The 72,089-nt window shown below is 28.4% G+C and overlaps 7 protein-coding genes across 16 annotated transcripts in view; 3 read left to right on the top strand and 4 right to left on the bottom strand.

The window, feature by feature from the left end:
• LOC122718594 (DEAD-box ATP-dependent RNA helicase 20-like) overlaps positions 1-4,817 on the bottom strand; it is a 12,076-nt gene extending 7,259 nt beyond the window's left edge. The window contains exons 1-4 of the mRNA XM_043943759.1: positions 4,772-4,817; positions 4,511-4,638; positions 3,432-3,882; positions 1-3,060 (exon numbers count right to left, since the gene is read on the bottom strand). The exon at positions 1-3,060 is cut by the window's left edge and continues 7,259 nt beyond it. Coding sequence (XP_043799694.1) covers positions 1,363-3,060; positions 3,432-3,882; positions 4,511-4,542 — 2,181 coding nt within the window. The 5' untranslated portion in view covers positions 4,543-4,638; positions 4,772-4,817 and the 3' untranslated portion in view covers positions 1-1,362. The remainder of the gene's footprint in view (positions 3,061-3,431; positions 3,883-4,510; positions 4,639-4,771) is intronic.
• A 2,303-nt stretch (positions 4,818-7,120) lies between these two features.
• On the top strand, positions 7,121-17,719 carry LOC122718500 (leukocyte elastase inhibitor-like). Its single transcript, XM_043943586.1, has 7 exons — positions 7,121-7,336; positions 9,155-9,519; positions 14,160-14,425; positions 15,224-15,559; positions 15,641-15,897; positions 16,056-16,185; positions 16,350-17,719. Exons 3-7 carry the CDS (start codon positions 14,162-14,164, stop codon positions 17,295-17,297), a joined length of 1,935 nt encoding a protein of 644 aa, XP_043799521.1. The 5' UTR covers positions 7,121-7,336; positions 9,155-9,519; positions 14,160-14,161; the 3' UTR covers positions 17,298-17,719.
• Positions 17,175-22,779, bottom strand: LOC122718501 (GTP-binding protein 2). 6 transcript variants are annotated; one of them, XR_006347395.1, is made up of 9 exons: positions 22,578-22,751; positions 21,167-21,445; positions 20,762-21,058; positions 20,370-20,630; positions 19,912-20,302; positions 19,513-19,798; positions 19,256-19,413; positions 17,382-17,568; positions 17,178-17,298 (listed from the first exon to the last, which is right to left on the bottom strand). XR_006347395.1 is itself a non-coding variant. In XM_043943589.1 (8 exons), exons 2-8 carry the CDS (start codon positions 21,441-21,443, stop codon positions 17,262-17,264), a joined length of 1,707 nt encoding a protein of 568 aa, XP_043799524.1. In that variant the 5' UTR covers positions 21,444-21,445; positions 22,578-22,751; the 3' UTR covers positions 17,175-17,261. The 6 variants fall into 6 exon arrangements, 5 of the variants coding, with proteins under 5 accessions (XP_043799524.1, XP_043799526.1, XP_043799522.1 ...); XM_043943589.1 differs by lacking the exon at positions 17,382-17,568 and having other exon boundaries at positions 17,175-17,298; XM_043943591.1 differs by lacking the exon at positions 17,178-17,298 and having other exon boundaries at positions 17,352-17,568.
• A 1,182-nt stretch (positions 22,780-23,961) lies between these two features.
• Positions 23,962-44,747, top strand: LOC122718516 (BTB/POZ domain-containing protein 7). 4 transcript variants are annotated; one of them, XM_043943605.1, is made up of 12 exons: positions 23,962-24,610; positions 26,430-26,526; positions 27,755-28,032; positions 28,231-28,595; positions 28,906-29,456; positions 29,635-29,798; positions 29,892-30,276; positions 30,355-30,507; positions 30,941-31,097; positions 31,239-31,417; positions 43,156-43,368; positions 43,856-44,747. In XM_043943605.1, exons 3-12 carry the CDS (start codon positions 27,791-27,793, stop codon positions 44,141-44,143), a joined length of 2,697 nt encoding a protein of 898 aa, XP_043799540.1. In that variant the 5' UTR covers positions 23,962-24,610; positions 26,430-26,526; positions 27,755-27,790; the 3' UTR covers positions 44,144-44,747. The 4 variants fall into 4 exon arrangements, with proteins under 4 accessions (XP_043799540.1, XP_043799538.1, XP_043799542.1 ...); XM_043943603.1 differs by having other exon boundaries at positions 27,772-28,032; XM_043943607.1 differs by having other exon boundaries at positions 27,772-28,032; positions 31,245-31,417.
• LOC122718517 lies at positions 32,402-41,785 on the bottom strand. Its single transcript, XM_043943608.1, has 2 exons — positions 41,655-41,785; positions 32,402-33,687 (listed from the first exon to the last, which is right to left on the bottom strand). The coding sequence occupies exon 2, from the start codon at positions 33,678-33,680 to the stop codon at positions 32,427-32,429; it is 1,254 nt and encodes a 417-aa protein (XP_043799543.1). The 5' UTR covers positions 33,681-33,687; positions 41,655-41,785; the 3' UTR covers positions 32,402-32,426.
• Positions 44,748-50,682: 5,935 nt separating the features above from the next.
• LOC122718571 (apolipophorins) overlaps positions 50,683-72,089 on the bottom strand; it is a 36,900-nt gene continuing 15,493 nt past the window's right edge. The window contains exons 2-26 of the mRNA XM_043943709.1: positions 69,830-69,862; positions 69,558-69,742; positions 68,851-69,033; positions 63,988-68,526; positions 63,094-63,600; positions 62,523-62,709; positions 62,217-62,433; positions 61,665-61,957; positions 61,394-61,588; positions 61,021-61,247; positions 60,391-60,883; positions 60,009-60,193; positions 59,707-59,927; positions 58,269-58,839; positions 57,572-57,813; positions 56,854-57,076; positions 56,169-56,405; positions 55,553-55,689; positions 55,281-55,438; positions 54,628-54,811; positions 54,202-54,340; positions 53,116-53,304; positions 52,143-52,388; positions 51,812-52,009; positions 50,683-51,357 (exon numbers count right to left, since the gene is read on the bottom strand). Of these exons, the coding sequence (XP_043799644.1) occupies positions 51,328-51,357; positions 51,812-52,009; positions 52,143-52,388; positions 53,116-53,304; positions 54,202-54,340; positions 54,628-54,811; positions 55,281-55,438; positions 55,553-55,689; positions 56,169-56,405; positions 56,854-57,076; positions 57,572-57,813; positions 58,269-58,839; positions 59,707-59,927; positions 60,009-60,193; positions 60,391-60,883; positions 61,021-61,247; positions 61,394-61,588; positions 61,665-61,957; positions 62,217-62,433; positions 62,523-62,709; positions 63,094-63,600; positions 63,988-68,526; positions 68,851-69,033; positions 69,558-69,742; positions 69,830-69,862 (10,019 nt within the window). The 3' untranslated portion in view covers positions 50,683-51,327. The remainder of the gene's footprint in view (positions 51,358-51,811; positions 52,010-52,142; positions 52,389-53,115; positions 53,305-54,201; positions 54,341-54,627; positions 54,812-55,280; positions 55,439-55,552; positions 55,690-56,168; positions 56,406-56,853; positions 57,077-57,571; positions 57,814-58,268; positions 58,840-59,706; positions 59,928-60,008; positions 60,194-60,390; positions 60,884-61,020; positions 61,248-61,393; positions 61,589-61,664; positions 61,958-62,216; positions 62,434-62,522; positions 62,710-63,093; positions 63,601-63,987; positions 68,527-68,850; positions 69,034-69,557; positions 69,743-69,829; positions 69,863-72,089) is intronic.
• Positions 68,940-72,089, top strand: part of LOC122718572 — an 85,861-nt gene continuing 82,711 nt past the window's right edge. For both annotated transcript variants that reach the window (XM_043943711.1, XM_043943710.1), the window contains exon 1: positions 68,940-69,071. The gene's annotated coding sequence lies outside the window, so the exon portion shown is untranslated. The remainder of the gene's footprint in view (positions 69,072-72,089) is intronic.

A 72,089-nucleotide genomic window follows, 5' to 3' on the forward strand; every position in this document is an offset into this window, starting at 1 on the left:
CAATACCATAAGTTAAAAACTCTTTCATCACGCGTTCAATACGTTCACGGCAGCGCAATATTTTTTTTCTTAAACGTTTCAATAGAAAAATGCCTTTCGGATAGTCTGAATCGTTCCCTAAAAAATAGCAAGAATTTCGATGAGCGCGAACTAAAAAACAGGTACAACTAAATTTTATTCGATTTGCGGCCAGCCTGCGCGTGCACCTATATACATTGTACACGGTCGCGCAAGGACAAGACCACTCAGTGGCCAATTGCATAAACATCAAACAACAATGTTTCTCTTACTTTTTTTATCTTCGTATAATCATTCGTTGGTTTAACAACAAATTACTTTCGATATATATTATAAAAATAAGGTATCAAACTTTGCGCCGAGGTACACAGCCATTGTGACTACATGCTTAATTTAAGTTTTCCTTTCTCTTCCCCATTAGCCGGTTTTATGCTTTGAATTTATTCCAAAGATACCGGCCCAGGATAGTTTCGAAGTACTCACTTTTGTACGCTATATAATTATGCTGGATTTATCCTCCATCAAAGTTCTTTAATTTTGATGAGATATACCTTTCCCCTATTATCAAAGAGACACAACACCCAGTCTCGTTACAAAACAGAGGACACGATATTTTTTTTTATATTCGTCGTGCGCTTTGTAAAAACGGGTGTACGGCTTAATTTTTATGCAAAAGGCCTTACATTTTGAAGAGCGTTGCCTGTACATACGTATATATATATATGCAAAATATAAATAAATTATCAAATATGAAAACGTTAACCCACCCCCCTTCTATACGTTTCGTGCATTTCGGGAAAGCATTAAATGACGTTTACATAGTTTTATCTCAAGAAGATTAATTACTTTTTAGGATATGACCACTTAGTTACAAGTCTACATTTGTTGGTCATATTCTACATCCAGTAATGATTATATCAATATATCATTGCTAAATAATTACTACTACTACTTCAAAAAACTTGACTGGAATGTGCCTACATTATTAATAAGTAATAATTAATTTTTTTTATTTTTTTTCTCTCGAATGTTTGAAAACGTTCCAATTTAAATATTTATAACTATAATAAAACCAACAAATTATCGATTGTTTTGTCTCTGCTTTGTCTCTGCTTTCTTCGAATAAACACAAATAATTTTGCTTCGTCGAATGCGTTGAATCAGGCATCATTCCAGAAAAAATAATAAATGACAATGAAAAGAGGAAACATTATGTTACTTATATATTCAAAAGAGACCCAATTGTCTACACAAACCGTAAATATATAATGGGCCTGATATAAAGAGGAAAAATTGATTTTCTTACTTAGCCTGCACTCTTACCGATTTATACCTTGAAAAGCGTCACTGCTGCACTGGTGTAGGCGGATAAGGATAACTATACGGTGGCACAGCTTGGAACTGACTATATCCCATCGATTGATACGCGCAAGCACCAGTATTTGGTGGTGGACGATTCGTCTGGAAAAACTTGTTGTTAACGAGGCTTTGCATGGAGGAATCAGCTGTATGTCCGCCAGCAGATGGCATCATGAATGGAGGCGGCATAGAATATACGCTTTGTCCTCCAGGTGTCTGATTGGTGTTGTAAGCACTCTGACGATTGTGATAACGATTTCCTTGAAAACCTCCTGTTCTTCCATGATATCTAGGAATATTTGCATTTTGATAACTAGCTGAATAGCTATTTGTAGTTTGACAGCCATTGGTATAAGTATTCGGTTGCCGTTGATGTTGTTGTTGCTGCTGCTGCTGCTGCTGTTGTTGATGTTGTTGGTGTTGATGCTGTTGCTGTTGCGGTTGTTGATGTTGTTGCGGCTGATAATTAGATTGGAAACTATTCTGTCGACTGGCCTGATATCCATTTTGCTGGCGTACAACAGTCCTTTCTTGACTGCTACCATTACTGTGCTGAGTACTCTGAACGTGCTGATTTTGCCAATTATTCGAAATCGGGCTACTATTATTTCTTGGGCTTCCAGTAGAACTATTATCTTTATTAGAACGAGAATGACTCCAACGTTGGCGACCCTTTCCGTATGCAGGTTTTATCGAATTTGCTAAATCGGCCAGTTGTGGATTTATTGCTTGACCAGCTTCTTCCAAAACAGAAATTAGTTCTTTTGCTTGTCTAGCATTATTAGGCGTAAAATAAGCATAAGCAGTACCCGCACTTTGGCAACGTCCAGTTCTTCCTATTCTATGAATATAATCCTCAGAACTGTTCGGATAATCGAAGTTAATTACATATTTCACATCTTCTACGTCCAAGCCACGAGCAGCAACATCGGTAGCAACAAGAATCATTGTTTTTCCATTTCTAAACTCAGATAACACGTAATCTCTCTCAGGCTGGGATTTGTCACCGTGAATAGAGATAGCAGGCCAACCTTCTCGTTTAATAGCTTTGGTAATATCGTCCACTTTCTTTTTCGTTTCAACGAAAATTATCATCTTGCTTCCTCGATCTTTGCCGATCTCTCTCAAAAGATTTGAAAGTTTCATTTCTTTTTCATGCTCTTGACAAATCTCTACGATTTGACGAATATTGTGATTAGCGGCCAATGTCAAAGAACCGATGTTAATTTGAATATAATCTGAGAGGAAATCTTCAGCCAAAGCTTGTACTTCTTTTGGCCATGTTGCAGACCACATCAATACTTGCCTATCAGGTCTAATTTGCTCTATGATTTTTCGAATTTGAGGCTCGAATCCCATATCTAACATTCTGTCCGCCTCATCTAAGACTAGGTATGTACATCTGCGTAAATTCGTAGTTCCTTTCTCGAGAAAATCGATTAATCTACCAGGAGTTGCAATACATATTTCAACACCGCGTTCTAAATCACGAGCTTGAGGCCCTTTTGGAGAACCACCAAAGATGCAAGTATTACGAATACAGGAGGAAGAACCAAAATCTCTAGCAACAGATTGAATTTGTTGGGCTAATTCTCTTGTTGGAGCGAGTATCAAAACAATGGGACCATCTCCTCGGCTCAAACGTGGTTGATGATTAATGTGTACAGTTGCTGGTAATATATACTGAAAAATATCAATAACAAAATTCTTAAATTTAATCATCTAAAAATATTTATTTGATAAATTATCAATAATTTAGACAATATATATTTTCAAAAATATATACAAAAAATATTGAAATCTGATTTTTTTTATATTTAATCAATATAATGATCAATTATATCATTAACATATTTCATTGACATGATTTAATAATAAAGAATTAGAATTAATCAAATCTTTAATATTAAAATCTTAATTTCTTCTAAATTATTATAAATATTTCAAATTTTATTTTTTTTATATTTAATAAACGGTGTAATCAAAAATTAAAAAAATAAAAGTATATTACTATTTATGAAATATATATGAAAAAAATATATAAAAATACATACAGCTAAAGTTTTTCCAGATCCTGTTTGAGCAATTCCAACCAAATCACGACCACTGAGTGCTATTGGCCAACCCTGTGCTTGGATTGCTGTTGGTTCAGCAAAACCCTGCTTTCTTATCTCTTCCATTACATAATCTGGGAAATTACTTTCTTCAAATGCTTGAATTGGAGAAGGAGTATTGTTTCCTTTCACAGTGATTTCTTTGCCAATGTGATATTTATTAACTTCATCACTGGATCGTTTTAAAATATTGATATGTGGAATATATAAATTTTTTGTGATCACTGGTAACTTAGAGAGATCCCAGCTAGGTTTTTTCAGTGAATCTCCAGGAGTTCTTCTTTGGACTTGCTTCTTAATTGACTTCTCTTTGTTTGTCTGTTGTTGTCTATTCCAATATGTTCCCCCTCCATTACGATTGGTAGAATCTCTACTTCCCCTGGGTCTGTAACTAATTCTCATAAAATGATACTCATTCTTTAATATGTTTAAAATTTAATATTAAATTTAAATCATTAATATAGAATATTAAATGATATTAAATTACTATATTATTATAATGATAATATAATTATTATATATTATTTATATTTGAAGTATATTGTATATTAATAAAAAATGATTTTTAATATATCATATTATATATATCACATGAAAAAAAATAATTTAAGAAATCATTAATAATAATGATTATTATAAAAATATTAAATAACAAAGATTTAAAAAAAATTTTTTTATATGTACTTTCATCTTATGGTTGTCAGTAGCTTTCCATTAGATAATGACACCGCCATTTTACTTTTTTTTATGACTCATTTGATCTTATTCAATAGTATACATTTTGTTACAAGTAAATTTTTTTTATCATTTTAGAACAGTAATCTTCCATAAATTGTGATTTCATTAATTCAACACAAAATAATAATTCAATAAAAATGACGAATAAGAGAATCCATGAACAAAATGGTGGAGATCACGATATTAAAAAAAAAAAAACTTCTCCAGTTTTAACATTTCATAACGTATGGTACTGACATATGTAATATTTAAAAGTTATAATTTAAATTAAAATATTCTACCTGGTATGATTGGAATAACTATTGTTATACATCTCGGCAAAAGTTCGGAAGAATCTGCTGACACACTACCAGTTCCGCAGGAACGATCTTCGATTTTTCGGAAAGTATGTCAGTTGTACCAGTTACACCTATGATCAAAAATAATTATATAAGAAATTTAATAAAATGAATATATAAATGAACATATTAATTCTATAATAATCTTATATCAAATGACAAAAAATTTATATAAAAAAAGATAATATATTCGGATAGACTTACCCTGCAAGACCCGGCGAGCAGAGCAGTAATGGCTGACAGGCACTGGGAAGACGGAAACGAGCAACTGGGCAATGCTTCCGCTCCTAACTAGTAAGTTACACACACACATAAAAAGGAAGATCGTTCATTGGTTCGTTCTTATGTAGAATCGGATGCTGACACGTCGTCCAATCGTAACGCGATAGGAGAAATCAATAAGTTCAAGTGTTATATATTTATCATAGATAAAGGCAAATTTTCATGAAAAGAAAAAAGAACAAATTAAAATAGAAAGAAAATGATTATATTTTTATTATATTTAAATTATATAAAAATTTTTTTTTCACAGGATATTGTGCTTAAAAAAAATATAATCAACAAACAATATGTATAAATATATAGTAATATATTATATTACTATATATTATATCTATATAATGTAATATATATAAAATGATTATTGATATTATTTAAAATATATTTAAAATAAATTATAATTTTTAGAAATTATATTTAAAATAATATTTTATTAATTCATTATCAATATTGATAATATAACTAATATTTAAGATAAAAATTTTTTATTAAAGAAAATTTTCTTATTGTTATTTATATATATGTGTGTGTGTGTGCATAATATGTATAAAAAAAATATATATATATATAAAATTAATCGTTACTACGTATTTTTTATACTTATATGTATATATGTATAGAATAGAATCTCCATTATAAGTTACAAGTAATATGAATAGTGGGGATAATATCCGAACAAGTTAAACGTCTGTTTTCGGAACGAGGACAATCTTAATAGAAAGGTTATCAAACATATTTCTTTTTGGATGAAAATAAAAAAAGAAAAGTTAATATTTATAAAATTATATTTTATAAAAAATTTGTTATTTAATTCTTTTATTCATATTTATTTTGTATTTCATAAAATTCAAGTAAATATAAATAATTATATTTGAGAAATAAATGCAATTAAAATTAAAATTTTTTTATAAAATCTTTCAACTTTAGAATACATTACATATTTAAACTTAGCACAAAAAACGTAAGTTTTTATTTTGATAATTTATTTTCATGTTAGAGAAACATAAAAATTCTTTGAACAGAATTCTTTTGTTTATCACGTTACATTATCAACATAGATTTTATCCTATAATATGCAATCAATAAATCGAATTGTGAAGTAATCGTGAAAATATTTTGTTTTTTTAATAATATTTTTGCTATATTGCTATTATATTTATATTATATTTATATTATCATAAATTTAATACATAATATAGTATAATATGTACCTATATATAGATATGTATCAATATTTTATAAAGAAAAATTTCCAATAATTTAAATATCAACGATGAATTAATAATTGATTGAATTAATACACAATTCAAAAATAAAGAATTATTTAAAATTATTTAAAATTATTCTGTCTTGAATAATGATACTATTGGAATTAAATCTAGTGTTGATAAATTAAAAATTTAATTTTAATTTTAACATACCAATGATTAATTATAACTTCCAATAACAAAACTTGATATTTTCAACAAATATTTTTTTAAAATTAAATATAAATGAAATTATATTCTAATTTTTGAATACATTTATATATATATAGAATGTTTTTTATCATAATATAATTTGTCATCTTATATACAATGTACAAAATACATTTTTATGTTGCATTTTTCTTGTTTACAAATTTTTTTCGTCAAAATTTCTATTAAAACAATTTATTAAAATTTTATTTCTCATTATGTATTTCAGTTTAAATTTTTTTCATCTGAAAAGAATCTAATTTTTATCAATTTGAATTCGAAAAATTTTCGAAAAAATTCCCATGCATTGGAATCTTTCATATATAATTTCATATTATATTCATGACAATATTAGAAGTTATTTAGAATAAGATATAAAATGTAATAAACAAATTTAATTTATTACTTATAAATAACAAATATAAAGTAATTGTATGTTAATTATATAAATAATTATTTTAATTGGAAGTAATAATTGAAGGAATATATATATATATACAATAGTTATCGACGAATATATATATACAATAGTTTTCGATGAATTAACAAATGAATGAAAGATGAATAATATATAATAATAATAAATGAATAAAAGATTAATAGTAAATGAACAAGAATTCATATTATTATATTCAACGATTAAATAATAAATACATAAATAATAAAACATGATTTTTATGAAAATTTATTCATGTAGTACGTAGTAATGTTTTCGAGAAAATGGATTTAGAAAAAAATCTTTATATGATTAAATATACAAAAATAGTTATAAGAGAAAATGATTAAATCAATAATCGATTTTTTATTTATAACATGCAATTAGTTATCTGCAGGATTTTTCACGCAGAGTCCGTGATCCTTATCAATTTTATCGATTGCTATATCTCAATTTGAGGAGTGTAAATGCAAGCAAATAATCTGCATGATGAAATTGGTATGCCCCATTGAAGATACGCATCCCATAGTTCCGGTAACCCACGTAATCATCGATTATTCGAATTTCCTGATGGCATGTAATTAGTCAACTGGCTAAGTAAGTTTCTACTCCGGATATGTCTTATAAGTTATTATCAATTTTGATCACTGAATAATTGAAAGAAATCATTTGTGTTGTAATTGTTTTAATTAAGCTTTTCAAAAATTGAATTAATTATTAATTAAAAATATAGGATCTAAAGAATATTAATTTTGGGATTAACATTGATATATTAATATATTAATATTAATCATGATTTTATATTTTGTTAATACTTTCATGGTTTTATATTTTTAAAATCTTTTATTAATATTTTTAATAATAACATCATATATTTTTTAATAATTAATGTAAATTAATAGAATATAAATTAGTTTTTTAATTAATATTTAATTCTTTAAATGAAAAATTTCTCAGTTTTCAATAAGTATTTTCAATAAAAATTTTGATTAGATTCTTTAAATTCTTAGAATTATAATTTATTTATTTAAATAATATTTATTTATTTATATTTATTTAAATATTAATTGATTATTTGATAATAAATCTATATTATAAATACTATAAGATAAGATACGAATAAAATATGTATATGGATTTTCCCAAGAATGTGTCATTTAGAAAAACATTTACTATTGGAATTAAATTTATTATTTTTTTCAATATTGGCGAATCATTTTTTTCGAGAAATAAATCCTTAAAATGTGGATTCATGTTATCGTAAATTTTGCTATATGTCAATTGAACAAACAAGATATCATCATTCAATAAAAGATATAACTATCCATGAATGAATAGTTTTCTTGGAGAATCTATTTTTGGAATTTTGGTTGATAGTACACGTTAATAATGACATATTAAAAACGAAAAGATCATCAATTAACTTTTATTGCATGATATTTTTATTCGAAAAGAAAAGAATATGTATTTTTCCTGAATATTTGATATTCATAAATGAAATAATATTATAGGTTTTGCAAGAATTTTTTATAGAAAATATAAAAATAATATTACTAAAATATCAGGATAAAAAAATAATAATAAATATTTAATATTCTTATTATTACATTGTTTATTTACAAAATATTATTTACAAATTATTATTTACAAAATAAATAGTAAAACAAAAAGATAAATATTATTATATTATTCTTTTTTATCTTTAGAAATTATATAAAAAATATAATCATAATTGCATGATTTACTTTCTGCATAAAAGTTATTACATATAAAGTTATATTTTTAATTTTTAAAATATATCTATATAATTATAAATAGAACTATTTATAATTATATTTTAATTTAATTTTTATAATTAACTCAGTTTTTCATAAAATGCAAGATATCAACTTTTATTTTTATTTAATTACTTTTACATTACTTTTAAATGTTTCCATTTTGAATAAAACAATTATTTTTATATTTATTTATGTTAAAATATTTAATTTTTTTCCTTTGACTTATTAATATAATATAATATAATATAATAATAATTATTATATATATTAAATTAATATAATAATTATCAATTTCCTTTCTTCAATTTTTTTTAACATTATACCAATTATTCATATCAAAATATCAATTCAAATTTGCATTCGTATTTTTTTCCCAATAATTTGTCATTTTCAGAGAAAATCAAATAAATCACTAATTTCGAAATTATACTCTTCATTTATTATTTCCATCAAAACAAAATATTCTTACGAAGAAATTTAGGAAATCCCAGGAGATAAATTTAATTCGAATTTCCTGATTATTGATAATCATTATTTAGAACACATATCTCTGGAATAAAACCTGATGACTTCACTTTCGTACAATGAACTATCAATTTTATGAAACTATATTTATAAGTATATGTACTACACGTAGACGAATATAGCATGAGAAGACGGCAGAGACGAACCTAGTAAATACAACGGAATACAACGAAGGCCGATTCAATCAGTCGTGTCGTAGCTGCTGATCGATTCACACGTCTCGTATCACGATTCTTTTCGCCGGCAAGGACGAGATCTCTATAATTTTATCAAACGACACAACATTTCATTCTCTCGAATATTTTATTCAATTAGGTTATATATATTAATAATACTGATGAAATTGTGAAAAAAATCCATATTGACGATTTGATTGTATGTAAATCGGTGAAGACAATAAGTAATCGAATACCAGTTGAAGAAGAAAAGGACGTGACATTTAAAAGGAGCAAACGGATTTAGAAAACATTTGGAAAGGTATGTAAGAGGACAAAGATTTTATTTTGAAGAGAAATATTTTAAAAAAGAATTATTTTGAAAAAAATTTCGAAGAAAACATGAAATTATAAGGAGTTTGAGACTTGAAATTTGTAAAGGAATTATTAATATTAGATATTTTTAGTTTTAAAGTTTTATTTTAAAGTTTTAAATCTGGATCGACTTTCTAGTTAATTTCAAAACAGAAGCTAAATTGATTAATTTTATTAATTAATTAAGTGATTAATTCTTTTATCAATATATTTATTAATTAATTTAATTTCCTTTCAATGCTAAAATTAAGATCTTTTTATTTTCATTTTTTTTTCAAATAATTTCTTCATTAAAATTGCAAAAGTTTTTAGCTATTTACTTGATATTTTATCTGAATTTAATATTATATTAAAAAATCATACAAATATTTCGATTATTCATAATCAAATTATAAATATCTTTATCATAAATATTGTTAGTATCATAATTGATGAACTATTAACGTCAAGATAAAGTTTTATTAATGATATTCGTTCATCAAATTTAAGAAACGAAATTTTATATGCATAAAAATCTAATAAAATTATGTAACCTAAGCTATAATTCTTTGATAATTCTTCATAGAATTCTTTATTATATTCTTGCTTTTCTTTAAGATCAAATATAATTTCATTCTTCTTATATTTATAAATAAATTTAAAAATCTGATATAATGTAAAATATATAAAAATGATATTTACAAATTCATTTTCTTTTCAAATTTCCAAGGAAATTTGCACATTCATAATATATAAAAATTGTTTTTAAACACGAATAGGTAGTTTGATATTTTTTTGTTCAACCATATTTTTTTACTTAAAAAATTTTTATTTAAAGATCAATTCATAAAATTTCTTTCTTTTTTACAATCTTTAAATAAGGATCATTACAATTAATTAGATTAATTAAAAATTTGCGCCAATTCGTGTAATTATTTGCGAAATCTCATCATCAAGAAATATGACAACAGCTTAGTAAACAATAATGACAATCATAAGTCGTTTCGAATGATGTTTTGAATCCATATTCAAGCAACTTCCAAGAAATTTCAGTTTAATTTATAAAATTTTAACATTTATAGAATCACTTTTACAACTGAGTTAAGCATAGTTTTCTGTGATGATTTAACTGATGACAAATTCATTTGAAACATAAACTCATTCAAGGGCACTAAACTCGTAACAAAGATATAAGTCAGAGTAATTTAATTGTTTATTATTAAACAATAACGATTATTCTCAGAATTATTTAATGCCGTCGAATAATAATAGTCAATTGATGGTACAATAGAATAAAAAGTTCTCAACATATCTTTTTTTTTTATTAAAATTTTCTGTAAATCAAATATTTGATAATTTGATATTTTCAGTTTTCAGCAATTTTTATTTGAATATTTTTAAATTATTTTTTTAACTCATAAATATTTATTTTATTTTTTTAAACATTTAATTACTTTAGAATTATAAAATTATAGATCATTAAAAATGTTAAAGATTAATTTTTGCATAAACTTATGATATACTAGAAGATATGATATATACTATGTAATATATTATAAGAATTATATTGGCATTCAGTGCATTAAAGTATCCACGAATGAAGATAGAAAATTCCATTGTTACTTAATAATTGACTTAATCACAATTAATAAACTAATCAATTTTATTTAATGATGTGGTTTCTTAGAAATTACTAGTGATATATATGTGTTATGCCTGGATTTATTTTTGAAATGTTTACCATACATATATGGAAATTTGATAAGTTGTATATTCAAATCAATTATCAAATAAATACAAATAACTGACGTATTTGATTTAAACAAGATTTAACCTTAGATAATTCTTACTTACATAATATATTATATATTAATGTAAGAAACAAAATGTAATTTGTGGTAGAAATCTTATTCTAACTTATTGTGATATTAAATGATTTAACATTAGAACTATTGAACTTTGAAGTTTCAAAGAGTTGTGATTTTAAATATTAAATATTTATGAATTTTATGAGTGTTAAAGTTAAATCTTAAACTTTCATGAATTTTTGTTTAAATGTAAATTTCAGCAAAATTAATCAAGAAAAAAAATTTATCGTCATCATACTACATTAATTCTAATCAATACATATAAGTTGAATTTCAATGATATCGATACATGTATTATATCGATAATATAATCGATACATATCAATCATGTCATTATTAAACAGGAATTTTCATAAAATAGAGTCGGTTAATTTAACTTTTAAGTAATTGAATTCAATTCACTTGTGTATATAATCTTTGAAAAGCTAAGCAACGTTCAAAGTTATTATTTATCAAAAGTATCGATTATATATATTATTTATTCTTTCAATTTCAAACTCAATAATCAAGCAATTTTATTCAGAAAAAATGGCATAAAAAAATATAAAAATTATAATAATTAATTACTCACAATGATTAAACTAATTATTAATTATCCAATCAAGGATAATCTTGAATCCTATTCGATGATATTAATACTTTTCAATACATTTATATTATATACAGCCTTTCTAATATGCATAACGAGAATTGAATAATTATTGAGAATCATCGAGTTCGTGATTCTTATCAAGATTTATAGTTGTTTAGTTGAGAATTTTTTGTAGAATTGGCTTCGTGACCATTTATGGCTATAATATAAAGAGAGAAAGCATTATTGTGAATATTCTCTTCTAATCGATTCTTCAAGATTGATTAGAATTAGAATGCAGATGTAAATTTAAGATAAACACCTGTTTCCAGGAATGTACAGATACTTGATAACGAAAGTTGAGATGTTTAAGATAGATTTAAAAATTTTTAAATTCTTTGATGATTACTTGATTATTTCAACAAAGGTGAAATATAAAAGATTTATATGATAATAGAATGTTATATAATTTCTTTTAGTTTCATTTCCTTTTCAATATTAACTATATAAGAATTGGTTTGAATTGAAGTTATAACTTATAGAATTTTAGCAAACAATTAGTTGGACATAACTTTAATTAGAAAGACAAATTCTTAAAATATCAAATATTTTACCAATTTGTTTTACGTACATACATATAATTTTATATCGATTCAAATTATAGATAATCTGAAATGAAAAAATAAATTAACATGATTATTTTTTATTCTTATTATTGTTCCTCTGATTATTGTTCTTTTTCAATTAATCTTATTGAAAAGAAAAAAATGATTTAAAACTTAAAAAATTGTTGGATTTTAAAAAAAAATACGATTGCATGAGAAATTATCTATAGTTGAATTCTTAACATCTTTCTTTAAGTTACGTTTTACTAGTAATCAAATAATTTATCTTTGATATCTTGAATATTTTTCGCTTTTAAATTTCTTCCGGTTTATAAACATTTATTCCTTTATTCAATTTTACGACACATTGTTACGCACTTGTTATACGTTTTATATTCTTATAAACAATCTATTAACATGATGTCACGCAAATATGCATTCTCATTCATCGTTCGACTTCGGATAATATTCAATGGGTTTTTCCGATGGATACATGACACTTCCACAAGATTATTATGCGAACGAAAAGTATTTTAATGTAATAAAATCATCGAATACATGTTGATACTTAACACTTCTCGTGTGAAACAGAAAGAATATTAATGTTCTTCTCTTATTCGTAGTTGAGAAACAATGAAAGAATTGTTTTCAATGAGCTTGAATCGATTTTATATTTCGTATAATGATGAGGATAGTTATAGACGCTATTAATCACAATTATTCTTATATCTTGAAATTCTTCGATTAAAATTTTATATATATATATATATATATATATAAATTTATAAAACAAGACATACAAGAAGAATATAAATAATAGATTGAAACTCTCATTGGATGATTTATTTACTCTATTCTCATATTCTCGTATTCAATAATTTTTATGATTACTAGTACGTAGTCAGTAATTTTAAGAGAATAACTTTTACTTATTAAAATAGTTTTAATAATATTAAAAATATATTTTTCAATAAAATATTTTCTCAAAAAAAAAAGAGATATTCTTTATTTATTTTTGAAAAATAAATATTTTTTTAAGAAAAAATTATTTCCTATTCAAAAACGGATAACATAATATTGAAATAAATATACAAAATAAACAGAAATTCAGCAGTTTTTTCATTATATTTTTTCCTTATTGCATTAATTTTATTAATTATTTTAATTTTGAATCATTGTTTAATTAAAAAAAAAACAGTCTATATTTAAAATTAATGTAATCAAGAAACGGATATACATAATGATAATGATACTTCCATAAATGGCAAGATATGTGATTCTATAACTAGTATTCTCGTCATTCATTTAAATAGCTTCGAATTAAATAGTTTTAATGATAAAAATTTCTACTTTAATCTTTTTTTTAATGCTTAACACTTATCTTGTTATATTAAATTTTTATCAAACAATGAAATGACTAATGATTCAATGTCAAATTAATATTAAATATATATGATATTGTTGAAAACTAAAAAATCATTTTATAATGCTGCAATTAATAAAATTTAATTTTCATTAATTAAATAATTACATATTTATTGATCAATATTCACATTTTTTGCAGCAATGGTGACTACATTAATACTTTTAAGCCTTATGACCAGTGCTTTTGGTCAATTGATCTATCCTGATGAATATAACCGGCTCAGAAATTTATCAACTATTCCTCCGGATCTGTATTCAAACATTGCAAATTCTATAACTAAAAGTAACTCTGCAAATTTACAACCGCCATTGACCTCATTACAACCTATGATACCCAATAAATCGCAAAATGCACCAAGGTATCCTGCTCAGATGGAGAACACGCTACAAGGCTGGAGCGATCATGTAAGTAGAAAGATATTTTAAAATATCCAGTGAAAAGTTTTAATATTTCTTTGGATGGAAGCTTTAAGAAATAAATTTAATCATGATCATTAATCACTAATCATTAATATGAATCACAAAAAAAAGTAGAAACATTTAAATTCACACATTGTGAAATATTCTTAAGATATTTATGATGGTATTCATGATAAATAAAAGGCAGCATTGGTGATGCAAGTTGTTCATTAAACATAAGTTGCTGAACAGTGACCTTAAAATTTCACAATAATGAGTTAATATTTCAATAATAATATTCATAATGAATTTTTTTTCATTATTGCATATGATATAACTTATATAAAAGTTTTGAAATGTTTGAAAATGCATACAAATTGAATTTTAACAAAAAAATTGCAAATTGATTTATGATATTCTGTACATTGCATATAATAAAGATCGAATAAGTTTATTTAGAAATATAAGTATTGATATTTTATTCTCTGCTATGATTTTTTTTGTTGTTTTTACAACGTATAATTTTCAAGCAAATTTATAAATAAAATTTATATAAAATATTAAAAAGTTAAAAAGTTTATTAGTATTTTATATATTAATATTTTTTCAATCAATATTGAATAATATTTAATATAATTAATAATTAATTAAGATTACATTCAATCAAATCAACTAAATTTTTATTCGATATAATATTAATTAATGATTGGAAGAGATATATATATATTATTAAAAAATTTTTTATCATTTTAATTAATTAAATTAAATTATATTATAAAAAATAATAAATAAAAATAATTTCAGGTAAATAACATTATTATTAATGGAGTATTAAAATTTGCCCTGGACGTAGAACGACAGATTTATAAAACTCGAGACATGTCTTTAATGGGTCAAAAAGATAATATAATTTTTTCGCCAATCAGCCTCACAGTGACATTAGCGATTGTTTTTGCGGGTTCTGCTGGCAGAACTTTCAACGAAGTGTCTAAAGTACTTGGACTTGAAAGTGGTATTGATATCTCACAAAACTCTGAGATCGTTCATCAGATGTTTGGCCTATTATTAACGAAACTCCACACCAAGATAGATGGATCTCCTGGGCCACGTGTAAATTTTGCTACAGCCTCATATGTCCAGGTAAAAATTTTGTTTCATAAGAAAATTGAACATTTTTATTTTAAATAAAACGAACACATATTATAGATAATTTTGATTTAGGATGGATTTCCAATATTGCCACAATTTAAAGCACTGAGCAACAATGTTTATGAAAATGAGTTAATCAACGTAGATTTCATAAGAAAAGGAAAAGCAACAATGGACATAATAAACACATGGGTAAATCAGAAGACGATGGGAAAAATTTCAAAAATTTTGGATGATGTGCCTAGTCCAAATACTAAGATGATTCTTTTATCGGCACTTTATTTTAATGGTGAATGGAATCAACATTTCTTAACAGGATTTACAAAAAGGTATTTTTTTTTTCCTAAAAAAATTTATAAAATATATATATCTAAAATCATTTTATATATATATATATCTTTTTAATAATTATTTGATGTTTAATAATTGCTATGATTATAAGATTGCGATGTATGTACCAATATTGTACAATTAATTGTTTAATTAGGACATTATTTCACGTTGAGCCAAATGAATCAATTCTAGTAGACATGATGTACAATGCAGGTACTTTTCCCTTTTATGAAGATAAACAATTAGATGTAAAAATTCTTGGTCTTCCATATAAAGGTCACGAAGTAAGTATTTTATAAATATAAAAGATATTTTTATAATATCTTCATTATAATATATTTTATTTATATTTAAGAAAAATTAATCGAATTCTAAATATTACAATTAAAATATGATTTTTATAAATCGATAAAATTTTGTCAAATCATTCTACAATATCTTTTTGCAGATCTCAATGTATATTCTTCTTCCGAAAAATGCAGGCGCAAAAGCTCTTCGAGAATTCCAAAATAAACTAACAGTTGATATAATTGAAAATTTAGTTAAGAACATGAAAAATGAAACCTGTATCATTGGTATGCCACGAATGAAACTGAGCAGTACATTGCACTTAGAACCTGTACTTGCTGCGTTAGGCGTGAAATCTTTATTTGATCCTGAATTAGCGGATTTGAGTCTTATATCTCAAGGGAAGAGTAAAAACAATCAGAATGGAATAACTAAATCTTTTACGCAACTAAGAAATAATAGAACGAATACACGTCAACAGAATTACGAAGATTTTATTTCTTCTCGTATTTCAATTCAAGGTGAAAGGATGAAGGGTCGTATGATGAAAAGAAATTCCTTCACATACGAGGATAAGCTTCGAGGCTATTCTGTGGAACAATGGACAAATGGGTTTTCCATTAGAAAAATTCGCAATATTCGTGACGTCAAAAAGAAAGAAGACAGAAATTTGTATAAAATAGAAGAGAGAATCGAAGAAAATAACAATCATGCAAAAGTTATAAATCTTGAAGAAAATAAGTATCGCTTCCAGGAAAATAAACAAAGAAGAAACAGAAGACAGAGTAGACCGATTAATCAGGACTTTTTGAATTATGTAAAGCAAAAGAATTTCCCCTCATTTGGATTGGATGATCTGAGAAATAGTGGCAATTTAGTGAATCCTCATCTTTTCGCTTCTAAAGTTCTTCAAAAAGTGGAGATTGATATCACGGAAAAGGGTACCGAGGCCGCAGTCGTGACTAGCATTGTGCTAGAACGTGATGGAAATCAGAAGAGGCTCATAGCAAATCGGCCATTCATCTTTTTCATCAGGCATGATCCAACAAGACTCGTATTCTTTTGGGGCACGTTAAATGTTCCCACTCCGAACTATCAGAACACGTAATCTGAAACAAGAATACTTTTTAATGACGATAAAGATGATTACCGAAAGTAATCATGTTGAATAATTATTAACTTTCTTTTATACCATTTTTTTTTTATATTTATTTATCTCAGTTTCAGAGTCTTCATAGCTCGCGTTTCTTTTTCTGGCGTCTCTTTTATTGCTAGTCATGCGAGTGATTATCATTTTTAAATAAGTAATTGTATTTTGTACAAAAATCATAAGAAATCAGCTTGTTTGAAGAACTCTTTTATTTCAATGCGATGAGAAGCTACAAATATTTACACATGATTTATTTATATAGTTCTTCTTGTATTTTAGCTTTTATAGATATTGTTATTGTGTGTAATTATGAAATATGTAAGTTGCAATAATTTTATAGATGATAAATCTGCATTTCCTATTAGAACAGTATTTTTTCAGAATTTAACATGACATTTTATTTTATTCTTAAGTGCAATTTAACATTAAGTTGGATTGCATTTTTATATATTGCCTTATTTATTTAATGATTTCATATAATCACAATGAATAAATATTTTTTTCTTTTTTAATTATAATTATAAAAATTATTAATTGATGCATAAATAACAATGAAAATATTTTAGGATACATCTTAAATGATCTCAAGTCATTTTTTTAAATCTATTTTTTCTTTGGACAATGAATATATATTTTTTTTAAAGAAAACTTTTCTTTCTGCGATATGAAAAAATCCACTCTATATAGATGTATACATTTTTTTTTGTTTTATTTAAAATATTTTACAATATAATACAAGATCATATTTAAAATTTAACATAAATCAAAAAAAAATCAAAATCTTTTTTTGGACGGCTGTACCGTAATTTATAACACATTTTAATATATTTTATAAGATATGTAATATTTTCAAGTAATTTTACAAATTTTATCATTTGTAATTTTTTTTAAAATTCAAAACATATGTAAATATAACCACTTTTAATAATTTTGTTTGACAGATTTATACGTACAATTTATAGTATATAATATAATTTTTTCTTTAAAGTTTTATGAATGAAAGACGATATTGCATTCGATATTTATCATTTCATGACAGTAATCGATCGCAAAAATATTTATTCTGCATTTAATCAAATATAAATTTCTTTAATTCCTTGTTTTTTTAAATACTAACAGAGCAAATAGATTCGATAGTCAAGATCAAATTTTATAGAGAAACATTACATTATTATAATGATTGCTCTCATGAAAAATTTTTAAATTTGAGCGTCACACGCAAAAAGATGACATTAAATAGTTAAAATGATCTTTCATTTTGTGTTATTTCATGACGAAATAAATCATTTCATAAATAATCAATCCATAAATAAATTCCATAATAATGAAACGAAGATATGATTATAATCACAATAATAAAATAATAAAATAATAGTAGAAATTTTATAAGATTAAGATTTCTTTTCTTCACAACAAAACTAATGCACCTAAAGCAAAAGTATTTAAGTTATAAACAAATAATTGTTATTTGATCGTGTTTGCTGTTTCATTTATCCTATTCTTAATAATATACAATCTTTTTAAACAGAAAAGAATTTATAAAAAATTGTTAAAAATATTGTATTTATCTTTCTTATATAAAAAAATGTCTTTACTTTAAAAGATTAAATTCGAAAACAAAAAGAATTTCCCTTATTTGTTTTATAACAAATATATATAATTTATGATACTTATGCTAGGCGCATGATGTAATAACATCTAGTAGTAATTCAAGTAAATAAGTTTCTTTATATCTTCGTAAACGTTTTGCACATTCTAATACTTTTTTATAAATAAAATTTTATTTAATTTACTGCATACTGTTCTGTTGACCTATTAGTGGAAATATTTGTGTTATTTTGCCAATTCCCTTAGTACGACCTTCTCGTAGTAGTAATCGCATACCGACATGCAAATATTCTGGATGGTTAACAAACCTAAATAGCACAGACGCTGTATCGTTTGTCTGTAAACCTCTGTCCTTTGCATCCATTATTCCCTTTATAATACATGTTTGTCTTACATTTCCTACATGCACAGTTGTTTGAAAACCAGAAAATATTGCAGTTGCATGATATACTATTAACACGGTTGCCTAAAAGATATTCATGTAAAATTGTTACTTAATTATTTACTTAAATTTTACATATATTTTATATATGTAAAATGTAAGATATTGATATATTGGATGTACCTGAAAAAAAAGTGTCGCATGAGGCTGATCCCATACTGATATCAAAACCATTCCAGGTCGTAGATGAGGTAAAGGGGGACTTCGGTTTGTCGACGGTGCTAATGTTAAACTAGCACTTTGCGATGCTCTTACTAGACAACATGGAGCTTTATTGCGATGTAAACTAACGACTTTAACGGGACTAAATTCGCCATCTGGTAAAGGACCCACTAACAATCGAGTTCCAAGAGCAATTGCTCCTTTTACGAGTAATCCTCCCAAAACAGGTTCATTCAAACCTGCTACTCTATTTGGAACGAAACAATTTATAATTTATATATCTTATTAAATATAATCTGTTATTATTTATTTTTATTAAGTTATTAAATATAATCTGATGATATTTTTAGAAAAAAGTACCTGAAAGTTTCATCAATTTGAAATAAACACGATTCAGAATCTGAATCTGCAGAATTTACATTATATGGTGACAAATTTTTTATGAAATTTGTTAAATCTTCCAAACCTTCTCCAGTAACACAACTTACATTAAACACAGGTATTATATCTGATTCAAAATCCCACGATATTTGACTATTATTATACATTATTAATTGCTTTGAATATCCTTGTGCGTTAATAGCATTTTCTAACTGATTTATCGTTTCGGGTGTACTACAAAAACCAAGATCAATCTTGTTTACAACTATAAAAAATGGAAGTCTCAATGTAAGGCATAATGCCATATGTTCTTGTGACGCTTCATTCATAGGTGGTGCTACAACTAACATTACGTGATGAGGTGAATATCCTGAAAAGAAAATTTATCAATTACTATTTTATTAGTTTAAACTTAACAAATTATTGAATTACTATACCTGTAAGACCAAGTACCGTTGTTCTTAAATATTTGCGATGACCAGCTAAATCTATAAATGTAACAACTTTTGATGCATGCTCGCATATTTCTTCTGCTGTTGCCATTTCTGCATAATTTAAAACATGTCCTTCATTGTCAAATCCTATAATTTCATGTGATATTGATGATGTACGGCCTGTTTTTATTTCATGAAGATGACGCAACATATTTAGCCTTGCTCTCCCTCTACCATTATCTAATTCACCCTGGGTTAATACACCTATACATATTTTTTGAATATTAAAATTTATGTTTCATTTAAAATTTTATTAACTAAACAAACAATGAATTTAGCAGAGTAAACTCTAAGTATATTTCTCTACCTTGAATGTCCTCTGCTAATCCTCTCACCTAAGAGAGTTGATTTTCCAGCATCCTGTGCACCACTGACAGCAAGTCTCAAATCAACAATATTATCTTGATCTTCCCTATCTCCTTTTCTTAATTTTTTTACTAAAACTTCTGCTACCTGTCTTTCATCTTTGTTGTTACTGCATGTGGACATATTTTTATTTTTAGAATTGGCAAGTCTTTGACGTAGTATACGTGTTGTAGCACCTAATCTAGCTGCCATATCATTTAAAGTTTTCAATGATGCCTTCATATCTTCTTTTGTTAAACCTGTTAATTTTCCATTATCTTCTACACCTAATAATATAAATTAAATAATTAAAGTATAATAACTAATAATTAGATAGAAAATATTTGATTAATTAATTGATTGAGAGTTAATTAAAAATCAAAATAACTTTATACCAATTTGATATATAGCTTCTCCATGACCTTCTCTAAGACGCCATTTCATTTGTGTTACAAGATGTTCAAATCGTTGACTAGATGGATTTATCAGTTTTAATTTATATTCAATATTACCCTGTTCAGGTTCTGGTGGTAGCCTTTCCTCTTGATCATCATCACTACTTAAATTTTCACAATCTGATATTCTGTTTATTTCATTTTCTGAATTATTCCAAATATTTTTCCGAGTATTCTTATCATTATCTGGATCAAACAATTCGAAAAATGACTCCATATCTGTAAATAAGAGATGAGAGACATAATAAAATTTATATCAAAACAGTTTAATAAATTTCAATGATTTTTATTCAATATTAAGGAATTAAAATTATTAATAAATTATTATTTAATCAATAAATTAAAATTTAAATTATTAATGATCATAAAACTCTTTTGCTATTGTGGCCAATAATCCTAAATAAAATCTAGTTCATTATTACTTCATAAATTGTAAGTTGCATCATATGACATTGCATCATATAATAAATATGTTAAATCATATATATTATATATAAGTATAATATTACAGCAATCAATATCCATATATATATATATATATATATATATATTAAAATATATTATATTATAATATTATTTTTATATAGATTAACATTAATATAACAAAAATTATTTTAATATTAAAACAATAAAAAATAATATAAATAGTAAATAGATCATAAATAGTAATATTTAAAATCAAAAATTTTTAAATAAATTTATAAAATCTAGAATTGATTATAAAAATTCATAAAATTTTATTTTAAAAATTTGAGTATCAACAGAAATATTATTCAGATACAAAATAGAATAATATCAAATCAGAATATATTTAGACAAGATTTTTATAATAAAATAAACATCAAATAAATAATTATATTAAATATTTATTTTCTTATATCATATTTATTTTGTTTGAAAAATTATATCATTTCCATAAATAATATTTATATTATGTAAATTATGAAATAAATATCTTTTCTCGTTTTTCAAATCAATCTATATTCATTTAGATTTCAAGGTTCAGCATACTTGAAATATATATATTTAGAAGAACAATTTGTAAGACATTTAAACGCGCCAAATCAATGTATCATACAGCGCTATAACAGCTGTACATATATATAATACAACGAAAATGAAAACAAAACAGTATGCAAACAAGCGTTCGTAATCTGAGTGTGAGAATGTATGTGTAGATAGTAGTTTAGCATGATTACATCTGCTAAATCAATAATAAAATTACAAAATTAAAAAATTATATTATTAGGATAAAATATATTGTAAAATTGAAAATGATATCTATATGATGAAATGTCATGAGTTAGCTACGCATTTATAATGATTCATCAAGAAATCACTTAAAACTTACTGCATTTTACAGACAGTAGCTTTCTCTTTACAGACGTGTAATCCTGAAATGGAAATTATGTTTGACACCTATTCTAAAGTTGAATAACACATGCGAACCTCTCACTTTCTCTTCTGTTTTTTTCACTACTTGACCGAATATGATTGAATCAAGATCTGCTTGCGTTACTAGTTACACCAATCCATTCTTATACACTCAAACACAGACAAGGTATAAAATAGATTTACAACCTTACGAAATTTTTGTATCATGTTCTGAAATACCGATTGCAAAAATAAAGTCAACATTAAAAATAATTTTTTTAGGTAATATTTTTAAAATCATTATTCTCATACATTAAAAATCAAATAAAATAAAATAGATATTAGAGTCATTTTTTGTAAATTTTGCAAAAGAAATATAGACAAGAACAAATAGTGAGAAAAAAACAAAGATAGCGAAAAAATTAAACAATCAGTGCTATTTCTAGAGATGAAACAAATATAGATAAAGAAAATACATGTAAGACAATAAAGATATGATCTCGACTATCAATATCTCTTAAGTATCAAAGATCTTCAAAGACATAAATTAGAGAAGGAATTGAAATTAGCATCAGTTGGATTAAAGGCATTTTTCTAAAAATGAAATCTCAACAGATGGCGCTAATCTTAAATTCTTACTTTATTTTTTCTATTATTGAAGAAATGTCTTTGAATCTTAAGAGATGGTGCTGATAATTAATTTTTATCTTTCTATATCTTTTTCTATTATATATTCTTATTATTTATGTTTTATTTAAAGATGATAATGATTCCAATTTTTAACCTATTTTTATCCTTTTTTCACTATTTATTCTCTTTGTCTATATTTGCTCCTCTGCAAAATTAATGTGTTCAAAAGATGGCTTCGATATTTGATCAATGAACTTTATTGTCTTCTTTGCCTAATCTAATAACTAAAAATTTTAACACTTTAAGTAAAATTATATATTGTAATAGAAATATTCTGATATAAATTTGACAATTCGGCGACAAATGTGAAATTGGTTTTAGAATCTTTTTAATAATTATACATTCAATATAAAAGAATACGTTCAAATCGCTATTCATTTATCATTTATAATAAAAAAAAATAAATGAATGTAATATTGAAAATGATATTAAAATAATAAGACTCTTAATGCTCCGAAATATAGAATAAAAAAAATATATTGAATACTTAGATCTATTTTCTACCTTGTCTGTGGTTTTATCACATTTGAAACAGAGTTAATTCAAACTGAATGTCCTTCGAAGATGACGCTGCGAACATCTTCATTGTGGCTCCACCTTTAGGATAAAGAATTTATTAGTTCCATGGAAACGTACGATAACAGTTTATAATAGTTGTTCCAATCATAAAATTCATTTAAACAAAAATAACGCATTATTCTTCAATAATGTTAAAAAAATATCGTTATTATTGCTATGCAATTAATAAACCTAACCTCTCCAATATTCATATTCTGCAAAATTGGTCATGGGGTACTTGATCATGGATTGTGTATTCGCGCATGATCAGACAGAATATAAATCTTTTCGTGTCAAAAAAGTTTCTTTATTGTGTGTATATCTTAAACGATAGTGTTACTTGTGAAAGCGTCGAAAATATAAACAAACTATTTTACATATTATTTTTAATATTTTGTGTTATTTTCGTTTTGCTTATTGTCGACTCAAACAGTTAGTATGACTATCGTCGAGGTTTGTTTTCGTGTGAAAAGACGATTCGCTGTGTTCAAAGTTATGCGTTGTCGTTTGCACGGCTGTATTTATTTAACATAGCTAAATACTCGTTTGTCATAAAGTTTTTTCATAGATTTCGATAATACAGAAATGCGAGCTACAAATCATTCATCGTGACGCGATTGAGTTTTATTTACATGCAGACTAAGCTGACAAGCATAAACATGGCCGTCGTGCTTTGTGATGATTATTTGTGCCAGTTTGAATTCAAAGAAGTCCTGCGAGAACAGAAATAATGGATGGAATGCATGCATCCAAGATATCCAGGTAATAAGACATTTTCGTCCTTTTTAAACATTCTCAATGCACTCTGCGATTATAGTTCACTTGTCGATCATGTATCTTGATTTTATCGTGCATCACGAAGATACATTTGCACGTACGTTATTGAATATGTGTTCTTTCTTTTTGTTTTTCTCTATTTTTTCTTCATATAATCGCAGAGGTGATTGAACTTACTAGACATACGTCATACGCATTGTTAACACGTAACGCGATCGCAATCATAGCTCAGCTGACTACTATTGACCTATTGATGTGTTTCTGTCAGTAGTTTTCTGGGCTGTTTTGTAATGGAATTACTGTATGCTTTGGCTTTTTATTTTTCCTCATATAATGTTTTTTCGTTTCATCGAATTAATATTTTTTTAGAGCATTATATGTTATATTTATTTAGAATATGTCAGTTTGATTTAATTATACTTCTATTTATTAAGTGATTTATTTTGTAGTATAAGAATATTTTAATAATGAATATAAATTTATATATAAATACATGTAATATATAATTATAGTTGCTAATTAGTGTTTAATTTCCATTATCTTTTTAAAAAAATTATATTATATTTTCAAGAATTAGTTATTTATTTTAATTATATTATTTGATACCTAAAAATTAATAATATAATAAATGTAAAAATTATATATAAAAGATATGTTAATTTTAATTAAAATCGTTTTCAATTATGTGTTACATATTTTTTAAGATTATATTTTTTTGATATATGATGTTGAATTCATATATAATATTATTTTGATTTATTTTGATATTTTGGTTTGCTTATGCTTCAAATTTATATATAAGCATGTTTAAAAATATATATTGAATGTATTTTATAACAAAAATATGAAATGAAAAGACAAATGACACTAATTAAATAGTGAAAGTTATGAAATCTAATGAGAATATAATGAATAATAAAGAATATTTAAAGTTATATTTTTCTTTTATATTATTATTCATATTAATATATAAATAACATTAAAAACTATATATTTAAAATTTCATGTTAAATTTTATTAATATTTTGATAGGATAGTTTTTATTATTTGTATTGCATAATGATATTTTTTTCTTAAATATATTACATTTTATTCTTTGTATATAAATTAAATTGATTATTAAAAATCATATTTAGATACTTATAAATATTATTAAGTTTATTTTTAAAGTTCCATATATATTAAAATATTTAAATTTCAAAAAGTAAAGATTATGAAAGATGCTATATTTTTTTTTATTTCTATTTTTTATTAAAATATTATATAATATTTAAAAAAATGTTTGTGAAAAATAATAATAATAATTAATAATTTTTCTTGAATTATATACATTGTACTTTAATATTTTCTTAAGTAAACATAGTGTTACATTCAATATAATAAATATATATGATTATCATATGAGATTCACATATTTTATATTTGGAATAATTAGTTTCATCACATAATCATATTTGTCATAAAGTTATCAAATAAAAATTACAATTGTATTAGTGTACTTGTGACATTATACATAAAATAAAAAAAAACTAGTTCAAAAAAGTCACAAATACATCAATATATCACTTTTCTGTTATCAAGCCATTTTAAAGTATCCATTTTATTGCACTTGTCTGTAAACAATTATTTTTGATAGAAATTAATGCTTAATTGAAGCTTTCGCAATAGATCAGGCAATTAAAAGAAATTTTTTAAAAAATCTTAACTTCCAGAACAGCTTAATAAAATAATTCTTGATAAGATTATTACTACAATTATGTGTTATTCAACATCTGATGATTTTCAAAAATTTGTTCCTTTCAAGCGTCGATAATTTCGTCGGAAATGGATGAAAAAAGTATCGAGAATTGAGCGTATCCATTTAAAAGGCGCTTCCGAATTCAATGCAGTGCACTTTCTAGGTAAATATTGTATGTTGGCTAACAAAGTGAAAGTTTAAGATGCGATAAACTTTCATTATTTTTACGTAAATCATTTCGATACATATTTTTTCGATATTGTTTTTATTTTTTCTTATAAATAAAAAAATAGAATAACACATTAAATAATAAAAAAACATTCTTTAAATATTTAAGTTTTTTAGATAGTGAATTTTGAAATAAATTTTAGACGATAAATTTTATAATTATTAAAAATTTCTAAAATTAATTTTTCAGGTAATGAATAGAATCATGCATGGTAAAAATTTTGATTATTTAAAAAATCTATATTTAATATACGTATTTGATATTATTGCTTTAAAATATTGATCTTGAAATATGTTAATTTTGAATATTAAAAATATATAGATGAAAACATTATTACAAATGAGAAAACACATCGAAATTGATACTTGTTTTCGAGTAAATCAAATGATTTTTCTTGAGTTGTTATTTTTTTCTTTTTACATTATAATTTAAGATTTATTTATGTATTGTATAATCGCATATTTGGTCAATGTTTAAAGTGACCTGTTTGCGTGAACTCAGATAGAACAGAAAAAAGTTTTATACATTGATAAAACATTTATTCATTACAAATATATAAACTTTTATATAAATATAATATTGTTGAATAAAAAGTCTCTTCACATAATATTTTGCCTTTTATCTTTAAAATATTTTTATATAATTTATCTATTTGTACAATATTTTTAAAAGTTAAAAAAAAATTAAATTTCTTATTTTAATTATAATTATAATAATTATTATATAATATTATATAATAATTATAATTATAAAATGCATTAATTATATTATATTTAATTTTATTATATTATTATATTATATTATTAATTTAATTATTAAAAAAAATAATCGTTTAAAAAAATTTTTAATGGAAATTTTCCTTCGATAAATATTTTTTGACATAAATATTGATAAATCTTTAAAATTTAAATCTTATTAAATGTTGATAAGGAAATTCTTTAATTAAATTAATTTATAAATGATTAGAATCATATAAAAGATTAAATTTTCATTATACGAAACATATTAATATTATATAAAAATTACATAATGTTTATGTTTAAATACATTTAATTTTTAAGAAAGAAAAATTCATTTAAAACAAATTTTCAAATTCTTTAATTCAAAAATATTGAAATTTGCTCGATAGAAGCATGAAGGATATGTGTTTATCGTATAAAAGATGAACAATGATTTCAGGCTGTTGTCTGGGTGAGCAATGAATGTATTCCGAATTTTGACACCGTGTGTATTGCAACGCAGACGACCAAAGGAGGTTGATAATTCTGATAAAAGGGATTGCTGGTTCGTGAAAAGACGGCGTGGAGATGCTTCCTACATGATACATAGAATGGGTGCTTCTGCATCGTCAAGCATCACCAGTGTAGGTGGAGATTCGATTCAAGCAGCTAGACTTTCATCCTCTGGTAATCCACCTGATCAACATGGCATTGCTATCAGGTATTTAAATATTTACCATCAAGTCTCCTTATCTCATTTGCTTGTTGTTCTTTATCGCCTAGATCTATACACGATAATGATACCGTTTTAAAGATTCAGCTGACAGTATTATTAGCAGCAAGTTTAATGAGCATCTTTAATTCCGGATTAACGATTACAGAAATTGATAAAATCGAATGTCGTCTATTTTTTTTTCAGGGAAAAGAAGAAGAAAATGACGGGGTTCGCGACATTACGAAAGAAATTTATTCGAAGACGTCGGTCTTCAAAGGCCTGCGACCATGGTAGGATAATCCGAGATTTGGTCTCAACATGGAGTCATTTAGAAGCAACTGCGCTTCTAGAGGAATATGAGGCGTTAGCTGCATTAAAGGATCTCCATGTCCAAGCCGAATTAGCTAGACCACCAGCTGCCACATATAAACAGGATTTGTCGAAGTTGTACGACTATAAACATTGTTCTGATGTGGATCTCGTCTACCGAGGAGCGTGCTTCCCCGTACACAGAGCCCTGTTGTCGGCGCGTTGCCCGTACTTTAGGGATTTGCTAGCTGGATGTCCGGGTATATTAAGACTTTTGCTTTCTTTGTATCCATTTAATCCTCTGTAGCACTATATAATTTTGAAACTATGTTTCTTAATAATTATTTTATTAATTAATGCGCTATTTTATTTTATATTATCACTTGTTACTTCTTATTTTTTCAATCATGATATAACTGAATATAATGATATATAATTGTATTTTTCTTATGAATCAAGAATTAAAATTAGTTATATATTTTATATATATTTAGTTATATATAGTTATATATTATTAATCAATGTAATGATCGGTTTTAAAAATTTATTTTAATCGTAATTTCATTTTAGGATACGGTGCCAGAATATGCTTGGAACTAAGAACACCAAATCTCGAAGTACAAATGTTCTCAGCATTGTTGCGATATCTCTATACTGGTGATATTTGTCCACACGATGCAACGTTGGAGGCGAATCTCTTGCGACGACTGAGCGAAGAATTTGGGACACCGAATCCGTTGGAACACGATCTTAGATACCTGCTAGATACCGGTGATTACGCGGATGCCGCATTAGTGTTCACATCGGATAGTGATTACCAGAGACCAGATAGTGGAAGTTCAGAATATGGATTCCGGCCAAAGTTAGAACTGCCATGTCATAAAGCGATACTTTCTGCGAGATCCCCGTTCTTCAGAAATTTAATACAAAGACGGACTAGATCTGGAGAAGATCACACAGAAAGAGCGCTTCATATACCCACTAGAATAGTTTTGGATGAGAGTGTAATACCCAAACGATATGCCAGAGTATTGTTACATGCAGTATATTTAGATACCGTTGATTTATCTTTAATTATGAGAGGTAATGGTTGCGGGAACAGCGCTGGTAGTCTTGGAGAGGTAATTATATTATATTTTATAAATATATTTTGATATTTCTTTTTAAAGTGATTAAAATTTGGAAGCAAGATAAAATATTTAATTAAAATTTTTTATTTAAAATATAATTTAATAATTTTTAAGGCTTAATTTATGATATAGATATGAATTATTTTTTTTTCTGTATGTTTTTTCTTAGGTTCAGGCTCTTACGCACACTGGCCGTGTTCGACCAAGCCCCTTAGAAGAAGCAATGGAATTGTATCAAATCGGCCGATTTTTGGAGTTAGATATATTATCACAGGGTTGTGAAGATCTTATTTTAGAATATCTTACATTGGAATCGCTTCCAACGGTTTTAAAGTAAATTTTTTTATAATTTGAAGTTTTATTAATTAAGTTGAAATTTGTTAAAAATTATTATTATTTATGGATATTTAATTATTTTTTTTACAGATGGGGTAGTCAACCTCATGGATCGGCATGGGTACATAGACAAGCATTGCATTTTTTAAGAGAAGAATTTCAGCCAGTAGCTTCTTCCTCTATTCTTCATCAATTGGATCACGCACATTTGGCAAATGTTTTGCAAAGTCATTTTTTGCAAGCGAGCGAACTTGAAATACTGCAAGCGGTACTCAAGTGGGGGGAACAAGAATTAGTGCGTCGTATGGAAGATCGGGAACCAAATTTGCTCAGCCATACGGTACATTCTGTAACTAGAAAAGGATTGAAGAAGAGGGATCTAAGCGACATAGAATTGCGGGAAATACTTAGTGAACTTTTACCACTTGTCAGAATGGATCACATATTACCCCCAAACAGCGAAGCTCTAGCTCAAGTACGAAACGTTAAGTTTATTCAGCAATTATAAATATTCATTTTCATATAACATTTAATAAAACTTTTTTGTGTTTAGGCTATTAGAAGAGGATTAGTTTCAACTCCACCCAGTCATATGATAGGAGACGAAAGAGAAAATTTACGAATGAATGCATGGATAAGAGGAGGGAAGAAAAATGGATTTTTTGTAAGGCCACGCTTATTCATGCCTTATTACGAAGAAATAAAGGTATGAAATTTTTATTAAAAAGAAAAAAATAATCATTAAAAATTTATTTTAAAACTAATTTTATATTTTAATGGAATGTACTAAATAATTAAAACTTATTTATGTTGTGCAAAGTTAATTACATTAATATTCTGTACTAATTGTTCAAATAATTTATGACTTATTATCATATCATATATGTAAATAATATTGATATTTTGAAGATTTATGTTTTATAATATATTATCGAACTTATTAAATTTTTATCTATATTAATATCATTTATAATTAATTTCGAATGATTGGAATTGAAGTTATAATTTATATATATTATATATTAATAATTATATATATGCAAAAAAATTATATATTTAAAATTTATTTAAAATTATATAAAATTATATACATGCTATATATTCCACTGACATATATTCTAGTTTAAGTTTTTTTGCAGTCTTTAATTGAGGAACAAATGGTCCAAGAAGCAGATTTAGTGAGATTACGAAGGCCACGTTACGTAGCTGATATTCCCGATGCCTTGTATATGGTTGATGAGAAACCGAGACCAATGGGTACAGCCGGTGTGGATGTTCTCGCTGCGGCATTCCCAGGTATTTTGTTCATTATTTTTTTATCAGATAATTTTACAATTTTTATTGTACTGTTTTTTATTGTATTTTTGCAAAATATGTGAAAAATTTCTTTTTCAAATCGCTTTTTTAAAAAACTGTTCGGTACGAATTCTATTTAAGTTCCAGATTCCACGACCTTGGCAGCTATGATGAAACGGGAACAGAAATTGAGACAATCCCCCAGTTGTCAGAGAGCTATTAGTTTGCCGCTGTCGTCACGTCATGAAATTAACAGACAAGTACGACTACGTGTTGTAAGAGAATTCAACTTACCTGACACGGTAGCAGATCTCTTAGAGGTGAGTATTCTTTTTTCTGTTTCTTAATATAATTCTAGAATCTCTTTTTGAAATATGTAGCAATAAATTATTGTCTTTACATTCTGATAGGAATTCAAAACAGGAAAATTTTTACTTTAAACAATTAAAATGTTTCAAATAACTGCTTGATGTTTTTATTTTTTTTTTTCTGTTTATTTCATAATGATATCAACATGTGATTTTTTTTTTTTAATCCAATAGATATGAGTTTTAAGAAGCATAATTTAATTATTATTTGCAATTAATGTTTTTATGAAATCAGTGAAAATACTTATTGTGATTAGTTATTTATTATTTTAAAATAATTAATTCGATTAATTAAAAATAATAAATAGTCGCGATAAATATATTTCAATATTTTATATATATATTATTATCAATTTCTTCTTTCTATCAATTAAAAATATGTTAAAAACAAGGTTTAAAACATGTTTAAAACAGGTTTAAAAAAGGTTTTAAAAAAATTCTGGACAATATATCTATTTCATATAATAAAAATTCTCAGAAATATAATAATAGCAATTTAAGAGATTAAAATGAACAGCAGTGAAAATTAAAAATAATTATTGAAACGTTTATATAATACTTTACTTTCATATAGGATTAAAAAAATAAATTTCATCATTATATTTATATAATAAAATAAACTCTTTATTTCAAAAAAATAATTACATGTGCAAAATAACATGGTGCAGACATTTAAACATAATAAATTTTTAATAAAATATATATATTAAATAAAAAACTTATTTTCTAAACAACTATTTAATTTTTAAAGCTTAAACATATTTGGTATTTTTTCTAGATGAAATTTTCAATTATAAGTTTTTATCTTTAATATCATCAAAATCATCTATATATATATTTTCATATAAACATAATTTGTACAAATTTTAACACTGTTTATAAAAATTATTATTTTGTACTTTATATCTATAAAAATATTATTCTATCCATGACAAATTATCTAACATATTAAAAATTGTTATTATTTAAGTAACCATCCTTTTTTATGGAATAGGGTTATAATATAAGATAATTTTTGTTTATATATAATATTATTAGATTGATCCTTAAAAATTTCATCAGGTTTCATTTCCGTATCGAAATTTGTAACTTTTGCATCTAAATTTTTATTTGTTCGAGGAGCTTGAATCACTTGGGTCATCATAAGACATTGATTGAGTTTTAAAATGACACAATGATTTAAAATTTCGTCGAACTTTCCCTTAGGGAATTTATTTATATCTATATTCAACATCTTTAAGTCTTTAATGAAAGAAGAATAATACAAATCCAACATATAATCCAATTCATTATCCAGAGTATCTTTGTTTGCGCTCGATATAAGAAAGAAGATCAGATCTTTAACACCGTAATCATAAACGTTCAATTGAAAATCTACAATCTTCATATCAACAATCTCTCCCTGTTCATCATGCTTGAACATCATATTATTTACCCAGAAGTCGTTGTGAATCATTGTACCCCAAGGTTCTTCCACTTTCTTTGATTTGTTAATCTGCTCTTTACAGTATTCTATGCTCTTCTTGATACTATCTCTATATGGTTTAATTTCCTCCATATTCTGTAAGTCTAACAGAACTTTCTGAATCATATCATTTAGGCATTTTTCTGTTGTTTCATTTGCGACGTCCACTAACAGTTCCTTAGTTATATTCTTGTACAATTGAGGTTTCTTCAATTTTAAAGCAATAACAAGAGCGTGCATTTTAGCTAAACGTTTGACTGCAAATTCTGTATGCTTCTTATCCAATCCAAAAATTCGATCTTCTGTTATGTAACCATTGCACTTCAGATTCTCCAAAAGAATGACAGCTTGTCCGTCGAATTTGTCTGGCTTCAAGCCCAATCTTCCTCCATAGAATTTGGGTACCAATTGCGAATCGTTCATGCCATTCTCGATTTGTAGTTTCATGAACTCCTTCGCCAGAGAATTATAGAATTGAATCTCTTTCTTAAACGATACTGGACTATTGAACAAATCCAATAAAAAAGCGGAAGTGGGTGGAAGTTTTGCTACCAGATTCAGAGTTTCTTCGGTGTTGTTGGGGGATCGCGTTAAGATGACATTAATCGCTAGCATGTCGCTTCCATAATTTTCACCTGGAGCGTTCAAGAGTTTCCATTCCACATGTTTTATTTGAATATTGTTACCTAAACTTTGTGCTAGAAGTGTATCCAATTTTTGAATTGGAAATGATTCGATCGATGGTGACATGATTTACCTGAAATAATAGTTTATGATGTCTATCATTATATTACACTTAGATATTATAATTTCGATTAGTTATTATAATTTTTCGATTATTATTAATTTAAAATTACTGATTGAATTTATATTACAGAAGGCTAATTTAATAATAACATATTAAATGGCTTATTAAGAATCGTATAATCGTAGAATTATGTGGTTTATGATAAGATTTTCTTTAATTTAACTTAGTATCAAAAAGTATCAAAAAAATTAATAAATTCTTTTGTTCTCTAACATTATGTCTATTTATGAATATCTAGAAATAGTTTTATCTTATTATATTTCAAAAGACGTGAATATAATTTTTTATTCATAATTAAATATAAAAACGATGATTTAATTTTAAAAATATTAACTATTCAATGAGGATGCTTTTTATGATGTTCGATTTATTTTGTTCGAATACGTTAATTGCAAAACAAATGAAATAATTTATAAGCAATAATATATTAGTTATTCTTTTTGCGATCACTGCTAATCTTGCTCTCATAAATTGCGCAACAGTAGCTTCATTATAATGAATGTTTCACTTAATACAACTTATTATTTTATTATATTATTATTTTATAAGTAGAGATGAATTGATGAAGACTTATTCGTGTTTCAATACTTTCTAGTTTATTCGTATAAATATATTTTTGATTTATACTAATTGACAATTATAATAATATTTTCTATTAGAAATATATATATATCTTATCAAACAACCAAAGCACTATTCGAATATAATGAGTGATAACATGCTTATCAATGTTATATATATATTATTTTATTTTTTAAAATTGTTATTTTTATACATTATATAATTATAAATATTTAGTGTTTTATTTTCATTTTTTTACATACATTTTAAATATAATATTTAAGTGCAAAATCATGTTTCATATTATCTTTTTTATAATTTATTATAATTTGTTTATCTTTATTTTAATGTTTTGGTGAAAAATTTTTCACAAAAATTTTGTGAAAGTCTATATAATTAGTAAATTTGATTTGTTTTAATATCATATTATATATTTAAATATCATATTATAATTGTAAACAATTATTATATTAATAATTAAAGTGTCCAAGTATAAATACTCCTATAACATTTTTAAAAACTTATAACAAGTTTAAATCATTTTATCATTATTCAGATATATATATTATTTTCGTGATTACAAAAATTTAATATTATAAAAGTGAAATGAGAAATAGAAAATAAAAAAGAAAGATAAAAAAAGATATTTTTTGGAAAGCAAGGCTGCACAATATTTATACAAGGATACAATATATTTATAAATACATCTTATAGTTATATACTCATTGTCTTTCTATGCTATTAATTCTAAATCGATTTTATAGTTCAAGTTATGCGATAGAAAACAGATAATGTCGCAGGTAGATCTGCGTGCAGGTAATTTTAAAAAAACTTGCATCATCGAATTACCATACGTGTATCATAGAATGCTGTATTATCTATTTATTCAACTCTACTAAATATGATTTTATTATAGCAATAATAGATAATATCAAATATCTTTATCATAGTAGCAGTTTAAGATAAAATATTAATATATGCATTCTTTTATTTTCACTTTATATATACATTTGATAATAAATTTTGTTTTTTGTTTCATTTAAGCTAATAAAATGCAATTTATTGAAATTATTGAGGAATATAAAAATAAATGAATTGAAAAAATTGAATAAATTATTTGAAGTTTTTTCTTTAAGTGCTTTAATTAAATTAAATTACTTAAATTATTTAATTTTAATATATTTAAAATATATTTTAAATATAATATAAAGAAAAGAAGATAAAAAATAAAATAGAATAGAAAAATAATTAGAATTCATTTATTATGTGATACGTTACTTCAAACATCAATTATAAAAATTATAACATTTATAGACAAAATCTATAAATCTAAAAATGCTATAAATCTAAAAATTAATTTTGAAGATAGAATTGATTGAAAAAAATTTTGAAGAAATTAAATTTTTATTTAAAATTTTGAAAAAAACTTTAGTAAATTTAAAATAAAAAAATATTTCTTTGAATAATTGATGTACTTGATAAATAAATAAATAAAAAAAAGAAAAGAAAACTAGAAAAAAATATAGAATTAAAAAAATAACATTTCTATTATATTCGAGAATTTTATTGAAAGTAAATAATACAAATCGTACAACTTGATGTGCATACGATTATCTCTTAAGTTGTTCATTATGTTCACTTTTCTAGGCTATGTATTGTGATTACAAAATAAAATATCGCTTAATATTTCGCAATTAAGTAATGTAGATTTTCAACTAAATGTGAGTCGTTATCAAATTAAAAAAGAAAGTATCGATAAATATCGTCATTTTTTTCAATACAATTTTTTAAAGCGGTTGGAAGAATGAAAATTGATTTCAAATTCGGTAGAAGCAATTACTCGAAGTTATTATTACAAAGTTCAATATTTGTATATAATTTCAAACAAGCAAACAAATCTGATATTATCGTTAATATGTTAAGCTGTTAATTAAATATTTGATTAAAACAGTTGTTGAATGTTTGAAAATAGTTTAGAGACTAATGTTCGAGAAAGAAAATATTCATTTTATATTTTACAAACGATTTGATAGTACCAAGTAATTTAATTTATAGCACAGTTTATTTTATACGATCAACTTTTAATCTTTTGCACTTTTTATAATCTTCTGTTTTATAATTTATCTTTCATTATTTGTTTTATGATTCTATGAGATTAGTGTGTTTCTATAGATATGAAACGTTATTTTCTAGCTTTGATCAAAATTTATCGATCGAAGAAATATATCATTAACTGATAATAATTGATTATCGAATATCAACAGAAAAAAAACGTAGCAAATATATTTCAAAAATCGAAAAAAAAAAAAAATAATTATTTTAAAATGAAACGTAGTTTGAAAAAAAAATTATGTATTATTAATATGTATATACATATTACGAATCGATGAAACGTTATAAAATAAAATTATTAGAAATTAAATAGGAATTAAATTAAATAATACTTTTGGAATAAATTTAAATAATTATAAATTAATTTAGAGTAATGAAGAAAATGATTGCATTTTATGGTAATAAAAATCAAAATCTTAACATTTGAATAATAAAAGTTCCATTTCATAATATATTTTTAACCTAACAATTTTCTTTAATTAATTTCTAATTTAATTTCATCTTTTATTATATCTTTTATATAGTACTATCAACAATAATTCTAAAATACTGAAAAGGACGTGTAATCTATATTACAATATCTTATATCGTGATAAAATATTTCCCTTTTTCGTGTTTTTTCCCGAAAATTAATCTTGAAACGCAATAGAGCAATATCGACGCCTCCTCGTCGATGATCCTCGTTTTTCTATGGTCGTTTCCTGCCTGTCAGAGGCACGAGTTTCCGCTACACGCGAGAAATTGAGCGCATCGCAATTTCCGTAGACGAAAATTGCACGAGATAAACTCGATGTTTTTCAGATATAAAAAGCTAACGACAAATTATTTATGATGATAACGTGATATTTATCTCGAATGACTTCCGTGACAATGGTTTCCCGAACAATGTTTTCGCACGTGAACAGAAAAGCGACGTAGAATGATTTGAATAAATTATTCAAAATCCGACTTATATGTTACGACATTTATGTCACGTACGTTTTCATTATGGTGGTCGAAACATTCAACAAAATGTTTCGTTGGTGTTACACAAAACTATTATGATACTATTTTTGACACTAATGTTTTAACGAATAAAAATATTTTATGAGACGAATACGATATTTGAAGAATTTTTCAAAATTTTTTTCATGAATACTTCCCATAAATATTTTGAACATAATCGTTAGAAAATGTATTCACTGGTAACTGTAGCTTAACATGATCATATGCCATTAAGTAAATAGTGCTATTAAGTTTAAGAGATCGATTATATCGGCAGATTCTAGTTGGCCTTTGATGTTTAGAAGAAATTGAATAATCGATTTAAATTGTATTTCGTTTATCAGTTTATTCGATTCCAATTTCTTTTCGTTCAATTTTTATTTATTAATTTTTTTATTACTTGTTCAATTGCAATTATTTATTCGAAAAGGAAAATTTGTTATTTTTTCTTTTATTTCTTTATTATTTTTATATCATTATGCGATAATTTTGATTTTTTATTAATATTTGTTTTTTTTTTTGTATTAAATGCAACGATTTTGTATACGAAATGTTTCTTGCTTCATAAAATTAAATTCAATAAAACATAACAAACAAGTTTTAATTTCAATAATTATAAAAATTATAAGAAGATTTTCACAATTATCATTGCTAAACATTGATTTGAAATAAACAATATTATATTTATAATGTAACATTAAAATGAGTTGGAATATTTGATATTATCTGATATGATATTATCTATATTACCTATTTGATATGATCTGTTTTCTAAATAAAAATTGTCTTATCGTTTTATTATAATTTAATATTATTATTTTAATGGCGATATCGTTAAAATAGAATTATGTTACTAAAATTTTCTATAATACATCTTACAATTATCATCAATAGTAATCAACCAAGATTATTTATAAAAATCTTCCATATTAGTAAAATTATTTATAATTATAGAATCATGATCTTTTATTTTTTATCAATAAAGAAAATTTATTTTGACTATGAAATAATAGTGACTATGAAATAATACTAAAATAATAAAAAAACTATCTAATATGAATTTTATTTAAAATAGGAATTTTTATAGATTTTAATGTGTTGAATATTAAAATCAATATCAAAATCAATATCAAAAAAAAGTTTTTTTAAATGTTTCAATTTTGTGCTTTTACAATAATAATTGTACAGTTAATTGTACATATAAGATATGTATAAGATTTAATGATAATTATTAATTTATAATTTTGACTTTATTTGTTGCTTTTTAATTATTATTAATTTTTATTATTATCAATTATTATTATTTTTAATTATTTTACTTATAATTTGGCAATAATATCAAATAATTATTAAGAAATTATTTTATGTAGAAAAAAAGACTACTAACGTTTGTCGTTTAGATAGTAGTTGAGACCTAAGCTTACTAAGAGTATATACTCTATTTATAGTTTGCGCAACTCATCAAGAAATCTAACGTAATAGAATAACTGTTGCACATGCGTCGGAAATTCTAATGACATAATTTGTTTAAATATGTTAAATTTGTGAAAAAAAAGAAATGCAAAAAAAAATATTTGATTTGCATTTAGAAATATAATTATTTCTTTTTGAATCATTCATAGAAATAAATTTTTTTTATATTGAAAAAATATCTTGAAAATGTATTTATATAAACGATATTTGAAATTACACAGAAGAGTATGATTTTTTTTTTAAATTGACCAGATAGATTTATTTAAAATCATTTGAAGTATTTACATACATGATATCAATTTTCATTTGGATTATGTAGAGGAAAATCTGTTATTTTCATTGCTTCAAGATAAAAAATAGAATTCATTTTAGAATACAGAAAGAAATAATTATAATAATTATATTTATTCGTATAATTTTTCACAAAAATTTATTCTGAAAGTAATATACATCTATATTTCCATCGTAAGTATTAAGGAAGTAATAGAATTCAATTTAGAATACAATTCAATCATCATTATTTAGTATATCTATTATTGATTCAATTTCAGAGGCTAAAATTTTATTACGACAAAATTATTAACAAAATAAAAGTTGAATGATATCAAAGATTTTGAGTACAGATATAATTAAATATATCACATAAATTGATGATTTTAAGTATAAAATAGAAAATAATATTCATAGTTCTTTCTCTTTTGAAATATAACAGAAAAAAATAGTAAGAAATTGTTTCGTTTTCTTGCATCTATTTCAAAATTAATGTAATATTCAATGTAAGTATAAGAAATGACTCATTGAGTCATTTCCTCTCCGTCGCAGTTTTCTAATTGTAAGATATTTGAAAGATATTTGACGGAAGGAGAAAGTATTGGGTATCATAGAGTAATGATACTTTTTACCATATAATATATATAATATATAATTCATTTTCTCTTTTATTATTTATAATCTCTCAATGTTCTATTTATTATAAGCTTAGTATAATTTTCTTTATATTCATTGGATGTCGAGAGAATGAAATTTTAGATAATATTGAACGTAATTATGTTGTCCGTCTTTAAAGAATTTTTCCTTAACATTTAAGGATAGTTTTTTAATTTCAGGATAGCTTTTAAGCTTTAGTTTAAAGAAGCATAAACATTATATTATTTATTTGTTTCCTGCATTTGAGATTTTTGACTTTTTCTCACATGTAAACGAGGCAAAGACATTATACTGTTTAATTAGATTCCTCCTCAGGTTTTTTGAGGTCAATTTTTTAGTTTCGATTAAGATCTAATGAAGTGAATTTTATAACTAGCTTAACTCTTGTTTCACATCTCGAAAAATATTAGAGAATTAAAAATATATATATATATATAATACTAAACCAATTTAATAAAGCGAGGCTATTTTACTATTTAAGTATATTAAGATAAAGTGATAGGGGAGAGTATAATGGCGACCAAAATCGTTTCTAACTTTTGATTGAAAAAATGTTTTAAAAATTTTTAATATGGAATAAATATTTAATATTTTCAATAATCAAATAATTAACTAAATTAAAGTATAGCTTCGTATTAGTTATTACATACATTTAGGTATAGAAATAAATCATAAAAATAACGTTATTAATATTAAAAATATGATAGGAAGTTAAGAATATTCAAATATTTTTAACAAAATTAATATTGATTTTCATTATTAGAAAATTCTTAAGAATTTTTAAACAGTAAATATTCCATATATTTAAGTATGATTATTAATAAATAAACTTATTGAGATATTCAATGTCATCGAAATAAAATATTATTGCATTACCAAACGAAAATATGGAAATTTTTTTAATCGTAATTTTCTAATTGATTATTTTGCAACTATTCAATTTTGTGATTATGCAATCGCGGTTAACCGTCTATACAATCATGCAGTGATCGAATTGCATTGATTATGCGAGGATCTATGCAATTATGATCGATAAAAAATTCTAAAACTCTCATACTAAATCCTATAAATGTAAATAGGCTTTTTTAAAGTTTTAAAAACAAGAAATAAAAAACAATTGAAACAAATTTAAAATTAAAATTTTGCATACAAGCTTTTTTTTTTAATTCTGAATAGAATATTGCACAATTTCATAAGAATCACACGAAAACATGAAAAAGAAAAAATATTTTAAACAGAAAAAAGAAAATATAAAATTAAATTATTCCAAGCTTCAACTTGAAACTTGATTCAAATTCTCAAATTCTTTAATCTAAATATTGAACGAAACAACAATTATTGTCATTTATTTAAACATTAAAATTATTAAAATAATATATAAAATAAAAATTAAAGTATGTCTCAATAACTGTCACTTTGTTTATTTCATTCAATACTACATAACATATAAGGAATAATACATAAAAATTTTATGATTAAATTAACGATTGAAATTTTTAATTTTGCTATTTAATCTATAAATATTGCAATCGTAAAATTGTCAATAATTAACAGATCTGACAATTATTGAACGATAATAATTAATAACAATGAAATAATATTTGATAATCATAGGGACATTAATATTTTCTTGCTAATCTATATAAGATTTTAATTAATTATTAACAATTTAATAATTAATTATTGATTTAATCAACTCTTCAATATTGAAAACTTATAAATATTCATTAATTATAAAAAAAAACTTCAAGCAATATTTTCATTTCTCGAAATGAAACAATTTTTAGTTAAAAAACTTCTAAGAGACTGAATGTAGTGATACATGACAAGTTTAAGATGGCAGTTATTGAGATACCAACCTTTAATGAAGTGTCATCCAAAAATAATCGTTGCAGTGTTAGAAGAAATTACAGAAGCGATTGAATGCAGCCGGCTGGCACAGTGGAATCGCGACAACTGAGCCAAGCTTCGTTACCGTTTGACTTTGACCCCTATTTTCTCCCTCTTTTCAACGCTTATTCATGATATTCCCATCTCTTCGATAAGGATTAGAACCGAATATGTAATATAGGTTAGAGGAAGTGTAGATTACACGATGAGAGACCAATAAGAGAGATTCAACATTTGCGATTCTGTAATCTAATTTCGCACTCATAGTGCTTGACGTCAGACTTTAGAGACGATTAACTCATGGGATCTTGTTTAAATACTTCTGGATTTCTGATGGTTAATGAATGTTGCTGGTGTGAGCTTTCGTAGGTTCAAGGTTTTAGTTAGAAAGTTTGGTTTAAACCTTACTGGTACGGTTTACAAATTAAGCGCGCTTTTACTTATATGGACGAGTTTCAACTTGATAAGTTGTTTCCTTGTTAAAAGGACAATTTATGATGATTTCTATCCTTTTGAAAGGATGAAATGTTGTTCGATATATAGGAAAATAAATATATTTAACTTTTCTATGATTTTTTAAAAAATAGAATTTTTTTTTTGACATATATATAATATAATATATAATATATAATACATAAAACTTTTGAGCAAGAGTAAAGATAAATATTATATTTTTTAAATGTTGCTGTAATTATTATTAATATTTATGAAATATAAATATAAAAATATTTTTGACAACTAAAATATATTAAATGAAATATATGTTTATAATATTGATATGGTAAATGGCTGAAGATAGATATTTGGTGTACATATACATATAATTAATGATGTATAATTAACAATGCTTATATAGTATGATATACACATATTCCTTACATATATTCCTACAAAATGTTCAATTTAATATATAATTTTCGTTAAACATAAATAAACATATAAATATATATGTTAAATATATATGTTAAATATGTTAAATATGTTATATATGTTATTAAGAAAATGTTTTATCAAATAACCTTCGACTAAAGTATCCTATCTATTATAGAAATTTTTTTAAAAATAACTAAAATTTTAAATAAATATTTAAATTTTTCGAAAATAAGCATTTAAGTTTTTCGAAATTTAAATATTGCAATCTAAATTCACACAAATTTTGTAAATTTGAGTGAATATTTAATTATTCAAATTCTTCGAAACATAATTAATATAAATAAATATAATATGAATAAACATATTCTAAATATCGGTTGAATATCAAATAGTATATAAATACTTTTTTATAAGAATTATTAATAAATATCAATTATATTATTTCATAAAACGTTATGTTATTATATTTTCATTGAAAAATTTTTTTGTAATTTAGATATTCTACTCTACTTTAGATGTATCTGACTTATAAAAATGAAATTAGATAATAAATATCTGTATTTTTTAAAAATAGATTTGTTTTATATTTTTTTGCAGAATACAGCTGCATATAACGTGAAAGAGCAAAATGAAAGGCTAACTGATATCGAAGATATGGATTCATCGGGTTTAGGGATCAATGCTAGAACAGTTCCATCATTGTGCTACGGAAGAAACATGACGTTTCCACGGCCAGCCTCTTCTTGCACTCATAGACATGAACTTCCAGCTATAGTCACAGAAGGCGAAAGTTGTAGACTCCTTGCTGAGGTAAATTTTAATTATTAAATTATGAGAATAAATCGTAACCTCTTTTGATATAAAATTACATCTCAAATATTTTACATTTTGTTATGATTCTTTTGCTTTATTTCATATTAAAGAATTAATTCATTATCTCTCGCGTTCAAATATTATTACAATTATAAAATTATCCGAATATTTGTTATTATATTATATTTCATATAATTCCCTTTTTTAGCTTTAAATTTTTTTTTATAATTCATGTTGTTATTTTATTTAATTTTTTATTAATTATGATTTGATGAATGAGTCAATTGATTTACTAATTCAAAATAATTACGAAATAACAAAAATTAAATAAAATTTTGAAAAATTTTTTCAACAAATCATTTTTAACTCAGCCATCATAAATTGTAGTCAAAGAAAATATCGATATTCTTAATTATGATCTAATGAAAATACTTTCTTAAAATCCATTTAAATCAATTTTCACTTTTTCATCTTACTTTTTCAGCAACAAGAGAACAATTCGTGTAGCGATGGACAATTATCGGGTGTGATGCCGGATGTTGCGATGGCGACGGCCTCTTTTGGAGCGTTGCAACTGATAGAGGAACAGGAGCTAGAGTTGGATCTAGGGGATGGAACTTCCCATCTCTTACAACACGTTTCACCTTCGAGCGGGACGATGGGATCCCACAGATCCTCCCTTCCTCATCCTCATCAGAGGCATTACACTGGCCCGCCTCCTCCACCATACATGTACCATCGAGCTGGCACTGCCTTACCAAGATTTATTTAAGATTATTTTTACGAGATAAGAGGACTGTATGGCAACTATAATCACCCCTAAAAAGGGTAGTTCATTTAACGAACGAATATGGAATCACCAGGTGTACTCTTCATGTACTGCCAAGTTTGTTCTCTCAGCAATTAGATTAGTGAAGAAATCTCTCGGTTCGTCTACACGAAGATTTTAACGAAATTCAATGGATTCAGAGGTTGGATATTTTGATTAAATACCACAATATTATTGCGCCTGTACAGGATGTTTCTGAAAATTATTTAGGATTAAAGGAAACATTTAGGATTATTTATGAAGTTGGCCGAAAAGTCTTCTTATTTTTTTTTTTAAATTCGTTTTTGGAAATATTTTTATATTCGATTTTATTAGTATTATATAAATTTATTAGTATTTAATATAGATATTATTTTCAATGAAAGCTTTTACTTGATTATTATCCATAACATTTGATCTAGGAAGTCATATTTAATAAATTTTATAAATAATTCTTATCATGAAAAAAAATCTTTTTTATAGAAGAAAATTGATGATGATAAAACATGTGATCGTTTATTGCATTTCATCATATGACGCATGTATCTTTTATTGAACTTACATAGCATTTTCGTCTTCATGATACATATAATATACATAATAACACAATAATAACACATCTTGTTATCTTGTATTTAATTTAGTTAAATATAATTTAGTTACTTGGAATTTTTTTTATACATTCTAAAATGCATTTATTAAGCATTTTTTCTTGTTTTATAATATTAATTCAATCTACAAATTTGTATAAAGAATTACAATTTCCATTTAATAAAAATACATTGCATTTCTATAATAAAATTTAATTTAAACTATTTAATTTAATCTTTAATATTATTATATAATTATAAAATTATATTTTATCCATATTATTCCTAATACAAAAATCGCAGCAATCAATTTAATACAATATTTGATTATATTTATTTGTTGATTTTAATATCAATATAAAAAAAATCATATGGAAAGGAATTGATATAATCAACAATCTAATAATATAAATTTTGAATATAAAACTTTTTGGCCAACCCAATAAATTAATTAAAACGAATTAATATTTAAAAATAATTTATTTTTCGAAACATCCTATACAGTAATAAAAAAATATATTAAAATATTCTAAAATAATATGTCCAAATTTCATTATAATCTTCGACACCAATCTCAGGTTTTATATCAGCTAGAAAGTTCAAATTTTAGAAGTATTTTATACTTCAATGATACGCAAAATAAGCGTGTTACCTGCGAGAAAGTTTGTTTTAATTACTTTATAAAAGAAGACCTAAAAGGTGAACACTTTACGCAGGTTTCGCGCCAAATATTCGAAATTATTTACATAGTCAACAATGATTCGTTAACGATTGATTGGTGAGACATCTACCGAGGCGTCTGTGATGCACGAAGACGTACTTCTTGTGGTTCTTGACGCGACGATGACTGTACGTCGATGAAAACTTCGTTCTTGCGGGTACAAATTTACAGTTACGACGAAGAAATAATTGTACGTACTAGTTTATTTAAGCGCAGCTTAACGAACGTAGAGGACCCCTTGGTTTCCAAGATATACATATACATATATACATATACATATATATATATATATATATTTATAATCGTAAGCTCGGGAGACAATTCGATCATGGAAAGTTCATGCTTGTTAGGTACAATCATGTAATAATAAATGTAACTTCTAGGTGCAGACGCGTGTGAGATGCAGATGCAGCTGTGGTTCATATGCACATATACATATGGATATGTATAACGTGCGTGATACAAATATACGTGTGATTGTATATGTAGGTGCACAAATGCGCGAGCTCTCTAAGTACCACATAAAGTGTTAATTAGACGATTCTGTCGCCGATGTTGCGAGAATGAGTGAATGTGTTGAAAACGAGAATGAGAGAGAAGAAAGAATGAATTCAAGAATAAAATTGAAATATGAAATTTAAAAGGAAGAACGAGAGAAATAGAGTATGTGTTATGAATGGAAGAGAAAGAGAATGAAGACCACAGAAAAAACGTGCAGGTATATATAATCAGTGTTTATGAACATTGTTCTTTGTTTGAAAGGAGACAAAGTGGGTATGATCTTTGCTAATTCATATTATCTATGATATTCAATAAAAATTATTTAAATATTGGTAGATGCACTTTATCTTCGAACAACGTTAAATTATTATTTTTTACGTCCAATCGATTGGGTGATTTTTTTGTGTTTAGATAAGACGCGCGTAGATATTTCTAAACGTATTTTTGTCAATTTTTGGCATCATTAATCGTTCCAAACGTAATATTTCGTATTGTTCGCTCATTGTACAATATTTCGAACATATCGTGTTCATAGTAGTCGAGAATCGTTGATCCTTGTTTTCGTACAACTATTATTCTTCAGATAGTTTTTTCTTTTTTGTCATAAAAAAAATAGGTGAAATAAAACGTTGATTAATGAAAATTTGCGCTTCTATCATTTTACATGATAGCAGATTGGTCAGAAGTTTTTTTACTGAAATCTAACCTAAAAATGCAAGATTGAGGACGTGCAATGGCGAGTGTGCTTTTTGCCATAATATCGCAAGAAAATTATTCCTTTCTCATTAAAACTATTGTTACATAAGATTGATATGAATTTATTTAAATAGAAGTTAAGTCTAAAAGTTCATTTTTATTTCAGCAATATCAATGAGATTTGGCTCTCTTGTCATTGTCAACGTCCTTATTATGTATGAAAGTAGTTGAATAAAGCAGTAGTTTCATAGGTAGTTGTTTCCATCGTTAGATTTTGTTTAAATCGTTGTTATTTTGTCTTTTATCTATTTCCATTCCGTAGCGAAGACTTGAAGCTTTGTATATGATATATTTTAATTTATAAATTATAAATCCATTTTCAAAATTTATAGCGTTTTTTAATTATTGTATCCATGTCAATTTTATTTACAATTGAAAAACTCAGTGCTGTAAAAGAATTAAAAAATTTTTTGGGAAAAGGATATATATCTATGAGACTTTTAATATATGGGATAAATATAATGCATTTTAAATTAATATTTATTATATAATCTTTTTTCTATTATTATTATTTAAGGAATATTTAAAAAGTTAAAAGGAATATTATTAAGGAAATTAAAAAGCTAGAAAAAAACTTTCAATGTAGATTATAGAATTATTTTTACTTCTTTTTAAGAAAAAATTAATTTTTCAATTAATGATATAAAAAAAGTTAATAAGAACATATACTAAATTTAATATGATAGGCAATTTTTATAGTTGGATTTAAATTCATCACATATGAAAAACCATTTTACAAATACTTTAACAAATATACTATCATTTTTTTACGCCATATAATTATTTTCCATATAAATGAATCAAATTTGTAAAAAAAAATGTTAATTATAATTGATTTTTCTTTACATTATTAAACAACAGATATTTTATATACATATGCATATATATGCATATGTATATAAGATTTACATAAATTGCATTAGTTTTAGAAAATTGATTTAAAAAAGATTAAAAATAGAATGTTTTATTATTTTATGCGGAAATGTATATTTATATCAATAATGTATTGATTTAAAATATTTATTATAAATATTTATTATATATATTATATAAGCAAAGATTTTCAATATCTATTATTATTGTTATAATGAATTTTTATACTTTACAATAGATATTTATAAATATGCTACAATTTAGCTTTCTTTGAATTGAAAGTAATTTCAATTTCATTTTCAAATGTTCCTCAATTTTTTTAAATTAACGCAAATTAATTATCAGTTTCAATCTATCGATTTTTTGATCAAATCATTTTTGATATTACATTCCATTGAAATGGCTAGATTAAATGGTAAATGAAAACATCGAAAGATTTAATTCTTTGCTCGAAGAAGATTGCGATTCGTTCACTGAATAAGTCGGATAGAGAATAAATATGCAAGGAAAAAAATATAAAGAATAGTTTGATTGTAAAAATCCATTGTTTCCTGGAAGAATTTAATCTCGGCTTTGCAATAACTGTTTATAGAACAAAATTCTGTTTCAAAAGGATAATTGAAATTTCATCTTTCACAAGTCGTAGATAGAATTATATATATATAAATTGAAAAGGTCAAATCGGCGAATAATTCAAAAATGTATTCAGATCAAAGATAAATAAATTAAAAATAGATATATCAAAGAAAAAAACGAATATGTCAAAAGTGTAACAAGATTTTAAAAAATTTTATGAAAACAAATGTGAAAATCTATTAAATATATATAAATTTTATAAATAAATTTGATTATGCAATGCAAACTTACAACGTATAACCATACGAACATAGAAATAGCTGTATGGATCCATAATGTCAACGATCTGTGCAAACCAGATGGACCGCGCGAGTTGAAGAAGTGGTCGTCAAAGGGTTAAGTAGTCTCGCATCAGACAAGTAGGTCAGCGAAGTAGATCTGTCTGCTGTAGATTATAGATACAACTTGTATGTCGTCAAGTGACTTGAATCTCGAGCTTCATTTAGAAGTCTTTATGTAGCAAGCCGATTCTTTTTTCAACAATAATATTAGTTAATCCTTTTCTTTTTCAATTTTTCTTTATCAATACCAGATGAATTAAAATAGAGAAGTTATTTTTATAATTTTTCTTTAAAAAAATTATAAAAATAAAAAAATAAATGAAATCAAATCATTATAAGAAATAATCGATCAAAAAATTAATAACTTAATAATTAGAAAAAAAAAAGATAGAAATATGAATAACTTTTTTAAATTATTAATAATTTTGGAAAAGAATATCGTTTATGAACAATTGTAAAGAAATAATATAGTATAATAATAAATAATAAAGAGACAAATTTCTATAGAAAAAAATATTTTAAATTTAAAATAGATATATTTGAATTTATGGAAATATATTGAAATTTTTTGCTCTATATATATATAACAGAAAAAAACAGTTGAGGAAAAATGCAACGAAGATTTTCAAATAATTCGATTTGCTACACAACGAAGCATAAGGTTTCTCGAATTGAATTGTCGAATAAAGTTACGCTCTAATTCTCAATTTTAATTCGAGCTTAGCTGGTGTATGTTTAATGATAAGATTTATCACATAGCGTATATCGTACAATATATATATATATATATATATATTGCTCTAGTGAATTTCTTTTATCAACAATTTAAACAATTTAGTTTTATTTTGAAATCAAAGGATTTAAATAGATCAATCTAAATCATTTTATTGATATATGATAACGTATTTATATTATTTTAATTAAAAATAAACAGATAGATAAAAAGCGTAAAATATGGAATCAGAGATTTTATAATTAATAATAATTAAGATAAGAGTCTTTGTACCTGTCTACTGTGTAAATAAGTAGCTCTTATCGCGAGTTTTCTTGTAAATTTTCAAAATATTATAATCGTTAATCATAAAAGAATAACAGATAATTTAAGGCAAACATTTTTAAAAATAAGTATAACATTTGATAGTCGTTATCTGATTTGTATTTTTCTCATTAAGCCAGTCAAGAAATTTTGATTTCAAACATAGATACATTATGTGAGAAAATAATAGTGTGCATGCATTAACGTGACCGATATACAATTAACGTCACAGCTAAGGGGAGATGCTTAAAAAAACTTTTCTATCACGTAAATGTGCCTAAAAAAAAATCATAATTGATATTTGGTTATTATGTTTTAAAAGTTTGTCAAGGGAAAGAAATGAGAAAAAGATAAGTTTGAGGGAGAAAAATAAGAAAGAAGGAGAATGAATAGATAAAAATAGAAGCGAAATGTTTTTTCAAAGAGGAAAATTACTGTAAATTATCGAAACAATTTAAAATATATATTGCAAGCGTGAAGATAATTGTACTTGAAACTTTGTTGTGTTCAACAGATAAAATCAAAGACAAACGAGTCGACGTTTAATTCGAATTTCACTGAAATGATATCATGATTATGTCATGATTTTTTTTTTTTTTTTGATTTTAAATTTATGAATATTCATTAATGGATATGATTCCAATTTGGAATCATTGCTTTTAATTATTCAATTTTTAATAAATTTCTTTCTTTAAAACTCTGTTTTAATTATATTTCAGTTAGCAAAAATACTTTGATCTCCATAAATTAAAATATATATATATTTTTTTTTCTAAAAAATTGTGACGATTTTAATTAAGTATAGATCTGAATGACTATGAAAATTAAAAATTAAAAAAAAAATATCGAGAATAGAATTATTTTAGAAGAAACATATTATATACTCAATTAAAATTTTTTCACAATTGTTTTACTGGCTTCCAAATTCGAGAATATATACATATATAAAAAAATGTTTCGTGTTGAATGAAAATTTTGATGAAATAATAGATATCATTTCATCTTTTCTTTTAATTTTCAGTCATCATTATTACCCCTGTAGAATTTTCTTTTCACGTTGATTCATGAATTAAGGATAGGATGAATAACAAATAAAATCAAAGTCGTGGTAAATTTAAGAACAATGTATGTATATTTCTTCACAAGCCACGATATCATCTAACGCGTAAAATCGTTTCGTATCGATGATAAACGGTACGGTGGTCGGTATTGAATTCAGATTAACCCCCCGAGTCTCGTACAGCATCGGTATCTTAATTTAATAAAAGTAAGCCGTACAAATCGTACCGTAAATCGAATCGATGTCCCGTATTACGTGGACGCGGATACATCGCGTTTTTAACATTCGTACAAATTATAATATATTCATTTTATTTTATTTGTCGCACACATTTAACATTATTAATACCTGTGTTTACTCAGGGTAAGAACTTATTCTAAGTCGTGATCGATATACAGTTGGGCCACATTGTGGAATAATTCGTATTTTTCGTATCAACGTTGTTGCGAAAAAAATATAAAAGATTATTTACAAAAAAAAAAAAAAATTATCGAAACAAATTTTAACGGAACGAAAATGAAGTTTTTCAGTCCTCGATTGTGATTATTCAATTGTGGCCCTCCCTGTCGCTGGGAGGTCTGATGATCTTAATTTGCTTACAAATATCGAAAATACGTCTGCCGTAGTATAACAAAGTAACAAACACAATACACCTAAATTAATTAGTAATTATGAGATGCGCGACGATCTCGCTTTAACCCTTCGCTCCTCCTTTCGCGGATCTCTGAAATAGATATATACACGATTGACATTATTATATATCTGAAAATTCAACTTTGTCACTGAAAAATAAAAGTTATTTAATTCAATATTTATTACAAGAATTATAATTTATTATCATTATTATTATTATTATTATTATTTATTATTTAAATTATTTAATCTTCGTGTCAATATCTAGATATTCGTGTACTTTCAAATACGTATTTAAGATTAAACTTAATATAATTTTCAACAATTTTTCAAGATAACAGAAAAATTATAAATTTAAATGATATCGAAAATTTTTTGACATTGACGTAAGGGTTAATGAAGATATTGGTAATGGAATTTGAAAACGAGAATTCCTTGAATTATTTGAAAATGATATAAAAAAAAAAAAAAAATTCACAATGTTTTTCATGCTTTATAGAAAGTTTCAAGTAAAGGAGCTAAGTAACGGAAATTGGACTACTTACCGGAGCTTCCTTTCGACCTACGATCTTACACTTAGAGCGTCCTATCATACCGTATTCGTACAAGCACGAGCAATCTTTCTCAAATTCTACGTTGACGAGGCTATCTGCGATCCTCTTTGCTGCCACTTGAACGAATTGCTTCTTCTGATTCGACTTGGCGTCCAAGAAATTGTTAGAGCTGAACGCGGCACCGCCAGACTGCAATATGATCTCAGGTAAATAACGCTCGATTCACTCAACTCTTCCCTTTAACTTTGTTTCTAACTTTTGACGGGCTCAAAAAAAAAAAAAATCCCTAATAATAGATGAGGATCACTTGTTGAACACTTACGAAAACCGCGAAGTCAGCGCAGACGTCCTTGATCGCCGGTACGAGATTGCTCTTCATGTCGGTGCTTCCGGTGAGTGGCTTCTTCTTACTGTCAGCGAACGTGTACACGTTGTCTTGGTCGTAAGCGACGATATTTTTCTGAGGCTTGCCCGAGACGAGAAGCTCTTTCGGATACGACACGTGGTAATAGGTGAGTCCCAAATCACGATATATTTTAAGACCGAGTATAAGTCTAAGTTGCTGCAACTAGGAATTAGAAATGGATAATTTAAAATGTTAATTATAATTGCATTTAAACATATACAAAATATGAAAAATAGAGAAATATAAATATATGTGTCATTGTCTATTGACATTTTCAAATTAAGAGATTCATAGTATAAAATTTATTAATATATTATTCAAAATTATAGAAAATTTTTTCCTTGTCGTTTTTAAAAGAATATTCTACATGTCAAGTAATTTTATCTAAAAGAAAATATTTCTGTTTCTAATTCCTAAAAATCTAAATAAGAGTCTATCTAAAAATGATTGATCAAATCAAAATCGTCATTCAGATCTGAATTTCAATAAGAAAATCAATTATTCCAATTATTTCCAAGAATATATATATCTAACATTGATTAATGCATTCTCGAAATACATAGGCCAATCAGTCAGTAGATTATAGTAATGAATTGATTTTGGACAAATTATAGAGATAATTGCTTAATTACTCCTAATTCTGGTTAATTCTGACTGATTGCTATCCACAAAATTACTGATAATTACTGATTAATTACTGACTGTGTATATCTGACTGTGGAATGCCGAACTCTGTCTTCCCTATAAATTGCCATCGTGTAATAGTTACCTCCACAATTCAATCCTTGAAAGATTTTTAGGAATAATCGATTCTTTGAAACGAGGATATTATAGAAGGAAAATATTTAAAGGAAAATATTTAAAGGAAGGAAGAAAAATAAAAACTTACCGAAATAGGGAATGGACTCTTCTCGCAGGGGTTCGCGATCACTCCAACCACAGCTCTCGCCGCACCAGGTCTGAATGGATATCGAATAGCTGCCTCGTAAGCATCGGTCAATTTGAAAGTACCTAATTCGACATCCATTCTCTGGTGTAGATAATCAATTTTTTTTTCCGTGTTGCCATCTTTCGCTTCCTAGAAATCATTAATTTTTTTTAACGCGCAAAATATAACAACGATTTCCGCGAAATGTTTATAAATTATGCTAACGAGTGTAATTATCGAATAAATAAAAACCAGAATAGATTTATTGGCTGATTCATCATCACATTGTTGCAATATATATCATAAAAATAGATTAAAAGATCAGCATTCGATAAACTTTAACTTCATAATTTCAAATTCAAATCATAATATTGATCGACTGATAATATGCTAATAATAAATTCTTCGGTAAATAATGAGACGTTTTGAATAAAATTAGAAAAAAAAGAAAAAAAATCTGTTACACGTTTCATGTAACGAGGAAAAATATGATGAAAGATTTAATTTCTATGTATGGAAATTTAATTAAATTATGTATAGAAATCTCGTGCGAAACGACTTGTTTTCTTAACTAAACGAGAATATTAATGATGTCGGTGAATGATGGCGCGCAAAAACATTTCATCTCACGTCGAGTATCGGAAGTACAATGGAATTCCAGACAGATCGTTAATGTATTTCATTATACGTCAGTTCGGATTTATCATTGCTTTACGGAATATATATTTATACGAATGAAAGAATGATTCGAATTTCATTCAAGATTTTTCTAACATTATTAACGATAATATTTCATTCATCTACTTGATGACATAGAAACATTATTTCTTGTGAATTTTTAATTTCTTGTGAATTAAATTTCATTATGAGCTTCGCAAGCAATCTCGTGTTATTCTTTGCGTCGTGGAAAAAATTAATACACCGATGAATTTTTTTTAAAAAATAGTTTGTCACGAAATAATGTAAATGCATCATGGGTTTTCTATAAATTTAATTTCGAGAGAAGTTTTTTGAAAAATACCATATAATTTTTTTCTATAGAATTACCTGATAAGAAATTATTGGTTTTCCTTCCTCAAACTTCATATTTTTTACTTCACCATCGATGTTGGTGTCGCCATTTAATGTAAAATGTTGTGGCCATTTCATCATCTCGCTGTACCCGATTAATCCAATGTGCACGTCTCTGTGAAATCAATTTTTTTAAAAAATTGTAAATACGGAATCGATACGAGTCCGTATTCGAAAATTTTTGAAAGATATTTCCACTGTATTTATGATGTGATTAAAAATTTCTAAATATCTAATTTCGTTGATTCTTCTTCGTTGATTACAGCTACATATTTATTTTAAAGAAGAATAAAAGTTTTATTGAGAGGAAAATAATTACAGTTGATTAGAATTTCTTGGGATTTTCATTGGAAGAAAGAATGGAAGAATATAATGTACATAAATATAATAGAAGGGACTTACGTTACTCCTTGTTGTTTCAATTCCTCCCTAAGTTCAGACATTAAAGGCGTAATCATTTCCTTGTACACTTTATCGTTCGGTATCTGTTGTTCGATTACAAAAATAACATCAGCCTCTTTCTTCGGTACCTTTACGCTGAACGAGTCGCCCATGTCGATTTTGTTTCCGCCCACTTTGCAATTTGCTGAAAGTGGAAAATAATTGATTTTTTTCTTCGATCTTCATAGTGTTCACTTTATTATCTAAAAGCTAAAAATATTTTACATTTAAAAGAAATAAAACTTTCGATGCAGTTAATTAAATCTTATTCTATCATTATATCGTTCATCCGATATCAAAACTAAAATTTATTTAAAATTTATCATCTTTCCAATAAAGGATTTTAAAAGAAAAATTGAATTCTCTTCTCTCTTATTTCTTTCTTATTTCCTATATTTTCTTTATTATTCAAAATTTAGAATTTTATTTAATAGAAAATAAATGGGACCAAAATTGAATTCTATTCTATAAGAATATAATTTATAGAATTCGCCATATTTGCTTTATTATTCAAAATTCAGAATTTTATTTAGTAGAAAATAAATGGGATCAAAAGTAGAATAGCATTGAATTCTATTCAATAAAAATTATAGAATTAAACACGAGGAACGTACTGCAAGACGATGGTATATAGGTAGACATGACTCCTTGCGCATAGCAAGCATAATGATAAGCCATGGCTATTATGCAAGCTCCAGCCGGTGTGCCAGCGGCAATTGCATGATCGCAGGCATCGCGATATAGAGACGGTTTGACGATATTGAAGCAAGATCTGTAATTATTTCATCATCGTTATGTTATTCCAATGAAATTGTTTCTTCAGAACCTTTGAGAAAACAGGAATAATGTAATCAACGTAACGAAACAAAATAATAATTTTACGTACTTCAATGGTGAATTTTCGCCAGTGAAGTAATCGGTACAAACTGGGGTACGTTCATTGTGCTGCTCGACCGCTGTCGCGTCTGAACATTCACTCTTCAATTTGTACGCGTTTCCAAATTCTGTTCCACTTTCGGTGATCTAAGGAATATAAGAAAAAAATTGTTCGGTTCGTTTCTTCAATTAGATGAATTTTCATAATGAATGAATTTCATAATTCTTTACTAATTATTCTCACAAAAAATAATATACAATAACTCTAATCTAAGAAATTAAATAATAAAAGATAAGATTTTTAATTTGAATTAAAAATCATTTTCAGAAACTAAAATAAAATTTCGTCGTTTAGATTAGCACAGTAAAATATTTTATTCCAAAGTAAAAAAAAAAAAAAAAAGAAAAAAGTATATTTTCATCGGGAAGTTTCTGCAATCGGTCTGCATTCGGTCTCTAAATCTACCCTCGGAACCGTTGAAGGACCGTTACCCTTTAAAGATCGAACGATACTCGGTTCGGCACGTGAATACCTTGTTATCCACGAGCGCTTTGACTTCCACGAATTGCCAAGTTTCGTGTGCGAGGAAGGCATTAAAAAACTTGGCGACACGACAAATGCATACCTTTCCAGAGGGCAAAGTATAGTCGTCATACGGCTCGTTATTCGCGTCGCCCAGGATTCCACGCAGTTTGCCATGGTAGAAGCCGGAAACGTGGACAGCACAAATCATAGGTGCCTTGTTCGTGCATGTAACGCGAACACCGTAATCGGATTTGATATTGCCGTATGGTGGGAACAGATAAGCGTGCAAATTCTTCGTGTGCGCCGGGTAATCGGCCGGTTTGTTGTTCACTAGAATCTGAAAACGAGCGATTATGTCTAGGCATTATTCAATCCTTTGATGTATGTATTTAACATCGTAAGAAATTATTTCTTGAGAATATATTGTTAAGGATAGAACTGTGAGAATAAATTTGACAAATAAATTTCTCGTTGAGTTGAACATTAGGTTGGGAAGCAATTTTCGAGGGTTTAATCTTTATTTAATTTTAGTATTTTCTCGTTTCGAATTATTCCATAGAAATAACATTTTTGTAAATTATTCTCGAGAAAAGATGGAGAATGATCTTTTCCAGAATTTTATTTTCAAATTGCATTCGCAATCTTCTTCTTTGCAATTAGATGTTAATTATTATCTGTTCTAATAATCTGTTCTTATAATGAATATTTTTAGATCTTTTCTCGTTTTGCAATCGTGATTTGCAAAAAATTGTACATGAATGTGTTACATGAATGTTATCACTTACATTTCCGTTGTTCTTGATCGCGATGCTTTCCTTAGGCTCGGTGAGCGTGACACTGATAAGGATACCATTATTAAAGTTAGCCACGACAGAGAAATTGCCATCCTGCATATCTTGTGCAAGGATATAGGTGCAGGATCCAGCCATAGTTAGGTGACGTCCATCGAACGTGAAGAAATGTCCTCCGTCAGTAACGACACCCGACTTTCTGAACAATGGCGTCGGTCTGAAACGAAAATTTTTTAAACTTAAATATTTCTTAAAGGATAATTTAACGTAATATCGATTTTCAATCATTCAAATACATTAAATTACACCTATAAATCCGTGAATAAAAAATATTCTCGAAAAATATCGCTTTATAGGAAAATTTCTATATATTTCGATTTCGATTTCAAAAATTTATATTTATAATTCGGATCTACGTTATCTAAAATCTAAAATAAAAAAAAATTGTGCAAAATGCAAATCGAAGTTTTCAAACAACCTAATAATTATATAATTACGAGCGATCATAAGACAAAAGCAATTCCGTAATACATCCGTCATAATGTGTCGTAACAGCAGGAAATGCTATAAATAGCTTCTTTGAAAATCGTGTAAAGTTAAAATGGAGGTGCAATGTATTAGTTTGCATCTGTCATTCTAATTTAACCGGTTTTGTAACGCGTAACAATTGAACATGCCGATCCGTGCACACATATTTCTCAGAAATGTTTACCTGTAAGTGTAATACAGATCCCCAAGCGTTGGTAACTCTCTGTTACGCAAGAGGTTCCAAACGGAGAGCTTTAAGGCTGAGACGGTCGGCAACTTGGACAAAAGGCCGAGATCCGGGGTCTGAATCGAAATTAATCCCCAAACGTTCTCGAACGATGATTGTTTCTGCGCCAGAGCCACGATTGATTGAACCGCGGCCACCAAACTCGAGTAGATCTTCTTCAACTCGCTCATATCGTCGATCTGTCGATCGAAAAAAAAAAAAAAAAGAAACGTTTCTAGATTTATTCCATTTTATTTCGGGAGATCTTTCATTTTGATACATAGCATAGCGTGCGAAAGTTTTTGGCCTACTTCTCAACTTATTTAGTTAAATGGTAATCTTTTAGACGAATACACGCCATCGATGAAAAATTTTCCAAGACCTTTTACATTTCTGGTTCTGTAATGCGAATAATGCGAGTGACGAGATGATAATATAAAGGAGAATGTTATAAAAAAAAAAAGAAAACCAGTTGTAAAATAGTATCAAAATTGTAAAAAAGGAAATCTTCTCTTGAAAAGTGTTATTCATAAAAAGTGTTATTCATAAAAAAAAAATTTTATTATGCAAATTTAAAAGCATAAAGACTTGTCGCCAAGCTTATCCCCAAAAGCATTATTGCAATTAAAAATCTAAAAATCTTCGTAGAACGTACCTTCTCTCGTTTTAAGTGTTTGATAACATATTGGTAAGTGATATCGACAAATTGTCTTAATTCTTCGGTGGGCAGTATATTCTTTCCAAGTTTGCACAATTCTTCGAGCGAGTTTAAAATATTTTCCGGTATTTGGAAGTTCTTCAGCTCTTCCAACCTCTCCTTTATGGTTTCGTAAATCGGCAAAGCTTTCAATTGGTTAATAAGCAGAGAGCAGAACTCGTGGAGGTTGTGCTTGATCTGTTCCAATCCCTTGAATACGATCTTGGCGATGTCTTGGCTCATTCCGGAAAGAAAGTTCAACACGTCCTTTATTTCCTTTTGGTGGTCGTTTATCAAATTGAGAACCGCTTGAAGATACGTGTTGGCGAGTTTCATCATGGCATCGAGGATTTCCAACGCTTGGTGGAATATTTTATCGTACGATTCCTTTAATTTAGGGTACATCAAGTTGACGGCTTGCTTCACGTTGTTTATTAGGCTGTTCAGCGTTTCCTTCAACTTCTCCAAACCATGGGCGATTTGTTTCAATTCCGTGAGGATTTCGAAGAGGGTGCCGAAATACTTGCGCCTTGAAAAAGAATATATCATTTTTTTTTTTTTTTAAATTTCGTTTCAATCTCGTGAGAGAAAAACTTGTAGATGGGACAATTTTTCTAAACTCGAATTCTATTGTTGATCCTCGAGTAGTTGACTGTGATGGATGGATCATTGAAAAATGAATTATTACTTTTTTAAAGTAATTTTCTTTTATCTGGTATAGTATCAGATTTTAAAATTGAATATAAATAATAATAAATTGATAGTCTGAGAATCGATTATAACTTTTTTTCTCCCACGATTTTTATTTGTTATTATTTAAAAATTATTTTTGAATTTCGTTATATATTTGTTATATATTTTTTATATAGTACATAATATCGTAATGTTTTATGCAATAAAAATCTGGAATGTGTTAATAATATATATGATAAAATGTAGTACTGTATATACATACAGGATATCCTGGATTTTATCCGCCATTTGATGCCCACATACTCTATGAGTAAAAATAAGAAAAAAATGTCATATAATTTCAATTTATTATTATTTCGTATTTTTCTTTTTAATTTTTCTTTTTTCTTTTTTTATAAAATATTTATAAAATACTTATGCTTATATGACTTCCTTTTTCTTATTTTTAGTCGAACAATGATTGCTGACTATGTCGGGATATCTCGTATAAAATATTCCATCTAATCATCTAGATTATACCCTTAATTTATCTTATAATAATATTTCAGATCAGTCAAAAAATATTTTTACAACCAACATCGTAACAAAATTATCACAAGCGTATAAGATAATTAGATAGTTCATTTTACGAGATATATCTCGTGAAACGCATTATTATATAATTCCTCATAATTACAAATAAAAATTTCGAAACAATACTTACAAGGTAGCCTGAATTTCTTGGATAGTTTCATCAGCATTCATCTCTTCCTTCAACTTGTTCAACTCTTTTTCGTAATATTCTATAAGCGATTGGAAGCTCGGTTTTGCCTTTACCAGATGTTCCATAAAATCTGTACCTTCCGCTGACGCTTCGTCCAATACGTATCCGTAAACGTCTTTCACTCCCTTAATAAAGTCGAGATTTCTGTTCTTGATAACTTTCTGGAAAAATTTAAATCATACGTGTGGTAACTTCTATCGCATAATCTTGTTACTCGTTAACGATCAGTCCAGTTTGCTTACTCCAAATTCAGCTATATTGTCCCTATTATAATCAAAGTCGGGTTTTAGGAATTGTTTCTCGTCCAAATTGACCAAAGCGTGGAAAAGATTCTTCTTCGCCCCATCTTTGAACCAATCCGCGTGGATCTCCGCCAATTGACCAAGGACCACTTGACCATTGAGCACCGCTTTGTTTTTAGGATTGTCTGAAATCAATGAAGCATTTGAATGATATATTAAAAAAAATTAAGTGAAAATGACACGATGGAATTATAGAACATAGAGTTGATTATTTCGTTATTTATTTATTGACGACGGATAATTGTGGATAACGTTATAAATTAATTTCAATTGAAATGGAGGAATGTTATAACACGGTATAAGAATAATAATATGGACTCACTTTTAAGATAAGTTTCAAGTTTGAATCGATTGAAGTCATTCGCTTCGAAATTCAAAATCTGAGGTGTGCTGTCCAAAAGAGACAATTCCCTATTTACTTTTTGAGTGTCTTTTGTGATATCGAACTTCCAGTCATCCTTGATCAGTTGTTTGTCGGGTAAAGTGATCAATAAGGAGACGTGATTCAAATCTGCAGAGTAGAGGGCGCCCAGCGTCTTTGGTTTCTGTTTAACGTTGTTGTAGGTGAAGAAACTTCCGAATCCTATTTGCTTTTTCGATATTGCCAAATGAGATTTCAAGTCGAGTTTCAATTGTTGACCACGGCTGTTTACTTCCACCAAACTGGTCACGTTCTGCCCGTCAGGGATTTGTTGCCGCTGCACGTTTGCCACGATAGAGATTTTCTGAGATCTTTTGGCGAACACGTCGATGTCCAAATTGGCATCCAACAGCTTGTCACCTCCGTAGTGAAGATATCCTTTCATCAATATGTCCTGAAAAAAAAAAATGTTTTTTCAACGTTTTATTTCACGCACGATGACATAAACAGATCATTACACTTTCTATTTCGAAAAAACAAACCAATTCAACATTTTTCATTTTGTAATATAATCAATTTATTCGATTGTACCTTGTGCTGAGTTGGATACATGAATTTCGTTTCTCCACTAAGGGATAAGCTGTTCTTATCGACGTTTATGTCTCCAATGGCAGACAGACTGGTCTTTTCGGATGGTTTGTTCTTCTTGTCCAGATAAAGGGACATGTCCAATTTGTAGGCCGTGGTTTGTTTGGTCTTGAGCAGATCGTAGATCAGAATGAGAGCCACTTGGCGTGAGGGCAAAGTCAAGATGGTAGCTGTAATCAAATGTAATACGTTGATTCTAGTATCCTAGTATCCCCTATAATCGAGCATCATATTGGCATAAAAATGGAGGGAAGAAATTTCTCGTTTCACTTCGATGATCGTATGAATTATTTCAAGAATTATTTTCCATTCTCACCTGCTTCTTTGGGATGAATATAAGCTTGATAAGTGTATTCAGTCTTGTCTTTTGAGGAATGTAGGTAGAGGTTGGTCGTGTGATCGAATATCGGGTTTCTGAACTCTGTATTCGTCTTCAGACCAAATTCGACGGGTACGTTGAACTTTTTCAGATCGACTTCCACCGTCACCTGATGTTTCAATAGAGTTTTCTCTGAAAGGAAAACGAGGCCCCCATTGAAAATTACATTATAAAATTGCATCAATTGTTAAAAATTGAAAGTACTCACTTTCGACGTTGAGGATCGATTGAAGCTTGAACTGAGCGCAATCCTTGTTCTGCTCGCAGTAGCTGTTGAAGAGATGTAACTCCTTGTTAGAGAGTTTTAGTTCACCCACTATGGCGGATGGGCCGAGGTTGGCGTTCAAAACTATCGCAACACCCGCCTCACCGTCTTTTTCTTGAGTTAATCGTTGACGGGTGTATTTGAAGGATGAGCTTTTTGTATCGTCGCCAACTTTCAGATTTCCATTACCTTCCATCACGATCTTTCCATCCTCATCGCGATGCTTGTAGCTTGTGCTGGATATACGTATAATTTTAACGTAATATTATTGTAGAATGATTCTAAATAATTGTAAAAAATGATAATTCTAAAGATTTTTTTTTTTTATATTTTCTATTATATGATTTTATAAAAATAATTAATATTAAAATAATTCGATCATGTTTCTTACTTCGTAGCGAGTTTTTGTAAAGTTTCTATTCAGATTTATATATATATTTATTTTTAATAATTTTCGATTACTTCACTGCATGCGTTTTTAATATAAGATAATACCTTCCAGTTACAATATTCTTGCCATCGCTGGTGACAGTGATGGAGATGCTCTTTCCATTCTTAGCTGTTGGTTGGTTGGCTATTTCAGCATGGATATTACGGTGTTTGACCTTATCGCTGTCAAAGTTCGCTTTGATCACGAAATTATCGACACTTTCGAGATTCACGTGAGCGTCAGCCTTTGCAAATCCTTTAGGTGTGTCCACTTTCCATTCACCTGCAATATAAGAGTATAACGATATAAAGAAATTGGATAATATTTAAATCAATCTTATGTTACATTATGTTTTTTGATGTATGAATTACCTTTGTATTCTTTGTCGTTGAGTTTTTGGAATTTGGAAAGGATTTCAGTGTTCCCTGTTGGGCATATAGTCGTCACATGGAACAGATTGTTGGATTCCAAGTATTGGATTTCACTAGCCAGGGAGTGTTTGGTACCGTCGACATCGATTTTGCTGTCGATTGTCAACTTGTTCTCGTCTTTAAATCTCTGTAGAATAAAACGAAATAAGAAATCAATTCAGAGAGATTCTATTCGGATTTTATCCGAATTTTAGCTCTCAATCTTTTCATAAATGGTGAGAGAAAGACCAAAATTTTTCTTAAGAGACCCCCCCAAAAAATTTGTTTCAAGAAAACTAATCTTCTTCTATATTATTTAATTATAAAAAAAAGAAAAGGATGTCAATATTCTCATTGATTTTTGAGAGAAATATTACTTTAATTAATCTATTCTATGGTTACTTAAAAAACTTAATATCGAAAAGAACATTTCTAATATTGTGACAAAAATTTCATATGAATCTTTATGACGAATTATTGATATTTATTGATATTTTTACATGACAATCGAATAAAAAGAAAAAAAAAATACCTTGTAAACAAGTTGCAAATCAACGTTGTCCAATTTCTCGAATTTCAAATTGCCTTTAGCCTTGAGATTGACGGTAGCTACAGAGGGAAGGTATTCGTTGTCAGATCTGAGCGAGAGTGTTTTGCTACCATATTGCCCATCCAGAACGAGCGTAGCCGATTTTTTCTCAGGGGTGGGATCGTACTTGTAACTGCCCGACAATTGGACAGGCGAGAAATCAAGAATATTCAGATTGAGCTTCCCTTTACCCTCGCTAGGAACTTCCAAATTTTTATTCATTCCTGTCAATTCCAACTCCTTGCTCAGTTCGATCTTTCGATCGGTATTGTACGTCAGCTTTACCGTTCCCGAAGATTTAAAGAGATCCTTCTCGTCGGAGTCCAACAAACTCGAAACGAGTTCGAGTTTCAAATTCTTCAAATTCTCGCTCGGCAATTTCATGTCCCAAACACCGTCTATTTTGTAAGGTTTGTCGACATTGTTTCCTTTTTTCACGTTCACATTGCTCTGTAAAATAGAAGGATAAAAATTTAAGAAGATCGACAGATTAACTCTATGAATAAATCCACGTGACTCTACTATAAATTTTACAACGAGTGATAAAATAATGATTGGCACGATTCTGAATTTTACCTATCTCATAATATATAGAGGAGAGAATTTTTTGTTTTTTTTTTTTCAAATTTTTACTCAATCTTACGTTCATTTTATACATTATCAATAAATTAGAAGTTCCATCCTTATTTTTTTCTAGATATCTTTTTAAAAATATTCATCAATCCTCAATTAACGTTACATCGAATCACATGGATGATCGATAAGAATTTAAATTGATCGAGTCGCAATCTAATATAACAGAAATATAAAAAAAGAAAAAGGCCAATAATTTCTCACCGTCAACGAGGCATCATCTCCGAAAGATGATTTGACGTTGTGCGATCCCTCGTTGTCGCCTTGGTTGCAGCGATATTGGAATTGCAGTTTCTTAGGAATGCTAGATCCTCCCAACTCGATGTTCATCTCCCTCTGCTTCTTGTTTTCGGGCAGATTCAAGTTCTTTCCAGTAACCGCGATCTGCACATCGTTGCCGTTCGTGTTCACGAACTTCAACTGACCGTTACCCTGGAACGTGATCGTGTTCACGTCAAGATCCTGCACGTTCCCATTGTACGACAACGATCTGGACGGCCCTCCCTTCTGCTCGTAGTCCGTCAATTTACTGGCCACCTGTATATCGTACTTGGTATCCTTCTTCACGGAATTACGTTTCCCTTTGTACACGAGGTGACGTCCGTTCGGCAGAGTGACGTCCACCTCTACCTCGAGCTGGCCATTGTTCAACGTGCCTTGCATACTACCCTTCCCGTTCAATTCCAATTTCTTGTCCACGATCTCCAATATATTCTTCGTATCCACGGACGTTTTGGTGATGTCGGACGTGGTGGACAGTTTCACCCGTTTATTGGGATCTTTGCTAGCGTCGTAGAGAAGCACGAGCTCGCCCACGTGTTTGGATCCGCTGACCGTCACAGCGCCGGTAGCTTGGATCTTTCGATCGATCTTCGGGACGTCGATGTCCAGTTTCGCGTTCCCCTTACCGTTTTGGTAAGAGTATTGGCCGTTGGCCGCCAGATAATTCTTCAAGTTGAGGATCAAAGCGCCGCTCGGGTTAGGGGAACGTTTGTTCTTCAGATCGAATTCGATGTAGCTCACGTCGTTCACTTTGGCGTTAAGGAGAGCGTTGAGAGATTGAGGATTCGATTCCAGGGCCGTGTTAATTTTCACCTTTGCCCCATTTAGATTCGCGTCCCCGTCCAGCTCCAAGTTAACATTGCTCTTGCTTATACTGTAATGCACAAGCGCGTCGGCGGTATACTTACCGCCCGGCCTCAACTCGAGGGAATTGGAGAATTGACTCTTCTGCCCGTCCAAAACCTTCCGCTTGGCCTTCAACTCGATCCCGTTCTCCATTAATTCAGCCTCGAACTCGACCTCGTAATCGCCGGGCTTCTCCGTCCCCACCTTGGCAGACAGTTCCGTGTTGAAGTTGAACTTCTTGTAGTTCAATTCGAGATCGCTGCTGACCGATTTTTGGGTCAATTCTCCCTCGTATTTTAATTTCAAATTTACGACAGGATAGGTGAGCTCGTTGGATACGGATAGGAACAGTTCCTTGTTGTTCAGCTTGTAAACCGCTTTCTGCGTCAGGGAGAGACGATTCGTCTGAGAGTTTAGATCAGGCCCGTGGACGAAAAAGAATTTGTTCTCCAAGTTGTTGTCGGCCTTCTTCAATTGCCAGTTCAGGTTGAAACCGATGTTGGGATCGCTGGACGGCATGGCGGATACTGTCAGCCTGTGATCACCTTTCGAGGATTGACCATCCAGTTTGAAGGCAAGATTTTTGTCCCCGTAACCGATATTCGTGTCCACGTTAACGCTGTTGCCGGTCCACATTATGGGGCCGTCGATCACGACCAACTTTTGACCATTCAGCACAACCGCCACTTTTTCGAGGGTGAACTTCTTTCCATCTTGATTGTCGATAACGTCCACGCTACCGTCCAGATAGTACTGTTGCCCCGGGGGAAGTCCAGCTTTCGAACTGGCCAATTTTTCAATGTGCTCGGGCACTCTGTACTCCATGATGGGTTTGTACTTGCTCCCGCTAGCCAATACACCAATACGGCCGTAATACTCCATCTGATCGTGGTTAATAGTGACGGTCAATGTACGTTCTTGAGCGGTGTCTTTCAGCACAGCTTCCGCGGAAGCTTTCTTGAACGGCGTGTCCAGGGATCCCTTCACGTACATATTTGGATGTTGCATGCTGGATTCCAAAAGAACGGCCATCCGCCTGTTCGTCTTACTGTTCGGCGTGTCCAAAAGAACTTCGAAGGAACGCTTGCTCGCCTCCGCATTGTTATTGGCGAAGATTTTGAAGTGATACTTGTTCACGTCGTTGTTCTCCACCTTGACGGCGAATTTGGCCGGCCCGTTGAGGGGGAACAAAGGTCTCTGATCGCTCGAGTCGTCGTAAGGATACGAGATCTTGCCGCAAACGGTCAACCCGAGATACGAGGACAATTGTTCGAAACAGTCGGCGTATTCCTTGCTCTTCCCGAATTTCGGTGCCACGTCCCCCTTCGGTGTCGAGAGCAACACTTCGCTGCTCACGCTGAGCACTTCCTGCTTCTTCTTTGGGATACCGATGTTCACGTCGATACCAGTTCCGTCCAATAGAGACACGGATACGTCCGTGCTGGTGCTGGTGTGAAGGGTACCGATTACCTTCATTCCGAACTCGGCACCCGGTGCCTGTACGCTCATGCTTCCTGCGAGCCTGATGGAAACGCTCGGCTCAATGGCGAGGCGGAAGTTGGTGTTCTTCGGATCCTTGAGTGCCGACTTCAAATCGAATTTCCCTTGGATTTTCAGGCGAAGCGCGCTGGTCCCGGTGAGGCCGAGACTCAAAGCGGCCCCCAAATTGGTCGGGTACATCAGTTCGTTGTCAAGGAATTGAAGGTAATTCTCGAGGTCGGATTTCAAGTTCTTGGTAACGTCGAATCCTTTTTCCAGATTGTCGAACAGTTTGTCGATCACGGCTTCGGGGCTCAACTTGCTACCCTCGCCTTGGTAGCTCAGGTAAGCGTACTCGACGCCGAACAGCTTGACGGACAAGTCGATGTCGAGATCCTGGTCGACCTCGTTGTTCCTCAAATGAACGTTCTTCGCGAATCTGTCCAAATCTCCCTGCTTCACCTCCCGTTTACCGCGCACCACTTTCTCGAATCTTTCCCTCGCGTATTTACGAAGCTTGTTCACCTCCTTCGCCCCGCTCTTCAAATCCTCTCCCAGATCCTTCTCCCAAATCTTGCCCTTAGGGCCCAAGTAGTGCTCCAACAATCTGTCCAAGTTCTCCACGCGCGTGTTCAATTCGAGGAAATTGAAATTTTTCCCGAACAACTCGACGGTCATGTTCAGATTAGCGGAACGCGGGACGAAGCTGTTCTGACTGTATACGACGTTGCTGTCCAGGGTTGAGCCCAATCCCAACGAGTCGATCTTGTACGACAGTTCGTTGTTGAAGGAGTATTTGCGGAAATCTTCCGGGAATTTGACGCGAGGTTTGATCAATCCAAATTGATTCTTGGCGTTCAACTTGCTCGGATCTGTGGACGCTCTGAGATTCCTCAGATGGGTCTGGATGAACGATCCTACTTGATTCACCGTCTCCTTGTCCAACACCTCTTTCAATTGATTGGCCGCGTGCGGGCATGGGCACGCGACCAACGAGAGATACGTGTTGATCCTGATTTCGCTGTCCTCCTCCCGATCGGCCAACACTTTGAACATTATGTTCTTCCACTTCATCGAGCATCTGGTGGGCAGGGCCTGGATTGCAGCTACTCGAACGCGATTTCTCACGTTCTTGTCGGCGGCGATGTTGGCCAATTTTTGCAGAGTCGCGTCGTCGAGGAACTGGCTGTTGCCCAGAGCTTTGAGGGCGGAAACGATCAAGTTCTCCTGCTCCCTGCTCTTCGCCTTCCCGTTCCCCACTTTCTCGCGTATCTTGTGCACAGCCTGCTTTATCTCGGCCACGTTCTCGCACGAATTTTGTTGGCAGTATCTGCCGATCACCTGGCCGACACCGAGATAACCTAGCCGATGTAGATCGGGCTGGTCCAACAGGGATGCGACCACCGTCACGGACGGAAGGTGCACGTGGCGTATAAGAGCGAGGCTTCCAGCGTAGAAGAGCAGCGTCTGGACGTCGGTCAGCTCCTTGTTCTTGATCAATTCCACCCCGACCTCGGCCGCCTCTCCTGTCCTAGCGCGGAACAGAGCGTCGAGGAACAATTTCTGATCCTCTTTGTCCCCGGAACGAACCTTTTGGTACACGGACATGATGTCGTTCTTCCCGCTCACCCTGAGAACCTTCACCAGATCGGCGAATTTACCGGCTGCCTCAGGCCTCACGCCCCCTGCCACCTCGGCCTTGGCAGCTTTCAACGCGTTGCCAACCGCCTCCGCGGATGACTTCAACACCGGCTCCGGAGATTCGAAGATTATGGACTTGGGTTGAGACACGGTTACGGTCGGGTTGTCCGCCTTCTCGCTCTTCAACGTCAATGTCGTTTCCACGTTCGTACTCGCGCCGGCGTGTCCATTGCTGAACGGCCTGAGCAAGTACTGCTCCTTGGAGACCGCTTTGTTCAGGATGCCGCGCTTGAAACGTTGCTCGATCGACTGATGCGAGCCGAGAAGAGGAGTCGATTTCACGCCTGCCTCCGCGTCCGTGTTTCCAGATATGAGGCCCTGGTTCAAGTTCTCGCGGAACGCGCACGCGGCGAGGTTTCTGTTCTTATTCACGATCAGAGAATCACCCTCCTTGCGGAAATTGAACTCCGTTGGACACGTTCCCATCACGTCGGTCTAAACATGGAATTAAATTTTTTTGACGATCTTTGAATTTGAGCGAAGTGGATGCAGTTGAAATCAGTCTTCGAGTATTTATAAAGAAATTGTTTTCGCTCAATTTTTTTCTTTCAATTGCACGCGATTGGGCCAATTGAAACAAATTAAATTGTTAATTTAATTGACAGAAAATAAGTATTGGATTGTTTTGGGTTATTCGATTCTTGAGAGAGACAGTTTGCGATCAAGGCAGATAGAGAAGGGTTTAATTACGTGAGATATTGATCTTCGAATCACTTTGAATAACATGGAGTTGTTAAAATTGTTTCAGGTTTCACGAACCTCGTGGTGTATCGTTGAACCGCTATCCTGCATAATGGCCGATTGGAACATGGAGACAACTGCTCTTTTGATGTTGAGGGATGCTTGGGAATCACCTGGCTCGGTGCAGAGCTGAGTGTCGATGTGGCCATCGTGGTAATTGAATTGGACTGCGTACTGTTCGATTTCTGGGATCACCGGTGGCTGAAATGTACATTTATTCATCAGCAGCAGATCAGACTGTAAGTACTATTTTATTTTAGTTTCAATTCGAAAAAAAAAAATATTATATAAAGTTATATCAGCGACATTTTTAATTTTCGAAATCAATTCGAGTTTTATTACGTGTGCACGCTTTGACGTGTCGTTTGCGTGACTTTGCGAACTAATTGAAAATAACGCAAATAGTATTTAATTAGTAAATTTTTAAATATACATTTATATAATTTTCATATCAAAGATTATTTTCCGCCGATAAAGAACGTGAAGGTTGTATTCTAAAATTTAATAATAGTGGTTCCATTCTTTCTTTTAATAAATTTTTCCTAGCGCGAAAGGAAAATTGTCAAAGTGTTGAAAAAAAAAAATGTAAAAGTAAAAGTGAACCTATAAAACTATTCTTTTGATACTTTGACTCTGTAACGTGAATTTCTGATAAAAGGGGAGAAAAATGTTAATTATGTCGAATCAGAGTGGAAAAAACGAGAGAAGAATTTAAAACGTTTTACCGCTCCGTTGATCTTGACGTTCTTCAACCGTAGTTGATTAATGCAATCCGGTTTCACGGACAATTCTACGGTGGCCGACAGTTTAAGGGACGCATCTCCTTGCGCATCTGTGATGGATGTCACCGACAATCCTTCCAAATTATACACGTACGTGCGCCCTTCCTGATACGCCTTGCTTGGGTGCACTATTCCAAAAAAGCAAAAACACGTTGTTACACGATTCGTAGATCGTTTTATTAAGAATTAAGAATCAGCTCGAATTGTACACTTACTTCCACGGCAACCGGTCACGCATGATGGCCGAGCTGAAACGATAAAAAAATAAGTATTATATAGAAAATGAAACCGTTCTCGAGATTAATTAAAAAAAAACTTAGAAATAATTTAAAGATAGTTTAATTTAGATTTTCTGAAATGAAACTATATAGGATATTAAATATATAAAAAATGATCGAAATTTTATAAAAATATTTCTCTCGTTTAAAGAAACGAAGAAGATCGTAGAATCGTAGAACCAAAATTTTAGGGATCGGCCATTGTTAATTTTAATTGCTCTAACCCATCTCATCGCTGGACGTTGTTGGTCAATTTTGGTAACGATTTATAATGATCAATAAAAGGACGAGAGAGACAGAGTTGCATTGAATTGAACCGAGCCGGTTCTTAAAATGGCCACTTGAATTCGTCATTAAGGGGTCAATAGTTGGCCACAGATCGAGATTTGTTTCGACGTCGCATAAACACGGTTTATAGCCAGCGCATAATAATATATAACAGCATAATAACCAATGAGAATTATCCCAATCACCCGTAATAGAGTAATAACGATATTAATCGTTAACGTAATTGACGAATAATATAATACAAGTATAATATATAACAAGCAATGTAGAAACAAAATTTCGAAAAGTAGCAAGATATAAGCTCGATTGATTCCACGTTAAAAATTTTCGATCAATTATCAAACATCGATTCATATCGATATAAGTAAAAAGCTTTGAAAATTTGATCAATAATTTTAATCTTTTAAACGTCCCATCGATAAATACCCAATATATAATCTAAACGCGGTCCAATACAGATTCTCCAAGCTTCACAGTCTTGTTGATTAAATTTTAATCGAACCAATGTTCAATTAAAATTAAACTTTCAATTAACAGCTGATAGAGAAGTTCCGTTATAATAACCATCGACGCGTTCCACTCGTAAACTTCGAGGAATCTAACCTTTAAATCGATCATTTTATATGCAACAAACCTAATAGAATACGTGAGGATCTATGATATGTGATTACGGTGCGTGACGAACCTCGAACTTGGTTAATCCTCTGGTCTCTTTTGTATTTAATCGACTTTTCTATTTAATCGAGTCTTCAGACTCCCTCGAGGGCCGTTTTCTCCTTCTTACCTTACCGTGCCACGCAATGAAAGTTTTGCGTCGTTGAAGGATTTCGGCACGTGACGCGAAATCCAGACCGGTCCCGAGCCCAGACCTGATAAATTGGCTCGAAACGGGGTAAGGGAGGGAAAAAAACCCTTCTCTTTGCTCCCTCGAAATTCAGAATCTGTTCGACAGTCCTCCTCGAATATATCCCCGAATATCTCCGGATTATCGGAGGCCACCACCATATTGTCCCCCCCACGATATTTCGAATTCGAGCAGGGTATCTCGATAGTTTGCCTGATAGATTGGGGCGGGATAGTGTTGCTGACATAGCGATCTCACATCTGCCATCCCCGAAGTTAAACGACTCGAGAAACGTGTTTCTCGGGTTATCAACGTGAGACGATAGATATTTTCGTATGCATTTCGTGGTAACCTTAGCGAGAAAAATTCTTCTATCCGAGGAATCGTGGAAGAATCGTGTGTGTGTGTATATATATTACGTAGAATATATTTTCGAAATATAAAAGTTATTTTGGAAATAAATTTTTTCTTTTTTTGCTATTTTATTTTTGCACGAAAAGGTTCTTCAAATTGGAATTGAATAATTTATGAGATTCGAAAGAAGTGTTCTTGAAAGAAGTGAAATATCAAAGTTTGTCACGTACTTTTTTTTCGCGATCTTTCCCTGTATTTTTTCGATCATTCGTAATTCTCGCACGATTAAAAAAGTTGTAAAGAATGAAAGTTGTTAGAACTGTTGACTTGAAATATTTGATATTTGACGAGCGCACGATAATATTAATAATTAATGGTCTAAAAATAATTAAAGATAGATAATAGAAAAATTATTAGATATTCTAAAAATCTCCTTGAAAATTTATTAGACCAACGTGTACGGGTAGAATTAAAATTTGTTTCGAAAAAACTCGGTCAGCTCTTAAAAAAAATTAAAAGAGAAGAGCTTTTTTTCTTTCTTAAGACTCATTAAAGTGTTGTGATGCATGTAAAAGATAACTTGGTAAACGATATAGAAAATATGCACGGTGAATGTTTATGAAAAGTTTCGTGTTTAAGAAGCTTCTATCATCGAGCCACTTTATCCCGTTTTTATCCACTATTTAGATTTTTACCGGATAATAATGTAGA

This window comes from Apis laboriosa, unplaced genomic scaffold (genome assembly GCF_014066325.1).
Source record: "Apis laboriosa isolate Shangri-la unplaced genomic scaffold, ASM1406632v1 scaffold64_cov150, whole genome shotgun sequence".
In the NCBI taxonomy this organism is placed as follows: Eukaryota; Metazoa; Arthropoda; class Insecta; order Hymenoptera; family Apidae; genus Apis; species Apis laboriosa.

Coding starts and splice junctions, on each gene's coding strand:
- LOC122718500 (XM_043943586.1), top strand. CDS start 14,162: ATGGTGACTACATTAATACTTTTAAGCCTTATGACCAGTGCTTTTGGT. Junction 15,560..15,640: donor CTACAGCCTCATATGTCCAG/GTAAAAATTTTG, acceptor ATTTTGATTTAG/GATGGATTTCCAATATTGCC. Junction 15,898..16,055: donor TTAACAGGATTTACAAAAAG/GTATTTTTTTTT, acceptor TTGTTTAATTAG/GACATTATTTCACGTTGAGC.
- LOC122718501 (XM_043943587.1), bottom strand. CDS start 21,443: ATGGAGTCATTTTTCGAATTGTTTGATCCAGATAATGATAAGAATACT. Junction 20,631..20,761: donor TGGAAAATCAACTCTCTTAG/GTGAGAGGATTA, acceptor AAATATGTATAG/GTGTATTAACCCAGGGTGAA. Junction 20,303..20,369: donor AACGGTACTTGGTCTTACAG/GTATAGTAATTC, acceptor TTTTCTTTTCAG/GATATTCACCTCATCACGTA.
- LOC122718516 (XM_043943605.1), top strand. CDS start 27,791: ATGAATGTATTCCGAATTTTGACACCGTGTGTATTGCAACGCAGACGA. Junction 28,596..28,905: donor TTTGCTAGCTGGATGTCCGG/GTATATTAAGAC, acceptor ATTTCATTTTAG/GATACGGTGCCAGAATATGC. Junction 30,277..30,354: donor ACAGCGAAGCTCTAGCTCAA/GTACGAAACGTT, acceptor TTTTGTGTTTAG/GCTATTAGAAGAGGATTAGT.
- LOC122718517 (XM_043943608.1), bottom strand. CDS start 33,680: ATGTCACCATCGATCGAATCATTTCCAATTCAAAAATTGGATACACTT.